General features: G+C 43.2%; 1 pseudogene; it reads left to right on the top strand.

The window, feature by feature from the left end:
* Positions 1–18,951: 18,951 nt before the first annotated feature.
* LOC132321542 (ATPase family AAA domain-containing protein 2-like) lies at positions 18,952–49,366 on the top strand (annotated as a pseudogene).
* Positions 49,367–72,089: the final 22,723 nt, after the last annotated feature.

The raw sequence follows: 72,089 nt of genomic DNA, 5'->3' as shown, positions 1-72,089 counted from the left end.
GACAACGAATATAGATCTGGATGCTCTGGGTTGTGGCCACTCAGGTCTTGAAGGCTGATTTGCAGGCTCAGGGATCCAACCTCGTCTCTGGGCAACCCACTCCAGTGCTTCATGATCCTCACAGGGATTTTGGTTTTGATCCCTTACCTCCAGCCTGAACCTCTCTTGTTTCAGGAGGTGCCGCTGTCTCTCACCCTCCCACCAGGCAGTGCTGGGAAAAGCCTGTCCCCATCCCCTTGATACCTTCCCCATAGGCACCGGGGTGTGCTGTGAGGTGCCCCGATGCCACCTCTGCTCCATGCTGAACCAGCCCCAGCCCCACAGACCCTCCTTGCCTCCCCTGAGCCCCTCTGCTCTGTCAACGTGTCTCTGGGACCCCACGTGGGATGTAGTGCCCGCATGAGGCCTGGTGGGTGCTGAGCAAAGGGGATCACCCTTGTGCCCTCCAGCTAGGGCAGAAAGAGAGCAGAAAACCCTGATGTCACCGAGTCCCCGAGCGATGGGTTCTGTTGTCAGCGACGGATGGGCTGTGTCACCTAGCGATGGTGACCAGGCGACCCTCGCTGCTCCTATGCGGGCACTGAGTCCCACTGAGCTGGCTCATGCCCACACTCCAGCTGAGCAGCTTGTGAGGCTGGAGTGCTGAGCGAGGCCTTGGAGCTGGTGTCCTGACTGGGGAGCTGTTGCTCGCAGCTCTCTGTGCCTGACCCCAGAGCCGTCAGCAGATTATCCCCGGCCCTGCCAGCTTTAGGCAGCCGGGGCACCCAGGAGACGCGCTCGAAGCAGCAGCGGTGAGCTGGGTGGGGAAACCTCACCCTGGGGAGCTGGGAGGGTTTCCTTCTTGAGGGACCTGGGCATTTCTTCCACCCCTCGCCGGGCCACCGAATGACCGTGGCCTCTCTTCCTTTTCCAGCACAACACCCGCTGCTGCAGCGCCAAAGGGAGGGAGCAGTTCATCACCCCCGGCTCCCCCCGCCCACCGCAGTGAGTAGAGAGCATGGCCATGGAGGTAGGCGACCGCTGTCCAGTATGCCTGGACAGCTGGGATGATGCTGCCTACGTGATGCCGTGCCTCCACCAATTCTATTACGGGTGCATCCTGCGGTGGGCTCAGAGCAAGCCCGAGTGCCCCCTCTGCAAGAGGAGAGTGCAGTCCATCGTGCACTCGGTGCGGGCAGATGATGACTTCAAAGAGGTCATCATCACACCATCTGGGTCGGCATCACCATCACTTAGCACCCGCCAGGCAGGAGGAGCGCCCAGGCAGCCAGCCACCCAGAGCCCCCCGCGCCCTGTCACACCCCAGCCGCGGGCGGTGGAGTCGGGGCCCAGGCCTCCAGTGGGCGGCCTCCAGCCCGACACCTGGGCCTCCCTCTTCGACGAGCACCCAGCTCTCCTCCAGCGCTTTCTGCCCTGGCTGCAACAGCAGCTGGGGCTGATCTTTGCGGAGGAGCCCTCAACGGCAGCTGTGCTGGAGGACCTCACCCTCTCCGCCGTGGGCTTCTTTGGGCTGGACGAAGGGGTCCTGGTCCGGCTGCTGCAGGCCAGCCTCCAGGATCGCGCGGCGACGTTCGTACACCAGCTGATCAACGTCGCCGTGCAGCGCTGCAGCAGGGAGGCCCACCGCCTGCTGGGCCTCGAGGACGGCCATGCCGTCGAGGAGCGGGAGGGCAGCCCTGCGGCTGCCCCTCGGCCTGCTGCCTCCCGAAGGGGGTCTCCTGCCCCTGGCCCAGGCCCCTCCGGCAGCCCTGCGGGAGCCGGCGAAGAGGAGCGCCCCGGCACCTCAAGCGCTGCTCTTCGTGGGGGTCCCAGCAGCCCCCCCGACGCCCCCGTTCCCACCCACGGGGAGCAGGAAGAGCCGCAGGAGGATGCGGGGGAGGCTGGGGCAGGTCCCTCCACTCCCAGCCGGGGCAGGGACCGCTCCCCTGGAGGGCCTCGGCGAGCCCCGAAGAGGAGGGCCGGCAGCTCCCCGGACTCTTGCCAGCCACCCAAGAGGCCACCCCACCGGCCCAACTAGGACCAGGCCCCAGGAGCTGCCGAAACCAGGGCCGGGCCAGCAGCTGGGGCGCGAGCCGGCCTGCAAGTCCATCAGAAGGCCCCAGATCTATCAATCCAAATAAACTGCCCGCAGGCAAGTGCGGCCCAGCTCCAGGCCTGCATCTCTGCAGCTGGTCCCCGGACAGATGTTTCCAGCCGGGGGGTCTCCAGGGCCAGCCCGTGCCCCATCGCTCATCACCCCAGGCCCGTCCTCCTCCTCACCGCACCCTCTGCCCCACGTCGCGGGGCTCCGCTCTCCTACCAGCCTGCGCTGCCCGGTGCAGCCTCCCTACGGCGGCACCCAAATCCTCCTCCTGCGCCGAGTCACCAATGGTGCTGCTCTCTGCATCAACCTGGGGTCGTACCCAGCCAAGGCATCAGCCCCAAGAACTGCAGCACGGGGAAGCGCAAAGCCCTGCACCTGGGGAGGGACAACCCCCGGCACCAGCACTGCGGCAGGCTGCCTGGCTGGAAAGCAGAAACAGCCCTGGAGGTCCTGGGGGGCACCTACTTTTTTGGAAGTAAAAAGATTTACTTCAAGCTCAAGCTCTGAACACTCAGAGATGCTTAAGAATCTCAGTTTTCATTACGAGGAAATGTTTTTGATCCTTGTGACTGCAGAGGAAAAGCTGAAAAGAAACAAAGAGGAGCAAAGCAGAGAGAGTAAGTAAACAAAACTCCGGGTTTCCCCACTTTCTGACTCTGTAGCACCAAAAAACCCCAACAAACCAAAGCCAGGGAGTTTGGTGACCAATTTTCTTGAATTCAATTGCAATTTTGCAAATTTTGCAACTTGCAATTTGCAAATTTTCCAAATTTCAGAGCAGAGGTTATGTAGCACCTGTTCAAAACACGAAGGCTATTAAAAGGCTATTAAAAGGCTAGCTCTATCCTGAAAATTTTTTTTTCCCACAGTGGACATTTGGGCAGCCTGATGGATCACTATTCAAAGTCTGCATGAGAGATCCTTGGTCTTGTACGCACTTCTAGGCTCGTTGTAATACTAACTACATGGGCAATTACCTAAAGGCTATGTACCTCAGGTATCTCAGGGACATCTCAGGTACCTCAGAGAAGTAGGACATGAACTTGACGTCGGGGCCAACACACACAGGGCTGTTTACATTTCCCTGGGACTGCAGAACATTTCTGGAGAGTCTTACCTGCTCTTTTACCCACACAACTTTACCTATGCTTTATGGTACATACAAGACCCTGCCTGCGGCAAAAAAGTCCACAAGTTAGTATAGTCACGGAATGTTGTTAAAAATGTAAGCAATCTTGATGAACATACCAAAAGTCCAGCTTGTCAGTAAAATATTTCTAAACTGCAGAGTGGAGGCCACATCATTTAGAAAAGGCTCCCAGACTGCTCAAGTGTTCCTGAATCCTAGATTGTCACACAAGGTGTTTCAAGTATTTGTAGTAATCATGGCTGAAACTTCAAAAAGGAGACCGGTCGATGTTACGCACATCAGATTGTAGGGATCTTGTGTGATCTTCATAAGTCCTCCTCGATGACCGTTTCAAGAGATGGCAATTACTGGTTGCCTGAAATACGCTAACAAAGTTAATAACACTGACGCTAGAAAGGTTTTTTTCCAAATCTTAGTACGTGCTTGTGCATGATGTTGTTTGAGACTTCAGGGTGCTGTTCTAAATACTGAAAAAATGATAAATAATGCAAAGTTATGAATCACCATGTATTGCAAATGCCAGAAAATCCTGAGGTGAAACCTGGCTACCTGAGAAGGTACACAGTGTATTGCCTGAAACGTGTGCATGTTCATCAGACTGCTCAAACCTGTGGAGGATTAGATGATGGTCTCAAATTCCATGGGACCACAAAAACAACGCAGGCAGCGAAGAAGAGCATGTTGGGCGCATCTTACAGATGCACAATACTTAGCATACATCCATAATACACATACGATACCATACGAATTAACTGTTTGTTTCCAACTTTTTGGGGATTTGCCAGGGTACAAAAACAATCTAGACAAAATTATGACTCCAAGTTTAAAAAAAAAAAAAATGTGTCAAATTGCTTCCTGAATTCGTTTTCTTTCATTTGGTTTTTGGATCCTTTTTACATTTCTAAACTTCCAACTTGTTTTTAATTGCCAGTGTCTTTTTCATTCTACTGTCACCCTGGCCACATTCTTTACTCTGGATGAACTCCTCTGCCCTGACAAACTGCACAATCTTTTTCACTCTTTACTCCCTTTTTCTTTTTTATATTGTTCTGGGCCTTTGTATTCTGGTGAACTCCAATATGGTATTTTTAAAAGTTCTCAAATTAAATGGTGGAATTGTAATTAGCTTATTAACTCCCAGTCTCTGTCTTAAAACTCATTATTAATTATAGTAATGTCTTTTATACCTCTGAAATAGCTAATCTATTATTCCCCCCCCCCTCCCAGGAAATAATATGGGCTTGCACGGGGCTGTCACTTTGCACGTGGCTATGCACGTGGCTTTTGACAGTTGCTGGAGGACTAGTGTTGCTGCTTGTGTCTCTGAAGACCTTTTTCCCATCTTTCTGGGAAGATCTGATCTACTTCTTGAGGCGCAAGAGCTTAAAAGCAAGAGCAAAGAAGTGGGCAAGCAGTGGAATTCTCTCCATAATTGACCTGTTCATGCAGAGAGTGGGAAAGATTCCCCACAAGCTGTTCCTCATCTCCGAAGGGAAGGTGAACACCTACCAGGATGCGGACAGGAGGATCAGCAGGGTAGCGCAGGTCTTCCTACACTCTGGGAATCTGAAAAAAGGCGACACAGTGGCCCTGCTGATGGGTAATGGACCTGACCTCATCTACGTCTGCTTCGGGCTGGCCAAGCTGGGCTGTGTGGTGGCTTTTCTCAGCTTCAGCATCCACCCTAGATCTCTCCTGCACTGCGTTAATACACGTGCAGCAAAAGCAGCGGTGATAGGAGAAGGTAAGTTCTGTACTGTGTTTGACTTACTACTGACTTTCTACTGCTTCATGCTTTTGCTCAAAAACAGGAAATCAGAGCCATGCCAAGCTGCAAGCACTTCCTAGAGACATACACATATGCTGGATAAAAAAGAGGGGAAAGCGATAGTCTTGTTTAAATATCAAATGCATAAGCACCAAAAATATGTGGAATTAATTAGTGTAATAAAGGACTCAGATCTGAAACTCTCCAATGTACCAGCAGAAACAATCATCCATCAGCAAGAGAACAGCCTGGGCAGATGCTTTAGCATCATCTCCTTGCCGTTTCTATTTATTGGCTTAGGTAGCTACAACTCCACTGACTACAGGGAGACTCAGATTCCCTTTGTTAGTGGTGATTTCCTTCAGCTCAATATTTTCACATACAAATTTATGGTTACTTCAGAACTCTTTTAAAGTGGTGGTCCCAAGGTAGCGCTGCTTGGAGCAAAGAGTACAGCATGTTGAGCTGTAATTTTGGCCCTCTTACTGGCGTATTAGGTAATACTGGGCAATTTATTCAACCTTTCTACTCCTCTTTTCCCATCTTTCATACAGGTTGGCAATACTTCCATAACTCCATATGAACCCATGAGGGCTCATTAGTTGGTATGCGTACCAAGATTTAAAACAAGTGTTCTAACATACCGACTAAATGAAATCCTGTATATTAGCATCACCAAGTAGGAACAGGGAGTTCCTCAGGACACATACCAGGATGTATGACACAGGTGCAGTTTCTGCTACTAAGGAAATGGACTGAAATCTAGGACTGCTAGGAAAGACCCGTAACCATATTACGCTCTAGGATAAATGTTTTCTCTCTCTTCTGCTGATCCTGTCGTTTTTATTTCAGCTGAGACTGTTCAGTCTTCTTGACCTCACTTTGTGCGTACTTCCCAGTGTTGTCCTTGCCTTCAAGGACAGAAAAACCCACCTTTAAAATACATTCTTCACAAGGGAACAGCAACAGCAAAATCACACATCTCTACTTCCATTATTAGAAATAAACCAAACCGTTCCTCTGCCTGACCCTCCCTCCTAGCCATTAGCTTCCTGTTTTTCTTGCTCTCTGACAGGCCATTCATGGTTTCAGACAACCTACTCCATAGTCATGTGGTCTCCTTTACAGCTTCTTTAATCTTTTCCTCCAGTCAGGGTGAGAGTCCAATCCTTCCATAATGTGCCAATGTACCATACGACCGGCCCAGAATTATGTCCTCCAAACACAGCAAATGAAATGAAATATTTAGTATGTGAACGGAACAAAGTCTCTAAGCTTAATTAATATATTCTAATCAGGTGACATAATGTAATCTGTTAATTATTCAGTAAAATGAATTGTAGGGAAAAAAGTAATGGCCTACAGCTTTTCTAAAATCCAAACACCATCATTATGCCTCAGAGAACATTCATACAGTGATAGAAGATCCTTCTTATGAAAAATTAAATAGTACACAAACAGGAATGCAGCACACCCATGTGTATTTAGCAACCTTTTTCAAAAGCTGTTCAGCTTGTGATTTTGACTTTTAGAAATGAAAGGCTTAGTCTGTGTGATTTAAATTGTTAGCCAACAGTGTATATGCCTTCCTGTATTCATGTAGTATTGCCTACTTCTTCAACCCATTAGGCAGCCAGAGGCATATAGTATAGTGTCCTTTTTCAGCATTTACAGTCTGTAACAAGACTGTCCTCCGAGGTTTGTATGACTAAGCTTAAAAAATGTGTTTGTCAGAAAATACTCTTCAACCTAATGAGGCCTTTGTACCTACTGCAGAGAACATACGACAATGTGAGAGAAATGCTGTGGAAACATTTGCTGTCTACTGAATGTATTGGAGTTAGGAGTACACAGCAACATCACTACACTTCTTCCATTACACTGAAACAGTCGTTTCAACAGAGTAGTCCTTTCCTTTGGTACAACGCTCTGCCTTGCTGCTTATGGTCCTCTTAAGCATATAAACTAACAGAGCATAATTGACTGCTTTCGCTTTTAACAATTCACTCTCCATACAGCCAGCAAACACACTGCGTTCTAAGGTGCAACGTCCGATTCCCTTTCAGTCAGATGCTTGAAGACAGCTGCAAAGCTGAGGAACTACAGAACAGGAGACCTGGGACATCCAGGAGACAGAAAGGAGGCTTCAGCTGTATGTGTGGGCATGCAGTCACCAGTGAAACACTACGGGTGTGGAGCTTCAGGAGAGCATCTGCTTGGATAAAATGAGTATGTTCAGAGTACCCACGCAACCTTCCTATGAGTGATGCACAGGGGCAGAAAGGATCTAACCGAATACAGGACACTAATCAAAATACAAAATCAAAAAGTTGGTAAGAAAATATGTGTTTACTTATCATTCAGATGCTGGAAAAAGCACTGGTTATACACTTAGCTAAATTATAATGTTCTCATGTCTTTTATAGGTAATTTCTCAGTACTTACACAGAACAACGTCCACTGTATGTAGCTGAAGTCAGATTAGATTCATTCCTTTCTTTGCTTGCCTTACACTTCTCTGAAGCTGTCTTCTGTGCCTCTCTGCCTTAATCAGATAAACTTCTTAACCTATTCCTATTAACGAGACAGTAGGGTGAGCTTCAAAACGGAACTTTTGCTGCCTGCTGATTAGATTGCTTTTAGCAAGGGTAGCATGTTGTGTAACTGAAAAAGCTGGCAGATGACTTGGAAAACAGAATCTTCACTTGAATTCTTAGTGAATGTTTGGGCTCACTGTGTTTGGAAAGCCTTCCTGTTTGTCATTAGTCCTGTGGTTGCCTAAATACTGGAAGATAGTTAATTGTGCATTTCGATGCCGTTGACTACTGTCTTAGCCTTTTGTGTTTTACTTCAAGCTCAGGCTCTGAACACCCAGAGATGCTTAAGAATCTCAGTTTTCATTACGAGGAAATGTTTTTGATCCTTGTGACTGCCGAGGAAAAGCTGAAAAGAAACAAAGAGGAGCAAAACAGAGAGAGTAAGTAAACAAAACTCCGGGTTTCCCCACTTTCTGACTGTATAGCACCAAAAAACCCCGACAAACCAAAGCCAGGGAGTTTGGTGACCAATTTTCTTGAATTCAATTGCAATTTTGCAAATTTTGCAACTTGCAGTTTGCAAATTTTCCAAATTTCAGATCAGAGGTTATGTAGCACCTGTTCAAAACACTAAGGCTATTAAAAGGCTATTAAAAGGCTAGCTCTACCCTGAAAATTTTTTTTTCCCCACAGTGGACATTTGGGCAGCCTGATGGATCACTATTCAAAGTCTGCATGAGAGAACCTTGGTCTTGTACGCACTTCTAGGCTCGTTGTAATACTAACTACATGGGCAATTACCTAAAGGCTATGTACCTCAGGTATCTCAGGGACATCTCAGGTACCTCAGAGAAGTAGGACATGAACTTGACGTCGGGGCCAACACACACAGGGCTGTTTACATTTCCCTGGGACTGCAGAACATTTCTGGAGAGTCTTACCTGCTCTTTAACTGACTGAATGCTTCTTGTGTTCTTTCTCTCTCCAGGACTTCCCCTGCCTCCCTGCCTTCAGGGAAAGTACACCAGAGTCTACCGACTCATTGGAACAAGTAAGTTTATTTCTGACCACACAGAGATACAAATCTGGATACACGTGCAGCAAAATGCCCCTTTGTGAAACCTGGTGAAAAGAACGCAAAGGAGAAGTAACACAGTCACATTGCAAGCAGTTACCTCTTACTTTGACAGAGGGCCTTGGCAAAAAAAAACCCCAAACCAAACCATGCCAAAACTTGACCGTTAGTCGATACTGTAAGAAGAATACAAAGGCTTTGCTGAGACTGCCAATTAAGCATGCACTGGGTAAGATGGGGAACAACTGAGTTGTATGCATTTACAGCTAAATCCCAAGTTATTCATCAGTATATGAATAATTATTTTCTCCAGCGTGCCTTGAGTTTGTCTAGATTTAAGAAAATGCTTCACTGTCCTGAACAGCTCCTTCTTATGGAGTGTGTTATAAATTCCTGGGCACGTAGCCTTTGTGAATGTTTTGGAGAATCCTGAAGTCCAGTAATCAGAAGCAAGCGAGGTGGTACCGCCAGGATACTGCAGCCAAAAGCAGGTATCAAGCTTGTCATTCCAGGCATAGGGGAGGTCATGGCAGTATGGCTTCTGGAACTGCAGCTGACTGTATGCCTGTAGTCTCACTCAGAGAGACGCATACTCTTTCTTAGGAGTCACTCTTTCCTAATATTCCCTCCTTTTCTTCTCCATCTATATATTCTACGTTTTTCCTTTCATCTCCTCTGTTTAGCTTGTATTTAATGTTTCTGCCCCATAGACAGTACCTCGCTCAAACAATTCTGAAACAAGGAATTGGTGGGCCTTCCTGTGCACATTCAAGTGTGAGAAGGGTGAACCTAAATTAATCCTGAAACAATTCTGAAGACCAAAACTCTTTCATGTAGCCTGCTTTAGTCTTTTGTCTGTTTTAGAACAGGGAGTTTTACTGACTACAATTAAATCCACAAGATAAATAGAGGGAGATTAAACCATGATTTTTTTTTTCCACTGTCGAATAGATGGGTTAGTTCTGCTGTACGCAGGTTCACTGTACGCAGCAGTAGTGTCTATCATTCCAATGCAGCTTATCGGGTCTGTAGTTGTTCTTATTTTAATAATAAGCATATAAATTCTTTAACTTGGCAGATTGTTTGGGATCAACAGAGAAAGACTTTCTTTTTCATCTCTTGGAAAATAATGTTGCTGTCTGGCTGATGAGCACTAGCTCTCCTTTCCAGCATCTTCACACTATGCCAGACAAATTAGACAAGGTGCCAGATCACCCCGTTCCATCTCACCGTAAAGTTTTCAGTAACACAAGAAACACTGCTTCGTGTATCTTCACATCGGGAAGTACAGGTGAGGATGTGTACTAACAAAGTACAACTGCAGCTCTCTGAAAATTTAGCTGGTATAAATTTAGCAACAAAACAGGCGCACAAAAAGACAGAACTTGAATTTTTAAGCCAAGATAGGGAGAAATTCATTTAGTTAAAAGCATAGTACACTTTAAACCATTTTTGTCTTGGCATAACAAGGGCGTAATTCCAGTTAGTGACCTTTCACATAGCTTTTCCATGGCTGAACTTTATTTCTTAAACATAAGGCCAATAAAGTCAGTCTCTAACAGCTGCTCAGATTCCATAGTGACAGAATTTCACAGGTCTATACTAAAAAGAAATATGGCCAGTACAAGTGCTTGGGCCTTGGGAGAAAAGTGTTCCTCTGAGACTGACCTGAATAATGAAGCTTCACCTTACTTCCCTGGGAAGCAAAGGGGAATCCTTCCTCTTGTCAAGCCAAACAACTTTGTAAAAGTTTTTCCTATTGCAAATAGCAGCCGAGCAGCACAGTGGCTCTTCAGAAGCTTTCCCATTCTCGCTTTGTGGCGAGGGAACACTGTGTGCGCGGTCGGTCTGCACTCGCCTGTGAAGGGTATGGACTTTCTCCCACAGACACAGCTTTCCTCACATAGTAGAAGTGATAGTACTCATCCTCCTTGCAGAAATACTAATGTGAACAAGATCAACAGTAATAAAAGAAGTGTATCTTGAGTTCCCTTTGGCTTCCTGTGGATAAATGCCATCCTCCTGAAGGAAATCTTTTAATATCCCTTCACATGCAGTCACAAATGGAACGGAGAGAGGAGAAAAACTCTCCTAACTAGATTTTAATCCCAGGACATGCAAGGTCAAGCTTGGCTGCTTCTCTGAACCAATGTTGAAATAAAAGGTGGGGTTTTTTTCATGAAACACTAAGTTTATCTGAAAGGTTTTGCCGCAATAATTTTTTCAAAGGCTATTAAGCTCAAGTTGTCCACAAGAAAAGTGTGGCGGAGAGGAGCTTTAGCTTTGAAAGCTGGTTGGTTGGGTTTTTTTTCTGAGGGCTACTTCTTGGTGCCGAAGTGGCACCAAGCACACACAGGGCTGTTTACATTTCCCTGGGACTGCAGAACATTTCTGGAGAGTCTTACCTGCTCTTTTACCCACACAACTTTACCTATGCTTTATGGTACATACAAGACCCTGCCTGCGGCAAAAAAATCCACAAGTTAGTATAGTCACGGAATGTTGTTAAAAATGTAAGCAAGCTTGATGAACATACCAAAAGTCCAGCTTGTCAGTAAAATATTTCTAAACTGCAGAGTGGAGGCCACATCATTTAGAAAAGGCTCCCAGACTGCTCAAGTGTTCCTGAATCCTAGATTGTCACACAAGGTGTTTCAAGCATTTGTAGTAATCATGGCTGAAACTTCAAAAAGGAGACCGGTCGATGTTACGCACATCAGATTGTACGCAGATCAGATTGTGTGATCTTCACAAGTCCTCCTTGATGACCGTTTCAAAAGGTGGCAATTACTGGTTGCCTGAAATACGCTAACAAAGTTAATAACACTGACGCTAGAAAGGTTTTTTTCCAAATCATGCTTGTGCATGATGTTGTTTGAGACTTCAGGGTGCTGTTCTAAATACTGAAAAGATGATAAATAATGCAAAGTTATGAATCACCATGTATTGCAAATGCCAGAAAATCCTGAGGTGAAACCTGGCTATCTGAGAAGGTACACAGTGTATTATTGCCTGAAATGTGTGCATGTTCATCAGACTGCTCAAACCTGTGGAGGATTAGATGATGGTCTCAAATTCCATGGGACCACAAAAACAATGCAGGCAGCGAAGAAGAGCATGTTGGGCGCATCTTACAGATGCACAATACTTAGCATACATCCATAATACACATACGATACCATACGAATTAACTGTTTGTTTCCAACTTTTTGGGGATTTGCCAGGGTACAAAAAACAATCTAGACAAAATTATGACTCCAAGTTTAAAAAAAAAAAAAGTGTCAAATTGCTTCCTGAATTCGTTTTGTTTCATTTGGGTTTTGGATCCTTTTTACATTTCTAAACTTCCAACTTGTTTTTAATTGCCAGTGTCTTTTTCATTCTACTGTCACCCTGGCCACATTCTTTACTCTGGATGAACTCCTCTGTCCTGAGAAACTGCACAATCTTTTTCACTCTTTACTGCCTTTTTCTTTTTTATATTGTTCTGGGCCTTTGTATTCTGGTGAACTCCAATATGGTATTTTTAAAAGTTCTCAAATTAAATGGTGGAATTGTAATTAGCTTATTAACTCCCAGTCTCTGTCTTAAAACTCATTATTAATTATAGTAATGTCTTTTATACCTCTGAAATAGCTAATCTATTATTTCCCCCCACCCCCCCCCCCCACCCCCCCCAAGGAAGTAATATGGGCTATGCACGTGGCTTTTGACAGTTGCTGGAGGACTGGTGTTGCTGCTTGTGTCTCTGAAGACCTTTTTCCCATCTTTCTGGGAAGATCTGATCTACTTCTTGAGGCGCAAGAGCTTAAAAGCAAGAGCAAAGAAGTGGGCAAGCAGTGGAATTCTCTCCATAATTGACCTGTTCATGCAGAGAGTGGGAAAGATTCCCCATAAGCTGTTCCTCATCTCCGAAGGGAAGGTGAACACCTACCAGGATGCAGACAGGAGGATCAGCAGGGTAGCGCAGGTCTTCCTACACTCTGGGAATCTGAAAAAAGGCGACACAGTGGCCCTGCTGATGGGTAATGGACCTGACTTCATCTACGTCTGCTTCGGGCTGGCCAAGCTGGGCTGTGTGGTGGCTTTTCTCAGCTTCAGCATTCACCCTAGATCTCTCCTGCACTGCGTTAATACACGTGCAGCAAAAGCAGCGGTGATAGGAGAAGGTAAGTTCTGTACTGTGTTTGACTTACTACTGACTTTCTACTGCTTCATGCTTTTGCTCAAAAACAGGAAATCAGAGCCATGCCAAGCTGCAAGCACTTCCTAGAGACATACACATATGCCGGATAAAAAAGATGGAAAGCGATAGTCTTGTTTAAATTTCAAATGCATAAGCACCAAAAATATGTGGAATTAATTAGTGTAATAAAGGACTCAGATCCGAAACTCTCCAATGTACCAGCAGAAACAATCATGCATCAGCAAGAGAACAGCCTGGGCAGATGCTTCAGCATCATCTCATTGCTGTTTCTATTTATTGGCTTAGGTAGCTACAACTCCACTGACTACAGGGAGACTCAGATTCCCTTTGTTAGTGGTGATTTCCTTCAGCTCAATATTTTCACATACAAATTTATGGTTACTTCAGAACTCTTTTAAAGTGGTGGTCCCAAGGTAGCGCTGCTTGGAGCAAAGAGTACAGCATGTTGAGCTGTAATTTTGGCCCTCTTACTGGCGTATTAGGTAATACTGGGCAATTTATTCAACCTTTCTACTCCTCTTTTCCCATCTTTCATACAGGTTGGCAATACTTCCATAACTCCATATGAACCCATGAGGGCTCATTAGTTGGTATGCGTACCAAGATTTAAAACAAGTGTTCTAACATACCGACTAAATGAAATCCTGTATATTAGCATCACCAAGTAGGAACAGGGAGTTCCTCAGGACACATACCAGGATGTATGACACAGGTGCAGTTTCTGCTACTAAGGAAATGGACTGAAATCTAGGACTGCTAGGAAAGACCCGTAACCATATTACGCTCTAGGATAAATGTTTTCTCTCTCTTCTGCTGATCCTGTCGTTTTTATTTCAGCTGAGACTGTTCAGTCTTCTTGACCTCACTTTGTGCGTACTTCCCAGTGTTGTCCTTGCCTTCAAGGACAGAAAAACCCACCTTTAAAATACATTCTTCACAAGGGAACAGCAACAGCAAAATCACACATCTCTACTTCCATTATTAGAAATAAACCAAACCGTTCCTCTGCCTGACCCTCCCTCCTAGCCATTAGCTTCCTGTTTTTCTTGCTCTCTGACAGGCCATTCATGGTTTCAGACAACCTACTCCATAGTCATGTGGTCTCCTTTACAGCTTCTTTAATCTTTTCCTCCAGTCAGGGTGAGAGTCCAATCCTTCCATAATGTGCCAATGTACCATACGACCGGCCCAGAATTATGTCCTCCAAACACAGCAAATGAAATGAAATATTTAGTATGTGAACGGAACAAAGTCTCTAAGCTTAATTAATATATTCTAATCAGGTGACATAATGTAATCTGTTAATTATTCAGTAAAATGAATTGTAGGGAAAAAAGTAATGGCCTACAGCTTTTCTAAAATCCGAACACCATCATTATGCCTCAGAGAACATTCATACAGTGATAGAAGATCCTTCTTATGAAAAATTAAATAGTACACAAACAGGAATGCAGCACACCCATGTGTATTTAGCAACCTTTTTCAAAAGCTGTTCAGCTTGTGATTTTGACTTTTAGAAATGAAAGGCTTAGTCCGTGTGATTTAAGTTGTTAGCCAACAGTGTATATGCCTTCCTGTATTCATGTAGTATTGCCTACTTCTTCAACCCATTAGGCAGCCAGAGGCATATAGTATAGTGTCCTTTTTCAGCATTTACAGTCTGTAACAAGACTGTCCTCCGAGGTTTGTATGACTAAGCTTAAAAAATGTGTTTGTCAGAAAATACTCTTCAACCTAATGAGGCCTTTGTACCTACTGCAGAGAACATACGACAATGTGAGAGAAATGCTGTGGAAACATTTGCTGTATACTGAATGTATTGGAGTTAGGAGTACACAGCAACATCACTACACTTCTTCCATTACACTGAAACAGTCGTTTCAACAGAGTAGTCCTTTCCTTTGGTACAACGCCCTGCCTTGCTGCTTATGGTCCTCTTAAGCATATAAACTAACAGAGCATAATTGACTGCTTTCGCTTTTAACAATTCACTCTCCATACAGCCAGCAAACACACTGCGTTCTAAGGTGCAACGTCCGATTCCCTTTCAGTCAGATGCTTGAAGATAGCTGCAAAGCTGAGGAACTACAGAACAGGAGACCTGGGACATCCAGGAGACAGAAAGGAGGCTTCAGCTGTATGTGTGGGCATGCAGTCACCAGTGAAACACTACGGGTGTGGAGCTTCAGGAGAGCATCTGCTTGGATAAAATGAGTATGTTCAGATTACCCACGCAACCTTCCTATGAGTGATGCACAGGGGCAGAAAGGATCTAACCGAATACAGGACACTAATCAAAATACAAAATCAAAAAGTTGGTAAGAAAATATGTGTTTACTTATCATTCAGATGCTGGAAAAAGCACTGGTTATACACTTAGCTAAATTATAATGTTCTCATGTCTTTTATAGGTAATTTCTCAGTACTTACACAGAACAACGTCCACTGTATGTAGCTGAAGTCAGATTAGATTCATTCCTTTCTTTGCTTGCCTTACACTTCTCTGAAGCTGTCTTCTGTGCCTCTCTGCCTTAATCAGATAAACTTCTTAACCTATTCCTATTAACGAGACAGTAGGGTGAGCTTCAAAACGGAACTTTTGCTGCCTGCTGATTAGATTGCTTTTAGCAAGGGTAGCATGTTGTGTAACTGAAAAAGCTGGCAGATGACTTGGAAAACAGAATCTTCACTTGAATTCTTAGTGAATGTTTGGGCTCACTGTGTTTGGAAAGCCTTCCTGTTTGTCATTAGTCCTGTGGTTGCCTAAATACTGGAAGATAGTTAATTGTGCATTTCGATGCCGTTGACTACTGTCTTAGCCTTTTGTGTTTTACTTCAAGCTCAGGCTCTGAACACCCAGAGATGCTTAAGAATCTCAGTTTTCATTACGAGGAAATGTTTTTGATCCTTGTGACTGCAGAGGAAAAGCTGAAAAGAAACAAAGAGGAGCAAAACAGAGAGAGTAAGTAAACAAAACTCCGGGTTTCCCCACTTTCTGACTGTATAGCACCAAAAAACCCCGACAAACCAAAGCCAGGGAGTTTGGTGACCAATTTTCTTGAATTCAATTGCAATTTTGCAAATTTTGCAACTTGCAGTTTGCAAATTTTCCAAATTTCAGATCAGAGGTTATGTAGCACCTGTTCAAAACACTAAGGCTATTAAAAGGCTATTAAAAGGCTAGCTCTACCCTGAAAATTTTTTTTTCCCCACAGTGGACATTTGGGCAGCCTGATGGATCACTATTCAAAGTCTGCATGAGAGAACCTTGGTCTTGTACGCACTTCTAGGCTCGTTGTAATACTAACTACATGGGCAATTACCTAAAGGCTATGTACCTCAGGTATCTCAGGGACATCTCAGGTACCTCAGAGAAGTAGGACATGAACTTGACGTCGGGGCCAACACACACAGGGCTGTTTACATTTCCCTGGGGCTGCAGAACATTTCTGGAGAGTCTTACCTGCTCTTTAACTGACTGAATGCTTCTTGTGTTCTTTCTCTCTCCAGGACTTCCCCTGCCTCCCTGCCTTCAGGGAAAGTACACCAGAGTCTACCGACTCATTGGAACAAGTAAGTTTATTTCTGACCACACAGAGATACAAATCTGGATACACGTGCAGCAAAATGCCCCTTTGTGAAACCTGGTGAAAAGAACGCAAAGGAGAAGTAACACAGTCACATTGCAAGCAGTTACCTCTTACTTTGACAGAGGGCCTTGGCAAAAAAAAACCCCAAACCAAACCATGCCAAAACTTGACCGTTAGTCGATACTGTAAGAATACAAAGGCTTTGCTGAGACTGCCAATTAAGCATGCACTGGGTAAGATGGGGAACAACTGAGTTGTATGCATTTACAGCTAAATCCCAAGTTATTCATCAGTATATGAATAATTATTTTCTCCAGCGTGCCTTGAGTTTGTCTAGATTTAAGAAAATGCTTCACTGTCCTGAACAGCTCCTTCTTATGGAGTGTGTTATAAATTCCTGGGCACGTAGCCTTTGTGAATGTTTTGGAGAATCCTGAAGTCCAGTAATCAGAAGCAAGCGAGGTGGTACCGCCAGGATACTGCAGCCAAAAGCAGGTATCAAGCTTGTCATTCCAGGCATAGGGGAGGTCATGGCAGTATGGCTTCTGGAACTGCAGCTGACTGTATGCCTGTAGTCTCACTCAGAGAGACGCATACTCTTTCTTAGGAGTCACTCTTTCCTAATATTCCCTCCTTTTCTTCTCCATCTATATATTCTACGTTTTTCCTTTCATCTCCTCTGTTTAGCTTGTATTTAATGTTTCTGCCCCATAGACAGTACCTCGCTCAAACAATTCTGAAACAAGGAATTGGTGGGCCTTCCTGTGCACATTCAAGTGTGAGAAGGGTGAACCTAAATTAATCCTGAAACAATTCTGAAGACCAAAACTCTTTCATGTAGCCTGCTTTAGTCTTTTGTCTGTTTTAGAACAGGGAGTTTTACTGACTACAATTAAATCCACAAGATAAATAGAGGGAGATTAAACCATGATTTTTTTTTTCCACTGTCGAATAGATGGGTTAGTTCTGCTGTACGCAGGTTCACTGTACGCAGCAGTAGTGTCTATCATTCCAATGCAGCTTATCGGGTCTGTAGTTGTTCTTATTTTAATAATAAGCATATAAATTCTTTAACTTGGCAGATTGTTTGGGATCAACAGAGAAAGACTTTCTTTTTCATCTCTTGGAAAATAATGTTGCTGTCTGGCTGATGAGCACTAGCTCTCCTTTCCAGCATCTTCACACTATGCCAGACAAATTAGACAAGGTGCCAGATCACCCCGTTCCATCTCACCGTAAAGTTTTCAGTAACACAAGAAACACTGCTTCGTGTATCTTCACATCGGGAAGTACAGGTGAGGATGTGTACTAACAAAGTACAACTGCAGCTCTCTGAAAATTTAGCTGGTATAAATTTAGCAACAAAACAGGCGCACAAAAAGACAGAACTTGAATTTTTAAGCCAAGATAGGGAGAAATTCATTTAGTTAAAAGCATAGTACACTTTAAACCATTTTTGTCTTGGCATAACAAGGGCGTAATTCCAGTTAGTGACCTTTCACATAGCTATTCCATGGCTGAACTTTATTTCTTAAACATAAGGCCAATAAAGTCAGTCTCTAACAGCTGCTCAGATTCCATAGTGACAGAATTTCACAGGTCTATACTAAAAAGAAATATGGCCAGTACAAGTGCTTGGGCCTTGGGAGAAAAGTGTTCCTCTGAGACTGACCTGAATAATGAAGCTTCACCTTACTTCCCTGGGAAGCAAAGGGGAATCCTTCCTCTTGTCAAGCCAAACAACTTTGTAAAAGTTTTTCCTATTGCAAATAGCAGCCGAGCAGCACAGTGGCTCTTCAGAAGCTTTCCCATTCTCGCTTTGTGGCGAGGGAACACTGTGTGCGCGGTCGGTCTGCACTCGCCTGTGAAGGGTATGGACTTTCTCCCACAGACACAGCTTTCCTCACATAGTAGAAGTGATAGTACTCATCCTCCTTGCAGAAATACTAATGTGAACAAGATCAACAGTAATAAAAGAAGTGTATCTTGAGTTCCCTTTGGCTTCCTGTGGATAAATGCCATCCTCCTGAAGGAAATCTTTTAATATCCCTTCACATGCAGTCACAAATGGAACGGAGAGAGGAGAAAAACTCTCCTAACTAGATTTTAATCCCAGGACATGCAAGGTCAAGCTTGGCTGCTTCTCTGAACCAATGTTGAAATAAAAGGTGGGGGTTTTTTCATGAAACACTAAGTTTATCTGAAAGGTTTTGCCGCAATAATTTTTTCAAAGGCTATTAAGCTCAAGTTGTCCACAAGAAAAGTGTGGCGGAGAGGAGCTTTAGCTTTGAAAGCTGGTTGGTTGGGTTTTTTTTCTGAGGGCTACTTCTTGGTGCCGAAGTGGTTCAAGGCTTACCTGCCATGAGTTGCACCACTATCAAGTCATGAGACTTACAGAATAAACTTGCCTAAAGGAGGGAGAATTCCCTTCTTAGCTCAACATACATGGTTCAGATTAATATGTTCTTATTTCCTTCTTTCTTCCCCTAGGAATTTTCCTCTGGCAAAATTGAATGCTTCAGTGGACACTGTTTGAAATCAATGAGAAAAAACATGCCGCCCTGTTCAGACTCTAGCTTTGACAAAAGCATGGAAATACTAAGTGAAAATGTCAATGGAAGACACTTTACGAGGTATTGTATTTCTAGATGTCCAATCCCTGTTCAATTCATAGAATTAAAAGGAAAAGTGAAAGCATGCACAATGAGTCATGTCATGATAAATCTACAGCTAAAAATCTGCGGGGGAGTATGATTATGTTAATGTCAGTGTCAGTGTCTTAGAACCAGAATCACTCTTCTTAGTCAAAGTCTTCTGCTTGTATAAAAAACGTGCATCTTTTCCCAACTCCTTTGAGATCTCTCCTCCGCTTTGGTTACTGAGATGTTATTTGCACTATTGAGACTTCAAGATTAGCCGGTTAGGAAAGTTGCGTCCTTACCGAACTGTCTGCATATGGTACGCAGCAGACTTGGGACCTGAATCCTCAGTGTGGTCCACAGGCTTTTCTTTGCATGATGTGGAGCACTGGATTATAAATGTGGTCAGGTTCCCTAGTCTTGATGGGGAACAGTACAATACAAGACTTCTATACAATATTCTAATACAATAATTCTTTTCTTCTTTCTCTCCTCTGTTCTCTTTCTTAATGTAGGCGGTTGGCAAAGCCAAAGTCAGACCAAAAAAAAGGAAGAATATAAAGAAGGTAAGTAGTGGTAACTCCCTAGGATTCCTTTTTAGTCTGGTTTCTGAGAAGGATTGCGTTTGGTCACTCCATCTATTTAACTTGGCCACAAAAACTGCTGAACTCATCAACCCAAAGCAGCTGAAGTTGTGAAAATAGATAGTGAAAAGATAGTGAATTTCCTATGAGTTTTACGAAAAGAGGTAGGTGAGAATAGGAGGATATGCTATTAATTCCTGTCAGGCTTGGGGAGAACACAGCGTGAATTCCAGCCTGCTCTTAGGCACTAGTGCCTGAGAATCTGTTCCTTAGCTCAGGTTTCTTCGTGACACGGATTTTCTGGAGTCTGCAGGACACAAATTAATTGAAAATCGTTCTTGCAAATAGGAGGTAATATTTGAGTTAAAAGGTAATTCAGTCATGAGGCGCACAAACCCGCTGATGTGGGGAAGGTGTCACTGAAGTTCAGTGATTCACCTTGGAACTGAATCACTGTGCTGAGTACACAAGCAGGCTTGGTGCTGTGAGGCTGCTTGCTGGCAGCCGGGAAAATGCGTTATTTCCAGGCAGCGTCCTGCCAGCCATGGATGGGCTGAACGCAGGAAGGGGCCTGAAATGCGCTTTGTGTGTAGTAATTCAAGTTCTAATTGTGCACTACTTCCTCACTGACCTCTCTTAACTGTTTTAATGATAGTGCAAGTAACAGACCCGTGGCAAAGGATGCTGTGTGGTAAATACTGGGCAGATCGTTTTTAAAGCAGGCAAGCGTTTGAGTTCTTTGCTATTTGGGAGTTTATCTTGAGACGTTTCTTATCTTCTAGAGCTTTTGTGTCAGGATGCAGAAAATGAGTGATGCATGCTTAAACAATGGACTAAAACCACGCATCTTAAGAAGAGACTTCCCACATAAATAATTTTTTAAAAAAACTATTCGATACAATTTGACATGGATGGAGTAAAAACACCTTAGAGAGAGGTATTTGTTGTTTTCACTTTTCCAGAAAGAAGTAACTGGAATGAACTTGCTTCCTGCATGGAACAAAAGTTGCTTGTTTGTTTTCATCAGATTGGCTTCCCAGTCTATTAAAAAGTTGCTATACAAGTCATGCTTTTAGGTAGGTAGTTTAAACATAATTAATTTAAGTTGAATGCTGTGGTGATGACAATAACTTCCAATTCAGTATTTAAAGAAAAAATCAAGCCACTGCAGATTTTTTTTTCATTTTACTAGAGCAACGGTGAAATAAAGGGAATAATGTATTTTCTGTCTCAAAATATTTTATACATTAACGCATTGTAGTCACCAGAATACTGAAGACCGGAGCTGATGCAAAAGCTGCACAACAAGTCCATGAAGAAAACGGGGATTTGGAGGTCCGCTGAAGCTGCAGACTTCAACAAAGTCGTTACACCATTACAAATCAATCTGTTTTGTTCGACAAACTTATAACAAAGTAAGTGGGTTTTTTTCATGATCTTACAAAGCTACTAAAATGAGCCTTACTAGCAAGCCTTTCTGCTATGGCATCATATTGGCTAGGGACTTTCTCCTTCTTTTGACAACAGAAAAAGGTATTGTTATTGCTGGCAGCAAAAGCTAAATGTATTCAGTGGTCAGGCTGAGACTTCCCTACGTGCCCTTACGTATACGGTACATCCGTGTGACAACTGCTGGGCTGCAGGTGCCTTCCATAGTAGAGTTCCAACAGGGTGGTGCAGCTTGGAACTTCTGGGTTGTTACTGGCAACCTCCGCTAACATTCCGTGGTCGTTGATCAGGTAGGGTCTCCTCCTCTTCCTCTGCCTGCACTGGTATGTCCTGTAATTATAGTTAATACATTGATTTGTGTAAGGTGTGGGCCTTTGTACTTGGCAGCAAAACTGTTTAACCTGTTTTTTGGAAGTAGGTGCTTGTGGCTGCTTAAGACTTCCAGGTCTGAGAGCATGTGCGGGAGGATGTATTTGGAAGGTGTTTCATGTGTAAAGAATTTGGGCACAGCCAATGTTGAAATTTGCCACTGGTGTCTCTGTTTTGGGATTGCCAGTTGCAGAGAGGTCTTCATACGAGAGCATCTTTTATGTATGGGCTCGGTGGGTTTATGTGTTGTCTTGTGAACCAAGAAGATCACTTTACGTTGTGACTTTCGGTAGATTTAACTTGCCCTCTAAATGAATTTTCTTAGCATGAGAACTGCCTTCATTTTTAATTAACTTTTCTTCCATGCTTATGAATGTTTTTATAATGCTTGGTTGAGTTAAGATACTGAGGAAAGTTGGATAAAGCCAAAGTGAAGTAGTCCCAGTGTTTCTGCCTGTCTGTCCATGGCTTAATTCTCTTTGTGAAGCCCAAATGGACATTGTTTTCGGAAAGGTTTGCACAGTGTAACAGCAGTGGGATGTTTTTTCCAGCATGTATAGTCATGGAAAACCAGCACAAAACTTAGATTACAGTTAAGAGAAGAACAAGCAGCCTGTTGTCTGAGGAAGGCTGTGAACTGAAAATTACTTAATGCTATCATGCAGAACAACTTAAGTGCTATTATAAACTGCCATAATTTCTTTCTGTTGTCTTACTATGATCTTTAGAATTCTTATTTTTCTCTTGCTTAAATGGATTTTTTTTACTGTGCTCACCGAGAGGGAAAACAAACCTGAAAACAGTGTATTTTTGCAAATCTCAAACGCTTGTTCTTAAATCTATAAAAACCCTGAACATTTGATCTAATTTTTAAGTAGTGTTTAAAAACTTGTCTGTCAATGATTCTTGCTTTATGAATACTGTATTAAAATATCATATTGATTATGTGTACTGTTTTAAATGGGTGGTTTTGTTCTTGCCTGTATTTGCTCTTACATGTTAACTTTTTATCTTAGTACTGCAGAAGCAGTCTTGCAAAAAATGGATGACATGGAGAAAATGCGTAGGCGGAGAATGATGGAAGACCTTGGGGTGTTCCACGATGCTGAAGAAGTAGATACTAATTTATTTTACTATTTTTGTATGAGTAGTGTATTTCACGTAGGGGAATTACGTAGTTGTAATTTTAATTGAGCTGAAATAAGTTCTTCCAAAGAATAGCGTAGTCTAAAATAACATTTGTTTTTGCTCTCTAATTATAATTTAACATCTTACTGGTATGATCATGCTACAGATACGCTCTAAGGGTGAAGGAAATACCTTCTTCAGAAGACATGAAAGAGCAGTGATATGCTGAAATACATGTCTTATACTATGCTTTCTGAATTGCCGTATGATTTTTGAATGGACACTGTTTACAAACAGCTGTTTCAGGGCTTGGGTTTTCACTTCAGATCTTACTGAAAGCTGAATTCATTGATGCCTGCTTTATCTATGTGTGTTCTTGTGCCAGCCTTGCCTGTGAGCTTAAATAGTCCTCTGTCCTTAGAGGAACTTACATTAAAATTATATACCGCAATCATATTTCCTCTGTCTTAGTTTTGCTCTATTAAATTAAGTTCTTCTCCTGTCTTGTTGAATGACAAGCACTTCATTTTTTAAACATCTTCATAGCCTGCTTTCAGAGGTTTTTTTGTCTAGATCTGAAATCCTTTTTTTTAATGAAATTGGAATTGTCCATAGTACTTTGTCTATCATCTCTCAAATGCCCGCACAAATTTTATTTTGTCTGCTAGGGATTGCTTTTTCCTGGGCTCTGCCACACTCTTGGATTATTAACCTGTAATTAACTGATACCCTCAGTTTGGTATCTGGATAAGTATTTAACTATCACATGTACTAAACTCTATTTTAGAGCAGAAATTCTTGTTACTAATTCTGGATGCCAGAATGATGTTCCAGTTCTCTCTTCCAGTACCTTGATTTAATCTTTTCTGTCTATGGGGTGCCTTGATAATATTACTCTGTAGGCAGGCAATATGCCTATGTCGGGTTTTCTGCATATTTGTCACTGATCTTTCTCGTTTCTTTTAATTAGGAAAACCTCGATATGTACTCCCAAGGAGAGAAAGAAATCCAAAGAGCTGCTGAAGAAATAGCTGATAATCAAGGTGGCACTGTAGATTAGTTCTGTTTTAAATTTTCTTTACTACGCTGTAGCCAAAAGCCTTGTCTTAAACAACTGAGATGAGCTGAACTACTCGGTATTTTTCATCTATTAAAAAATCTATATTGCTGTTGACACTACAAGTCACGGACTTCAGGGCAGTACTGCAGTGAGCTCAGAACAGATATTCAGAGAAAAAAACAGGTGGGAATACAAGAAATGGACATTATTACTCAGAATGAGAAAGAGTGATCATGCTACAGCAGCAGCATGACAGTTTTCACGGTTTTGAGCAGCACGGCAAGAGTTTTCAGGAAGTAAGGGACGCTGCCCGGTGTGTATGGAAAGCTCCTCCGGAGGATGAAGATCAGCAGGGGAGAAGACAGTGTTGTTCATTTTTGTGTTCAGCAGGTAGTCAGTGAAAGCTGCTGTCTGGTCTTGTAATTAGGAGCTGTCATCCCAGTACTCAGCGGGAAATAACACGAGGAATCAGGTTAAATGGTAAAAGGCCATATTAACTTTATGTTTGAAGTGAGGGGGAAAAACTTTAAGGTTTTAAGGAGAATGATAGTTGTGATTAAGGCAGTCAGTCCAACGATCCTTGTAGGAGCTTTCTGGATGGAACAGAATGGGTTGAGACTGTACTCAAGGACAGAAAAGGATGTGGCGGTAGTTGAGCCGATGGGTGTTAGGTTTTGTGGGGAAAATCATGCCAGGAAGGAGTGGGGAAAGGAAAGCGTGTCAGTGTTGGTGTAAAGAAGATGAGTGGAGCAAGGGGAAGGACTAGAGGAGCAGAAAAGCAGAGAAATTCATGCCTTTGTGACAGGAGCGTTGGAGTACCAAGGACTTGGGATGGTAGTGGTGCCAAAATAATTTTTCAGTTTTCCATGTGCTGTCTATATATCTTGTGTAATTTATCTTGCATTCAGAAAGCAGTGAGACCTTTTGGGGGGAAGAAAAAAACGGGCAGTGCTTTCCAAGGAATAAAATTTTACTTAATTTTAGTGAGCAGGTAGGTGAACAGAGCATGTACATTCCTCACCTGGTGTCCAGCTATTAATGTGAGAGGGTATTATTAAGAATCTGCTAGACAATTATACGCTGTCTTTTGCATTCATATTGTCTTTCATGAAGAAACTTCAAGTTGCTTTACAGAAGCTAGTGGCATAAACTGTATGCATTTGACATTGTTTTCTGATTGGGGAGGTTCACACCTGTGGCTTGCCCATTATTGCTCATGTCATCTGTGGCTGAGCTAGGGTTTGGGAGCTAGATTACCATGCTTAGTCTTAGCACTGTAGAGTATTAAAAACATTTCTGTGAAACACTTTCTCAAAATAACAAGGAATTACTTTCTGAAATAGTGGTTTTCACAGGAGCTGCATCTTAGCTAAGCAAGATGACAGTATTGTTGTTACTAAGACTGATGAGACGTCACCCAGCAGTTTCAGTGAGGACAGAACAATAGCTATATGTATGTTCCTCTGTGTATTGTAATTTCTGGAATGTGTCTTGCATAAATTGGTCTTAAGGTTTTGCAGGTTTTCAGATCTATTGTGTCATTAACATGAAGGTAATAGTAAAACCTATAGGCATCTGTGCAGTGCATTTTGAATTTAGTATCATTTACAACAGTACTTAAACAGTTTAACGTTATGTCGATTTACAGTAGTTTCATCAGAAGAAAGTGAAGACACTCGAAAGCGTTATGACTTTCGACAGAGGAAAACTGTTGAGTGCTATCAAGCTCCACTGGAAAGTAGGTTATATGCACAGTTTCTCTTAAGAGCTAATTTCTTGCATATAAGTGGCTACTCTTTTAATGAAAATGTATACACACACTCAACTCCTATTTAAATTTATTACCTTCATTCTGCAGTTAAATTTTATTAAATGTATGTATCCTGTGCACATTGTATTTCCTTGCCATTTGGCATGCTTCCTGTTGTTTTTCAGTAAAAAATGACCTATGTATCCTTGAAAGAATGGTAATTAAACAGAATTGATAACCTTACTCTTGTGGTTTTCAGTTCTCCTTAAAAAGTAGGTGTGTGTTTTTTCACTTCTACTGTGCGCTGATTTAAAAAAAATAAATACACCCCCCCCCGCCCCCAAATCACTTGAAACTTCCCCTGAAATGAGAGATCGGTGAAACACATCACATTTTCTGCCTCTTTCACTATCCTGCTTTCTCTTAAACTTGTTTGTAACATTATTCTAAATTCTTTGCTTTCAACAGAACCAAGGCAACGTAAGAACTATCTTTCGGGCCGGTCTTCACCTGTCAGACAGAGATACTCATTTAGAAGTGCTCAGTCACAAGGCTCTTGCTGCAAAAGAACTAACAGGTTGGTGTATGGTTAGTGATAGTTCTTATTTATCAAGAATGCTGTCAGGCCCCTTACTGAATAATGCTTTCAAGGGGCAAGGGTTTTGAATTGGTGGTAGTTACAGATTAGTAGTATGATTATTGCTGTGGTAGTCTGAGGGTATAAAGAAAACAAATCTTGGGGGGGAGACTATACGTTTTATTAGCCGTTAGATTTTTTTTTTAAATGCAGTATTTGTGGTCACTGATGAGGTGATTATGGAGGTTGTGGCTGAGATTGTATAACTGAAATTCTTTTGTTCTGGAATTGAAGCCAGAATCTCACTCTGAAAATTTTAGACTCTTTAGTCTTGAAGGAGACCAATTATTTTCTTAAAACTGAAGATAATTTAGTTAGAGGGAGAGCCTGTATGGAAGTTTTAGTGGAATTTTTTTTAATCACTCAAATACTGATTCTGGTTTCTCTTTGCAATCAGTTAATGTTTCTGCATGAAACTATCATTAAACAAGAAAAATACTAAATGAAATTATAGATGATAAATGGCAAGAGTAATGACAAAGGGGTTTTGGGTCCGGTAAGCAGCTGAAGCATGGAGAACGCTGTCTCTTGCTAGATATGAGAACTTTGTTTAGCATCCCTGAAAGCAGACAGTTATGGAAGGAAGGGTTTCTGAAGCCAGATTTTTAAATCAGTTAAAAAGGTTTATGTTTCACAGAGTGGGTACATAATGCTAAGTGAAAATCTATTTGTGTGTGAGAGAGAGAGATTGGACAAAATGCGTCATTTGTTCATGAAATTTATTTGCAAAATAGTTAAACATTTTCCCTTCCTAAAAAAAAATTGAATTTTGCTGTCACAAGGAAAATCATGTAATGTTCTTTGAAATCAGATTCATAAGGAGTACACTGATCTGGAAACTTAATAGATCTCAAAGTAAATTCTGAGATACAATTCATTTAAATTTTGATATCACTTAGTCTGTACTTCAATTTTTTTCACTTGTTTGTTTAAATGTTTGCAGATGGAGACACACAGTCCACAACAGGGATTCCACATCCTCTTCCTCATCTGATGACGAAGAGCATTTGGAGAGGCATAGGAAGTGCAGCCGTAACAGAGATTCAAAAAGGTTAATGAAATTGGAGCGAAGGGGAGGGAGAAATCTACTTGGGAGGAGTTTGCACCTGTCTAACCGTGAACTGTTATCCTCTTCATCTTGTACAGTTTCTAAATTGTGGCAATATTTAATCGTATCTCTTGGTACTGACGACTGTAACTGGACTCTCTAAAATTGGATTTTTAGAATTGATTTTTAATAAGCAATTTGATTTCTAGGTGGGAATGGGGGGAGGAACACTTTTATGTAATTTTTAAATGTAAAACTCTACTGCTCCTGTGCTTTACAGTAGTTTATTCAGAAAGAAAACCATCGTAACAGAAAATGTTATAAATAGAGGAAATGACGGTGCTCTTATTACTTAACAATTGGTCTAGAAAAACTATTTTGATAACAATCTAAGAAACAGGTTTTCAGCCCAGTGTCTTTCAGACATGTGTGTCTTCTGGCACACGCATCCCAAAGTCCTTGGGAAGGACCAGCAGTGGTGGGCAGCCTTTATAATGTTAATCCGCACTGAAATAAGTATCCCCTTGGGCTGTAACTTTTTGAATGTAGAAGCAAAAAATCTTTGAAAGATGTCACTGTGTTTTGGGGGTTCTTTCATCACACAAAGCGAGGTCAGTTCACAGTCTCCACATAGGGAATAACTTGTTCGAAGCTTGCATTCATGTATGTGCTGTGTTGACTGGTGTGGCTATTCGTAAGTGCTAAGAGTTGTTAAAGTAAACCCAGTTTAATGCCTGCAGTGACCTTTTTCCTTTATTTACTCACAGACATTAAATAGAAAACAATTTGAACACGTATTTAACTATTTAGGAAGTTTAAGCTCATTTGTAAGGTTTTCTGCATTCACTTGCCATTGTTATAAAAGCAAAAACCTTCTAGCTGCATCCTAAGTTAGAAAGCGCTTTTCTCTTTCTCCTTAATTCAAATCAGGTGTCTTCCACTAAACTTTCGGAAAGACGATTTGAAGGGAATTCACAAGAATCGAATGAAAATTGGAGCAAGTCTGGCTGACGTTGATCCAATGCAAACAGATTGTTCAGTAAGTATTTTTAGTTCATTGTGTCAGTGAGATGTTTCCAGTGTTTATGAAAGCTTTCAATAACGTGCTGTCTACAGCTACCTTGGTTTACAGTTTTCTCTCAAGCAGTTTGAAAATTGCCCAGAGCATTTCCTTTGTGCTGACATACAATTTCTGATGGAACCTTATCAAGGTTGCAGCTTTCTTTAACATACAAAATGTGTTCTTTTGAATTTATCTTTAGGTACGGTTTGATGGTGTGGGTGGTCTTTCTGACCACATTTCAGCTTTAAAAGAGATGGTCGTTTTTCCTTTGCTTTACCCAGAAGTCTTTGAGCGATTCAAAATTCAACCTCCAAGGTAACAGACATTGTTTCATAGAATCATAGAATGGTTTGGGTTGGAAGGGACCTTAAAGATCATCCAGTTCCAACCCTCTTCCATGGGCAGGGACACCTTCCACTAGAGCAGGTTGCTCAAAGCCCCATACAACCTGGCCTTGAACACTTCCAGGGTTGGGGCGTCCACAGCTTCTCTGGGCAACCTGTTCCAGTGCCTCACCACCCACATGGTGAAGAATTTCTTCCTTATAGCTGATCTCAATCCACCCTCTTTCAGTTTTAAAGCCATTACCCCTTGTCCTGTCACTACATGCCCTTGCAAAAAGTTCCTCTCCAGCTTTCCTGTAGGCCCCTTTCGGGTACTGGAAGGCTGCTCTAAGGTCTCCCCGGAGCCTTCACTTCTCCAGGCTGAACAATGCCAACTCTCTCAGCCTGTCTTCATGGGAGAGGTGCTCCAGCCCTCTGATCATCTTTGTGGCCCTCCTCTGGACTTGCGCCAACAGGTCCCTGTCCTTACGTGGGGGGCCCCAGAGCTGAACGCAGTACTCCAGGTGGGGTCGCATGAGAGTGAAGTAGAGGGGAAGAATCACCTCCCTCGACCTGCTGGTCCCCCATTTTCATGAGAATATTCAACTGAGGTATCAATATGTTTCCATGCTTCAAAATTTTCAGGAGTGTTGATGGGGTTTTTTAGCAGTAGTCAAAAGTAATTTCTTAAAACTGGATAGAATCCAGAATATATGTAGGTTCAAAGATGTACTGTGTGGGGAGAATATACTTTGAAAGTGTCTTGCCTTTAAAAGGCAGGGTTGGAGTGTTTTTGTTTTGAGTTCTACGTACAAGTCAACTTCATTAGTTTATAAGCAGGAAGAAGGAATTACCTACTGGTAGTCAACTGTAATTTGTTTCTTGGAAGTCCAGTTGTCTCTCCCACCGACTCTCTTTTTTTTCAAGTGCTCAAGTATCAAGTTTACAATTGATAGGACTTGCAACTAGAACCTTGCACCGTTTGTTGCACTCAGTTATGAAATGAAATTATTAGAGATTTAATTGTTAGCTTTACATATTCTTGGTCAGCAAAACTCAATCATGGTATATTGAAATACGACTTTTAATCCTTTGCTTTCAGTAACTTTAAAAGTATTACAAAGAATGACAACAAAATCTGTGTTTTGCTTCTTTATTCATTTAAATTCTTTTTGAAACAGCAGTGTATTGGCTTTTCTAGCTGATGGCTATATTTATCTGGAAATGCAGAATACCATCCCAGCTTTAGACTTCCTCCTCGTTTATCATCAGCAATGGGAGACCAAGTCCACTAACTTAAAGCTTTTTACGGGAGAATTAAATGCTTTACTATCAAATCTTGCCTTTTGTGAAAACAAGAATGCATGTGCCGTGTATCATTGAAGAATGAACTGGTGATTCATAAGTTAGCCCAGTCTTAGATTCTGTGCTGAAGTTTGTTCTTGTTTGGCTCCACTGTGCTGTAACCACCCCTGTTAGTTTGTCAGCAGTTTTGGAAGTGTTGTTCTGGGACACTACGATCATTTCTCAAGGTTCTGTACATCTGCATGATCCTCTTTATTCATGTTGTTTACTGCCTTGTTGAGTTGTGTAGGAACACAAAACTCCCATCTGGTTTGACTTTTCTCACGCTTCAGCTGTTACCGCTCTCTTACACGTGAAGTGTAAGCTAGAGAGAAGAGTTGTGTGTTGTAGGGATGAGGGTTGTAATAGGTACTTTGCCATGATGTTTTTTTCTTATGTGAATCTTTGGTATTTTTAATTGCAGAGGCTGTCTCTTCTATGGCCCTCCAGGGACTGGGAAGACACTGGTTGCTCGTGCACTTGCTAATGAATGTAGCCAAGGTGACAGGAGAATAGCCTTTTTTATGAGAAAAGGTGCTGACTGCCTGAGTAAATGGGCGGGGGAATCTGAACGACAGCTTCGTTTATTGTTTGATCAGGTAAAGTGGAAATGTGCCACGTGCTCTGTCCGAGTTGTAACTGTAGTTTTCTGTGGTCAATATTTTTAAGAACTCACTCTTTTTTGGGTTTTGTCAGTTCCTTCCACTGAAACGGGATTGTCAGTGTTTCTTTTTTCAGTGGGTTTTTTAGGGGCTTGAAATCTTGAGATGTATTGGGAAAGATTAATAAAACAAATGAGAGAACCTCGCAAAGCAACACACCCCCCCTCAAAAAAACATCAAACAGCCACAAAAAAGGTTTCAAGAGGCAAGAGACGGTGGCTTTAGATCAGAGGGAAACAGATACAGGCTGCAAGCATGGTCATTTAAATTCATAACAGAAGCTTGCTTCCAGAACCTCTAATTGAATTAAGTCCTGGCTCTGTTCTCGGTGGTTGCCAAATAGCTGTAAAAACTACTGGTATGATTTGTTTCCTGTCACCCAGTCTCAGTGGGTTGACATAGCTGCTGTCTTCTGTTACTCGTGCCACTTACTCCGTTAGCTCAATTAGTAGAGATCCCTGATGCTAGTTGGAAAAATCTAGCTCCAGTGACTTTCCAACCATGACGTTTTTCACGCATTTTCTCTTTAAAATTGTGCTGGTTTACTTATGTCAGTATTGCTGTGTTTTCGTTCTAGGCCTACCAGATGCGACCTTCAATTATTTTCTTTGATGAGATAGATGGTCTTGCTCCTGTGCGGTCCTGTGAACAAGACGAAATCCATAGGTAGTACATTTTTGTACCTACATAGAAGCTGCTTGATCTTTGTGAAAAGAAGACCACAACCTATTTAACTTCATGTGACACATTCATTTGTCCTGAAAACTAGTAATTCAATGCTACTAAACTTCAGATGGTTTTTAAACAATAATTGAAAACAATTCACTAAGCTTGATAGCAGCACAAGACCTGTGTTACCTTGTCTGTTTTTTTATGTCTTAAAACGAGTCTTTCAGTAAGGAGCATCTCATCAATAAAAGCTTGTCCTTTTTGAGTGGTCATTGGAGAAGGTCATGTAAAACGTAACAAAATTTACTAAACCAGTGAATGAAAATTACATTTTTCTGTTAGCTCTATTGTATCAACACTTCTGGCACTTATGGATGGGTTAGACAGCAGAGGAGAGATTGTGGTAATTGGAGCCACCAACAGGCTGGATTCTATAGATCCTGCTTTACGAAGACCCGGACGGTTTGATCGAGAGTTCCTCTTCAGCCTGCCAAATAAAGAGGTCAGAACTTAAACTCAACCCTAATGCTAATGTGGCAAAGTCCCTCTTTGTAACAAAACCACATAACAGTGCAGTATCCCGGAGCAGTTAAAGTCGAAATCAGTGTTGTACAGCTTGGACAAAAGAGGGATGTCTGGAGAGAGCTGCGTTGTGCTGTGGAGGGCAGACCTGGTACTGAATATATATGACTAAGATGATTTCAACAAGTAGGTAGTTCTAGAATTAATTTTGGTTTCACTGTGACCAGCCAAGAAAAGGGGATGCTGCTAGTCACTGAAATGTTTAAGTAAGGATCAATGTCTGAATTAGCTATAAATTACTGCTATCTCACCTGGAAAATGAAAGAAATGGTGTGCATGCAAGAATTCCTTTTTGCTAACAACAACTTTTACCAAGGCTGGTGCTGGAGCAACTTAAGATTTTTCATTCCCAAAGTGGTTCATGTTTGCTTACTTATTTAATCCAATTAGGCACTTTCACCCTGAAGCACTCTTGCTCTCAGTTCTTGGTTTATGAATGGATAGTGGACGTACCTGTGTTGGACTGTTCCCAGGCTGGGTATCCTGGGCGTTACCTATAAGTATTTGGGGATCTGACATTCTTACTGGTACTCGTTAACAGCGACTTGGACAAAGATGTGAAGTACACTGCACAGGTGCAGGGCTTGGGAAGCTTCTAGTTCAATGGCAATAGCTAAGCAATGAAAAAATAGGTATATAGCAACAAAAACATATTGGGGGGACGATAGTGTGCAAAACTGGAACACTGTTTTTGTGGTTTTTCTCTGGCTACCGCTGATATTGCTTTTTCTTTTAGTAGCACTTTTTGGAAAAAGGATAAAATGCTTGTTGGAGTGAAGGCTAATAAAAGTGCACTGAGCAGTGTAGTTAACACACACATTTGCCTCCAGTTTCTATCTGCTTTCAGGAACAGGAGAGGAGGTGCCATGAAATGGATATAATACACGGTTCCCTACTGTGGAAGAATTCTAGAAATCTGCCATAATTAATCTGTGTACCAGGAAATACTTAAATGAAAGTCTTGCTAAGATCAGACACGAAGACAGGCAACATTTGACATTTTCTGGATCAATGACAGGAGTTTGAGTCATAATTATTGTTCTTTGTAGTAACTGTAGCAATTTGAAAGGTAGTGCTAGGACTGTCTTCCTTGAATGAACTGGCAGAAGACCAAATTTGATGAACTAATGAGCCTGTCAGCATGAGATTTTGCTGAATTGGAGAGAAAAAGTATTTTTATTAATGTGAGGTGGTTTTGTGTTTTGTTTTTTATTTTTAAGAGAAAACTTAGGACAAACCAAAATGCAACCATTTTGTTTCCAGGCTAGAAAAGATATTTTCAAGATTCACACACGAGACTGGACCCCTAAGCCACTGGACATGTTTCTTGAAGAGCTAGCTGAAAAATGTGTTGGTAAGTTTGAAAACAAAGTCAGTCCCTGCATGTGACTGAGTCCTAAGGAATCTGAGCTTGTACCAGGCAGCACCCGAGCTCTTGTGCCTTGCTGCAGAGTGAGGCAGCTGACACGCCTTGGGAGCAAACAAAGTTAGATGCTTCTTTCTTTTAATTTTCTTCTTGTCTCTCAGAACATTAAAGAGCTTTGGGGCCTCTTCCTCAGGACTAAAGTTCTGATTAGGAGGCCGCTTCATAAGCGCAGGGTATCAGGCTGTGAGCCACATAACAAAACTTCTCTGCAGTTCGGTAACGCTTTGGATTATCTCTTAGCCTGTTAATTTTTAGCTGCATACAAAGTCTTTCAGTGTTGCACTTTGGAAACCTTGGCCTTGACTTCTGTGTTGCCTGAGACTGACATAACATTTGATTCTTGTTTTGTTTATTAGGATACTGTGGTGCTGATATTAAATGCTTATGTGCTGAAGCTGCCCTCTGTGCTCTGCGCCGCCGCTATCCTCAAATATACAAAAGCAGTGAGAAACTGCAGTTAGATATTGCTTCTATTAAAATAACAGCGAAGGATTTTGTCATGGCTATGCAGAAGACTGTTCCAGCTTCACGGAGGGCTGTGGCTTCACCTGGGCGAGCACTATCACCTATTTCAAAACCACTGCTTGAAAACACACTAGCAAGAATTTTACAAGCCTTGCAGAGAGTATTTCCCCACGCAGAGCTTGCTCTAAAGAAGGACCAACAGCAAGGTATAACAACAGTAGCCGCTTCTTTAAACTTCTGCCAAAGCAAAAACTTCCGATTTGTGCAATCAACATACAGAAACCTCTCAGCCATAATGACAGTAGGATTTTATAATACGCACATGCACGCCTTTATTTCAGGAATATCGTGCATAGTTTTTATTCTGGATTCTAAACTGAAGTGCTGGATGGGAGCTGTGAATGACTCGCAATACCTAGGAGAGAACTATGCATTCTCTCCTAGAGCACCCTGTTTCTGACAGTAGCTAATATCGTGTTTATCATTCATAGAGATGGATTTAAGGTTTAATGTGTGAGGCATCTCTTTCAAAATAAATGTTTAAATGGGGGGAGAGGGCATTTTTACATGAATGCTTCTAAATCCTGTGAAGAATGTCAGAACCACAATACAAGTATAAGTGGTTTAAGCTAAATAGTGTTACAGCTATCGTGATTTTTAACCATAGTCTCTTAATTTGAATGTTTGTGGATCACACAGTATGCCTGCACATGAGATCAGAATGTTTCAGTAACGTATACTCTGGGGCTTGGCTTGCATAGCATATGTGAGCTCACACTCCTGACTGCATCAACCCTGACCAAGTTGTCTGTCGGTTGGTGACAGCAAATAAATTGATAAACTCGCTGCACTCCTGATTAACGGAGATCCATGAATAGTTAGTTATTATCCTAATCCCTGGAGAATATCCTACCAGTATTACTCCCAGTAGAGCTGGTAGATTGTTGCATTGGTGAAAGAGGCAGAAACCCACCAACAATATAAAAGCAGAGAGGCTAAGGGATTGGTAATTGCATCCCGTCTCCGTTGTCGGCCTTTCATGATCTCTTCCTTCGGGGATCTTTGAGGAGCCTTATTTAGAAGATGTGTTGGTCTGTATATTCTGACTCACTAGTCCTAGACAAAGGGAAGGCTGTGGCCACCACGTTCACTTAATTTCCCCACATCCAGTGGGGGAACCTGCTCCAGAAGGAAGTGGCCTTGTTGGGTTCTTCAGGTGCCTAGGAACTACAAAAGTTCCTAATCATCTTTATTCTAAGGAAGAAACCTCCTGTTGTTTTCACCAACAGAGAGAGAATACCTTATGCAAATCATGCGATGTAGGACAGCTTTGTAGAGACTTGTGCAATCTCCTTAGATCTGTGGTAGGATAAACTCTTCAGAAAATAACATTCTGCATGTGCCCTCAAATGAAGAAATACAATATAAGGGGTCTCCAGCACTGATTTAGAAGCTGTATTAATGTGAGAGCAAGATATGGACTATTCAGGAAAGTTAACAAACCTCTCTTGTCTTTCAGACAGTTTAAATCATATTTTAAGAAATTATGCGATTGACAGTGATGAGGAATCACCATCAATCTTTGAAGATAAGCCAACTCCTAAAATGCCTGGTAGACAAAAGGAAAAATTCCTCAATTTTAGCAGGTACATATTTGTCCCTTTATGTTTGCATTATTAAGATGGCCGTGTCTGTAAACAGTTTTGGTGTGAGGGGTGGTAGATGAAGAAGTAGAGGGGAGGGGTGTGGGGGGGTGATCAATATTTGCAAGAAATAAGCGTGAAGATCCAGCTGGGTACTGAGGTTCTAATGGAGTACACTGCCATAACCCATCAAACTGAATGGCCCAGCCCTCTTTTCCTAAGTCAAAGTGGTCCACAGACTATTAGAATGTGTTGATTTAATCCATGGCATTCCTTGAAAGACTCAAGACCAAAGAAACGTGCTGCCTGTCCTTTTAGCTAAAAGAACCCTACAGATCCGTGTAGACATCTTTTGCCCTTCTAATTTCCAAGATTGTTAAACCAGCAGCGAATTATGTAGCAGAAACAGAACTGAGAAACGGTTTGTTAGAACACAATGTCTGCATTTTGTACCTTTAACCGACTAAGTTTATGTTAACTTTTTAACATTTTAATGTGGAAGTCATATAAGCTGACAGTTGAAAAAACAGATTATTGTCGTCACTGGTGGGTCAGTTATTTTTCTCACTTTCTATTGCTGCGCTGTCCAGAAAATCTTCTGACCTGCTGAGCTTGGTTAGGTCTCTAGATCTTTGACTTCAGCCAGCAAAGGTACAATAGTATTGTGGTGGAAAAAAACAAATGCTCTTCACAAATGTGTTTCATGCTAGTAAAGCAGGATTACTAGGAAATTAATAGACAATTCAAAGATGAAACATTAGAATGACTGAATAAAATAAATATACATCTTAATACATATTGAGTGTACTGCTGTAATTTAACCAGTCCATTTGTGTACTTCTTCAGATACAGCTAATGTGTTTCAGTGCCCACGTTAATTTTTTTCTAGAAATGTTGTTCTACTCCTTCCTTCCCACTATCTCCAGTAACTATGGCCAAATTTCAGCTAAACTAGACAGATGTAGAGATCTCACAGCTACTTAAACTCAAGACCTACTGAAAATCAGTGTCTACGGGCAGTGAGGAGATCCAGATTGGCATGTGCTGAGAGATAGAGTTGTTATTCTCCCCCATATTGGGTTACTGATGAGTTGTCACATGTGTATTTGGCTGGACAGTCCCCCTGTATGATTTAAGAGCTGTTACTTAACCCAGCCAAGGAACAGCAGACATGCTGGGGATTGGCAGGATTTCTTAAGGGAGGTATGGTACAAGTTTTTTAAAAAGAAAATGGGCTTTGACAGTGCTCCTGATCACAGACCAGCTTATTATTTGCTGGAACATGGAGAGTATTTACCGAAAGGGAAAAAAAAAAAGAAAGAAAGGTGTATAGGAAAAAACCTTATCATCTGTGTGCCTATTCATCACCTCATTTTTAAACTTGTTTTCTTCTTCCTGTTCTAGAAATGCTTATTACCAGCCAACATCTTGCAGGCCACGGTTCTTACTAGTTGGAGAGCCAGGATACGGGCAAGCTACTCATTTGGCACCTGCAGTACTACATGCCCTAGAAAAGTTTCCAGTCTATACACTAGACCTATCTGTTTTGTTTGTTAGCATCACATCATCGGAAGAAACATGTGCACAGGTACCTTTTTTTCTCTTTAATCTCATAGGATTCATGAACTGTATATAAACTACTAAAGTAAGCAAAATTCATTGTTAATGGAGGTGGCCTGGTTTGAATGTGCTGTTAGGTTTACTTCTGTCTGAAAAGCCACTTTTCTGCTAGATCAAATGATACCAAATGAGGATGTTACATGTGGCCCTATCTTTCATTCCAAAGGAATGGAAAGTGAGGATGTTGCTAGCAGCTCGGGAAGCTGGGAGGTGCTGCTAATAAACCCCTCTTTATAGCAAGAAGTCCTCCCCATCTCGGTGGGATCCAGAAAGTTGTTTTCATTGCTGCTTAAGAATCTGTGCTCCCAGTAGATGGCTCTGCAGCAGCCTGACTGCCTGTCATGCACTTTTTGTAACCTTCATTTTCATTATATTTGTAAGGCAATCAAGCTTTTGGGGAAAAGAAGTGTTTCTTTTTTTATATATACCTATACAGCTTGTACTGCTGCAGTATATGCAGTAAAAGCGTTAAAATTCATGGAACGCTTACGTTTGTTTTTCTTATACTATAAATTAAATATAAGCAGATTTAGTGCTGTTTTCCTTTTTACTTTTAGGCAGGAAATCCGTTTCGTTGTTTGACATCACTGTATTAAAATATTTTCACCTTTAGTAGCAGCATTTGAGAGCTCTACAAGTAAGGATGGACATGTTACATGACTGGAGACTCATTTGTCACATAAGAGGAACAATTCCTTTTGTGTTATGTGATGGTTGCACCTGCGGTCATATAACTAGCATGTGTAGTCACTGCCCGGATATACCACGTGCACTTCCCGTCTTGTGACAGGAACTCCCTGAATATTGATAATCTGAAAGAGTGCACGGAGAAATTTGTCATGTGAAAGGACTGTTGCCGCTTCCCTCATGTAGTAGATGCATGTCCTCTTCTGTGATCGAGGTACCATCTGTAGGCAATGGCTTGTGGTCTTCCAAAGCACGTAATCTGGTCTGATTGATAATGAGAGGCTGTGAGTGATTTAGCTATTCAGGCAGCTATTCAGACTGGTCACCTCTTATAAAATGTACGTGAAGTTATGAATTGTAACCAGGCTTCTTTCACAGTGTCAGCCCTCATCTTTTCACATAGGTCTTTGCTTGTTCAAACTGTGCTTCAGAGTGACTTGGATATGTGCTCACTCTGAATTGAAAATGGTGCAGTCAGAGTCGTGTAGTGATTTACCCAGGCTAATACATCTTGCTCAAGGGTTAGTCTTGTTTTTTCAGGCACACCACCACAGCAGCTGAGTTGTAAGGCTCTTTAGGCATTACCTTACACCTAAGTAGTTTTGAAATCAGGCAGAGATTCAGGTCAGTTTCTGTCTGTGTAGCAATGTCCATATTTGAGTAAAGTGAAAATTTTACCTTATTGTTAAGGAGTTGTTCTTTTGTTGGATTGTTTTGATGTTTTGGCTGCATGTGCTCCTATTTCATAAGATAGTTTGACTGACACGTAGTTATTTATTAGCCTGTTCTACATGGTTTAGTTTTCTTATCCAAGCTTTCATTTTACCAGTTGATGCGAGAAGCACAAAGAACAGCACCAAGTATCATTTATATTCCACATACCCATTTGTGGTGGGAGGCTGCTGGAGCTACATTGAGAGCTACTTTTACAACACTACTGCAGAACATTCCAGCATTTGCTCCAGTTTTGCTGCTTGCAACATCTGATGTGTGTCATGCAGATCTCCCAGAAGAGGTACTTGTGTTGATACTTTTCTTACTTTTTTTAGTCAGTGTTTTGTTAATTTATAAATCCTTTAAACGTTGGAGTACTGTGCACTCTTAAGCAAATTCATACTGTTATTACTCAGGCACCCTAACCAGGTCTCTTAAAATTTGCTTAGACAAAACAATGCTTGAAAGCATTTGCCTAAAGTGTTTTCTGAGTAAAGAGCTTGACTTTGACCCAACTTTTTCCCCCTTCTCACACACTCATGCTTATTAGACAGACATAAACATTTACTTCAGACAATAATTCCAGTGACTTCAAGATTGTTAGGTATGTACTTAGTCAAGAATATACGGTGCTTGAAATGTACATGGGAAAAAGATACTTTTACTGAAAAGTGAAAGATATTCTTACAGAGAAAGTACGATGGTCACACTCTTAATGATGGAATGTAATTTCAAATTTAAATTCTTTATTAAAAATTTCAATTTCTTTCTTCATATCGGTGAAAGCTTTACAAATCAGAAAGCTAAGTTCCAACCTCTGTTTAAGTAACTTGGAAATCTATTTTTAGTTGTATTTCTTAACAAAATTCAGTAAGAGTATGTGCTTAGCTTTCTCGGTATCTGAGAGTGTGCATTAAAGGAAGGTGTTCAAAATGTGAATATGCTGCTCTGGTTATTTTGTCTCATTTACTGGGGGGGAGAGAGGGGGTTGCCTAGATGTGTTTATCATCAAACGCTTTGAAAGGGCTCAACTTTCTACAGAAATTCTTCTACGGTTAATAAATTCTTTCTAAAATAAGTATTGAAATTCCTTCCATACTTTCTGGTAGTAGAGATTGAAAAATGGAGTAAAACTTGGAAGTGTGCAGCTTTAGACACCTCATTTAAATTAATTTAAAAAAAACCCACAGCACCTTACCAAAAAAGCCCACACTTGTCTCCTGAATCCTGCCTGTTCCTTCTATAGCTGCCATAAAGATTCAAACTAAAGGACAGCAAGGCAGGTAAATACAAAATAAGCAGTCTAGGAGGTGCTGAATGTCAGCACTTTATCAGTGTATCATAGGGTCCCTTCATTGAGCTTTAACTCTAGAGGTGTTCCTTACAGAAGATACTTTAATTTGCCATGCTAACCTATGAAAATCCAGCCTTTTAAGGCCAAGAAGATACCTTTTCACAGTTTGTCTTATCAAGGTGATTATTCGGTTTAATTTGGAAAGGCACTCATCTTTTTGGAACAGAACATGAATTTGTGTGACCTTACATCTGAAATATCTTTTCTCCTCATGCTTTAGATAAAAGAATTGTTTATTAATGATGATGAAGTGTTCAAAATCCAGTTGCCTAATGAGGAAGAAAGAAGAACATTTTTTGAGGACTTAATTGTAAATCAAACTGCTAAACCTCCTGCATCAAAAACTAAGACAGGTGAGGATATTCTACATAGAAAACTTTGCTAACTGTAAGTTAACAGCTCTACAGCATTTGCTTTGGTGGTAATTTTCTATCAATAATTTTTCATAGGCTTGTATTTGAGTACCGTAAATTGACTAAAAGTTTCTGATTCTTTTAAGCTTGGCAGTACTTGGAAGTACTGCCTGTAGCACCACCGCCTAAGCCTCCACAGCTGACAGAGGAAGAAATAAGACAGCTGGAGGAGCAGGAGGAGGATATATTGCGTGAACTTAGGATTTTCTTAAGGGATGTGACTCGGAGACTTGCCGGTGACAGACGTTTCAGAGCATTTACAAAGCCTGTCGACCCAGAGGAGGTAAATTAGTGTTGATCTGTAATACCATTTTATCTGGGTGTATTCGTAATTTCTGCGTGTTTATATTTCTCAGAGTTTGTGTGCTCTTTATAGGAAGGTTTGTCTTTGTTTTTAGGACCGTACTATTCTGATTTTTCAAGAAGCAGGAAGTTTGCTTTTACTTTTGCTGACTCCTTGAGGCCCTCAAATGTCTGTTATTTGAGTTTCACTGAAAGCCCCGGGTTCCTTCTGCAATGCCTTCAGAACTTTAGAATATTTCAGTTGGAAGGGACCTATAACGACCATCTAGACCGACTGCCAGTTAGACCAACTGCCAGTTAGACCAACTGCCAACACAGTTCACTCATGAAAAGGCTTTGACATGTAGGCATGTTACAGCACTGAAAAGCAGAGAGATCTCTTTCTTTATAATTATAAACAGTATCTACAGGACTGTTTTAATAAAGCCTAAAGCTCTTTAATTGACTCGCAGTAGTTTCTGTGAGAACAGGAGTAAGAACAGCAGTTTTTAAAATAAATTCCAAGATTCTATTATCTGTTTCGTCTGGGGCTCCTCCGTATAAGATCAACCATAAGGGCTGTGTGGTTTCTTCTTCCTCCCATACGCTTTCTTTTTTTTTTCTCATGTAATGTGTTGAATAAGTCTAAGCCAGGGGCATATACTTCGAAGTCAGCTGTCGTTTTAATAGAGCTTTGCATTTCAGCAAAGTCCTGTTCCCCTAAACATCCACTGACTTGTCTTTCCCTTTACTTCTAGTTTCTGAGATGTAAAGAACCTAAACAAACCTAGATGTCCTCATCTATACCAGTCATTAGGCTCCTTTTATGGTCTGAGTAAAGAAATCGGCACCTCTCGGTCCAGTTATCTCATGCAAAAGTAGATGCCTAGGACAGATACTTCAAAGGTGCATTCCTGCACCTTTTTCTTCCCGCCAACAACAAAGAGAATCTCGGGTGACTCTACTGAGAAAGCTTTCTTTGCTGTGATTTTCTGAAGCAAAGTGAAATGAATCCCACTCTGGGTGTCTGCTCCCTTCTCTGCCCCACACGTGCTTCTGACCTCCCTGCTTCTTGTTTTTCCCTCTTCTGGTCTGTCTCTTCAAAGCCAGTTGAAATAGCCCTTCTATTTTCAAGCAACTAACTGGTTAATTTCCATATCTTTGGATGTGTCATAAATATTTGGGGTTTTGAAGAAGTCCTTTATTTTACGTTATTAAAATAATTAATGTTGGTAGATACTCTGTTAAATCTCTGAACACGCATATTTCATTTGTAGGTACCTGATTATGACGCAGTCATTAAACAGCCCATGGACCTTTCGGCAGTTCTCTCGAAGATTGACTTGCACCAGTACCTAACTGCAGGAGATTTTCTAAAAGACATCGATCTAATCTGCAGCAATGCTTTACAGTACAACCCAGATAAAGACCCTGGAGGTAAGAATGTGTTTTGATCCCTAATTTGGAAAAATTAAAAATGTGTAAATTGATAAACGTCATCTGTGGACAGTAGACTTGGGATTAGATCATTTTAAACATCCACAGAGAGCATTTCTTGCCAGGTTGTAAATGTTGGAGCATTAAACTACTTGGACAAGAAATTGTGATAGAAATGTTGATCAGTAACTAGTGCTTTTGCTTTAATGATTAACTTTTATGTTGTTATGCTGAAAATATTCACTGAGATAACCCTTCAGAACCTATCTATGAAAAGAGCAAAATCTTTCGATAAGTAATCAAAATAAAGGATTTCATCAGCTGGTAGAAAAGACTCAGTTCTGACTGTAAAATTTCAGATCGTCTCATTAGGCACAGAGCTTGTGCTTTGAGAGATACTGCATATGCCATCGTGAGAGAGGAAATGGATGAAGATTTTGAACAGCGCTGTGAAGAAATTCAAGAATCTCGCAAGAAAAGAGGTATGGTTTTTGACGCTAATGATTTTAAGACTTGTCTCGGTATTTGTAACCAACAATGCAAGACACAATTCTTTGCTATCTGTTCTTTATTGCAAGGTTGTAGCTCTTCGAAGTATGCTCCGCCTTACTACCGTGTAATGCCAAAGCAGAACTATGTTCCTGGCTGTGAGAAAACAGACCCAAAGTGTAACGAAAAGATGAAGATGCCAGCAGCGCCTGTAGATTCCAGTACACCGTGCTCTGAAGGCAAGTTGCATTTTATTCAGACTTTCCTGAAGAAGGTGCTAAAGTCACTGATACCTTCTCTGGTTTTGTGACATAACAGGTTTCTGTGATGCCTGGTTCTTCGTGCCAGAGGTGTTCAGTGTTTTTAATTTGCTTCAAAACGTGAGATAAATCCAGAGGTCATTCATTCGATAGAGTTATGAAGTTCAAGTACAGTGGATGGTTTACATTGTAAGACACTGGACTTGATGACCCAACTGACATTTAACGGCTCCTAAATTGCTCTCTCTTGAAGTCAAAAATGTTGTACATGGCAGTTTCTGAATACTCAACTATCTTTTAGTTACGAGAAACAGTATTTTTCCCTTCCCTGCCCTCAAATGCTAAAATCTATGCCACCTCTTAGTGTGATTTCCAGCTGAAGGGGGAAAGGGCAAAAAAATAGGGGAGCCATAATAATAGATATGTAAAGACAATTATTTCCTCACTTTTCCTGTGAAAAGGACATGAAAGAACAAAGGGACTTGGGTCTCTTTCGGCTAAAACGCATGACATGGTGTGAACTTTCCTGGTCTCCATAACAGGACTAGGAATTTTGCCATTGACTTCACCCATACACTTTGTGCAGTACTCCGTCGATACAAAGAACGGTGGGTTTTTCTGGAAGGCAAAAATGCTAAGTTTGTTTTAAACAAGGTTAACAGAAAGCGTGTGAGGTTTAAGTCTTCACAGGCAAATTTTTCTCCAGCAAATATTCCCTTAAAATTGTCTCTTTAACTCTGCCCAACATGTGTTTAGCTTCTGAAGTTTACAGCTTTATAACCGATTTGAAGAAGGGCTCGTCTCCAAATGCTTTTCTGTTCATCTGTATTAGTTCACGTAGTAAGACAGTAAGCAACTTCACCTAATAACTTTGCTTTCTGGTAATACTTCCTATCTAAAGTAAGAATTTTCTGCTCATAAAATCTTGAAGCTGATGGTTTTGTGAGTGAAATTCTGTAGCTGGCTTTTTAAACTCTAATAGCAAATTGACCTCATTAACTTGCAACTCTTTCTCTAGACATATGTAGGGAGACAGACGATGTTACCTGAGCTCCTTTGATAATTTTCCTTGTAAGTCAAGTAAGATGAGGATGCTGGATTTTGAAGGAAGAACTGTTTTGGTAATGTTTTGGCTTACTTTTTCTGATATCTCTTTGTAGAGATGTCAAAAAGGAAACGCAGAAAGAACAAAGCATCTTCAAGTATCGCAGCAAAGAGGAGGAAATTTTAGTTCCATAAAGAGAATAAAGTTCCAGAAGACCAAAATGAAGTAGAGAGTGCGGAAGAGTCTCCAGAAGAACATGTTTCTAACATGGATTGCACGGAAGTTGAGTCCACACAGGATTCTTCTATGGAAGAAAATGGAAGCGTACGTCAACAACGACAGAAAAATGGGCATGAAAATAAATCTGGGTCAGAAAACGAAAGAGAGAGGGTTCTTCTTGTGGCTAAATCTGCTTCTGAAAAGAAGAGTGTCATGCTTTCTGAACATTCAGACCTAAGAGAGGACAGTGAAATGCCAGATTGCCAAATAGCAGAAAGTTCTGAAGATGGAGATTCAAATGGTAAGTGAAAGGTCAAACAGGTCCTTTAGCTCCTTTTTCTTCCTGAGGAGGATTACACTATTTATTAGGAGGGGGGAGGGAGGGGAGGGGGGGGCGGGGAGAAGGGGAGGGGAGGGGAGAGGAAATATTTCCAGTCGGAAGGGACCTACAATGATCATCTAGTCCAACTGCCCAACCAGTCGAGGGCTGACCCAAAGTTAAAGCATGTGGAGGGCACTGTCCAAATGCCTTTTTTTTGGGCACTGACAGGCAGGGGGCATCGACTACTGCTCTAAGAAGGACTGTTCCAGTGTTTGACCACCCAGGAAATGGTGGGCATAGCCCCAGGAAAAGGGGGAGAAAGCAGCCCGGGTGGGGATAGCAACGCCACCTGCACTGTGAGAAACACCAAGACTTTTTTGGCAATTTTCAAGCCTTTATTTTCTTTTACTGCCTGATAATTAGACTTAGAGGGCTGGCAGCCCTTGAGGGCCGGCACATGCCCCAGCTGCTGGCCCACCCCGGTTTCGGCAGTGCCTGGGGCATTCTTCTAGTGCTGCCGGCGGGGTGGCCTCTTCCTGGCTGGAGAGGAAGCCTCGGGGCTGCCGGCCCTCCTCTTCGGGGGTCGCCGTGGCCCCCCAGGGGAGTGGTCCCTGCCCCGGCTGGGAGTAGATGGATGTGCCATGGCCTCCTCGGGATCCTCCGGGGGCTCTTCTTGCTCCCCAGGAATAGGAACGGGGGCAGAGGGAGGGCTGCCAGGACCCCCACGAAGGGCAGCTGCTGAGGTGCTGGGGAGGTCGTCCACGTTGGTTCCCTCGGAGCTGCTGGAGGGGGCCGGGACAGGTGTGGGAGACCCTCCTCGGGAGGCAGCGGGGCTGGGGGCAGCCACGGGGCTGCCCTCCCGCTCCCCGGCAGCATGGCCATCCTCCAGACCCAGCAGACGGTGGGCTTCCCCACTGCACCATCGCACAGCAACATTAATAAGTTGGTGCACAAATGTTGCCGCACGGCTTTGGAGGGAGGCCCCCAGCAGCTGGACCAGTAGGTCTTCATGTAGCCCAAAGAGGACCAGGAGGGGCATGACGAGGTCCTCCACGATGGCCGCCAGCGAACGCCGGTTCCCAAAGATCCGTCCCAGCTCCTGACGCACCCAGGTCAGAAGGGGCTGGAGGAGAGCTGGGTGGACCCGGAAAAGGGATGCCCAGGTGTTGGGCTGGAGGCCACCCAGAGAAGCCCTGGACACCATCCCCACAGGCTGTGGTTGTGTCGCTGCAGGGCTGTGGGCAGCTGGATGGCCAGGAACTCCTCCTGCCTGGTGGCTGACGATGGATGAAGCCACAGGTGGGACAACATGCTCCTCAAAGTTGTCATCTGCCCGCACCGAGTGCACGATGGAGAGGATCCTCCTCTTGCAGAGGGGGCACTCGGGCTTGCTCTGAGCCCACCGCAGGATGCACCCGTAACAGAATTGGTGGAGGCATGGCATCACGTAAGCGGCATTGTCCCAGCTGTCCAGGCATATTGGACAGCAGTTCTCCAGCTCCGTGGCCATGCTCTCCACGTGCTGCGGTGGGCTGGGGGGAGCTGGCGATGTCAAGAGGCTCCCTCGCACCGGTGCTGCAGCAGCGGGTGTCACACTAGAAAAGGAAGAGAGGCCACGGTCATTGGGTGGCCTGGCGAGGGGTGGAAGAAATGCCCAGGTCCCTCAAGAAGGAAACCCTCCCAGCTCCCCAGGGTGAGGTGTCCCCGCACAGCTCACCTCTGCTGCTGTGAGGGTGCCTCCTGGGTGCCCCGGCTGCCTGAAGCTGGCAGGGCCGGGAAAATCCTTTGATGACTCTGGGGTTGGACACGGAGAGCTGCAACAAACAACTCCCTGAGCACGACACCAGCACCAAAGGTCTCGCTTAACACTCCAAACCTCGCGAACTCGCTCAGCTGGAGTGCTGGCACGAGCTGGCTGGGTGCGACTCGGCGCCCAGATATAAGCAGTGGGGGACGCCTGGTCACAATCCATCGCTTGGGAATATCACAGTCCGTCACTAGGTGACATCACAGTCTGTCTCTCGGGGACGTCTCAGTCCATCCCTTGGTGACAACAGAACCCATCGGTTGAATCGGGGATTCAGTGACATCAGAACCCATATCTTGTTGATGACACTGTCCCAACGGGCCATCCTCGCCCAAGGCGCTCACCCTGGCAGCGCTGCAGCCCCAGTACGCACATCTGGGGTTACCGCAACACCAGTGCCCACTCCGTCCCCCCACCTCTTGTCTTGTGCTCGGCATCGGTGTTTCACGCCAGTTACCAAGGTCTCAGCCATGTCTTCCCAGAGCCCTGTCAGGTCGCTCTGGCCATGGCAGATGTCTCCAGGCACATACGACAAGAGGGTTCATTGGGTAACACCCAGTGCCTCCCTGGGAGGCTGCGGGACAAAGTCCCACAGGCTCTTCCCACACCCCAGCATGCTGGCCAGCCCTCGGGGCTCCCCTGCTTCCTCCCACAGGGATCAAGGGCAGCACTTGGCTCGCTCTCACAGTTTTTCTCCTGTCTTTCTCCCCTAGCCAGAAGGCACAAGGGTGATGCCCTCTGCTCAGCACCCATCAGGCCTCATGCCGGTGCTATGTCCCATGTGGGATCCTGGACAGGAGGGAGGCCGACATAGCAGAGGGGCTCAGGGGAGGCAAGGAGGGTCTGTGGGGCTGCGGCTGGTTCAGCATGGACCAGAGAAGGTGTTGGGGCACCTCACAGCACACGCTGGTGCCTATGGGGAAGGTATCAAGGGGATGGGGACAGGCTCTTCCCAGCACTGCCTGCTGGGAGGGTGAGGGACGGTGGCATTGCCTGAAACTAGAGAGGTTCAGGCTGGAGGTAAGGGATCAACACCAAAATCCCTGTGAGGATCATGAAGCACTGGAGTGGGATGCCCAGAGATGAGGTAGGATCCCTGAGCCTGGAGGTCTTCAAGACCTGAGTGGCCACAACCCAGAGCACGGCGGTCACAAGCCCGTGAAAGGGGACTCGCCAAAGTCCCAGAAGAGAAAGCACTGCCTGTAGGAAATACAGCAAAGGTTTCCAAAGGTGCAACAGCTTCCAGAAGCTGCAGTGTCAGAAGCCACTTTCTGGTTTCCTTCGATTCAGCAGCTTTCACAAACATTGATTTAAAATGGAATAGAATAGAACAGAACAGAACAGAACAGAATAGTTCCAGCTGGAAGGGACCTGCAACTATCACCTAGTCAGACTGCCTGACCACGCCAGGGCTGACCAGAAGTTAAAGCATTAAGGGCATTGTCCAAATGCCTCTGAAACAGTGACAGGCATGGGGCATCGACCACCTCCCTAGAAAGCCTGTTCCATTGTTTGACCACCCTCTTGGTAAAGGAATGCTTCCTAACATCAAGTCTGAACCTCCCCTGATGCAGCTTTGAACCCTCCCCACGCATCCTGTCGCTCCCTCTCCACTTCCCCTCCTCAGGAAGCTGTAGAGAGCAATGAGGTCGCCCCTCAGCCTCCTTTTCTCCAAACTAGACAAACCCAGAGTCCTCAGCCGCTCCTCATAGCACATGCTTTCCAGCCCTTCCACCAGCTTTCTTGCCCTCCTCTGGATGCATTCAGGGACCTTAACATCCTTTTTCAACTGTGGGGCCCAGAACTGCACACAGTACTCAAAGTGAGGCCGCACCAACGCTAAATACAGCAGGATAAACCCCTCTTTTGACCGGCTGGTTATGCTGTGTTTAACGCACCCCAAGATGCGGTTTGCCCTCTTGGCGGCCAGGGCACACTGCTGACTCATACTGAGCTTCGTGTCAACCAGCACCCCCAGATCCCTTTCTGCAGGGCTGCTCTCCAGACACTCTGCTCCCCATCTATACTTGTGCCCGGCGTTCCTCCATACAAGGTGCAGATTGCCCAACGCTCCAATCTATCCAGGTCCCTCTGCAAGGCCTCTTGTCGCTCGAGAGAGTCAACAGCACCTCCCAGTTTGGTATCATCAGCAAACTTGCTAATGGTGCGTTCAACTCCTGCCTCCAGACCATTGGTAAGAATATGGAACAGAACTGGCTCTAGGACTGAGCCCTGAGGAACACCACTGGTGACTGGCCACCAGCCAGATGTAGCCCCATTCCCTACAACCCCTTGAACCCTGCCGTTCAGGGCCATTATTTGAACTTAGTATTTTAACAAGACCACAAAAGTTATCTGTCTCTCCCATCTTCTCCCATGTCCAGTTAAACAAGTGTCCTCTAACTCTCAAAGAAAGGACATAGAAGTAGCAAACTTCCAATAAAGGAAAGAACATATAACTAACATAAAATAAACAAGGAGTGGAGAAATATGACAGGGAATTAAGTAATACATCACAAATACAAATAAGCTTAAAAATGTTGACATAAAAAATGTTCTTTTTTCAATAGCTATTGCTTGAGCAAGGCACTCGAAATTTCTTGCCAATTATGTTTTATTCCTCTGTCTTAAATATACATGTATAGTTCTAACTTTTCACTGACTGTTTTTGAATGTTTTACTTTTTTATATTATCTCTTTCATATTTTTCCCCTCCGTTACTCTGCTTCCTCAATAATTTATTTAATTGATTCTTTTCGTTCAGTTTTCCTTCCTTCATTTCTTTTCATTCTCCTTCCTCTGGGTTCTGGATAATCTACATCATCTGTGTTTCTAGTCTTTCTTTTTTTCCTCTGCATCCATTTGGTGATGAGTCAATGCCCTAGCTGGAGCAAAAGGAAATAGGCTATCCCAGGCATATTCTTACGGAAGTTGTCTAAGAGAAAGCATAGTTAACTACAGTTCTACATTTTTAAGCCTGTGCTTTGTAAGTGTCAAACTTACGTATATTTAATTTAATGTTACAAGTAACCTATTGCTACTAGAAAGTAGTGCTCAGAAACAATTTAAAGTCCGTTTATGGAAAAGCTTTACAAGGCAGCAGCTATTCAACAGAGTCATCGAATCTATCAGATATATTTAAGTAATACTTTCCTGTCACATTCTGATTATCTATTCTCAGGCATGCAACTTTTTGCATCTTAATCCCGTAAGATTAAGGTGGGCAATCTTATTTGCTTACCTTACTATAATCATCTACTTATAAAAATGCACTTATCATTGGACCCTTTAAAAGGCAGGATTTCACTATTTTGACACTCACCTGCACCCTCACACACCCGCCTCCCCTCCATTTTCAGCCAAGATCATCAACCACTGCTTCAAGAGTACTCAGTTAAACCCTGCCACTGAGGCTGAAAGCAAGCTGCCTAGGACCTTCCAGGAGATCTCCAAGAAAATGCGTTAATAAAAAGAAAGAGGAGGACCTTTGCACTGCTGTTTTGAGTTTCTCCCTCAAATGACACTGGGCTTCCCGGAAAGAACATGTTAACAGTTTTAGGAGATTGTATGTCTTCTCTGTGTCAAACGCATGGGAAAACCATAGGCAAAGCCATGTGCTTTTTTAGTGTCACCTACCATAGTTTCTTCTGTAGGTTTTATTAGATCCAACAGCAGTAAGATTCAGATTTTTTGGAATGATTCTGATAGCCTTTGATAATTATTTTCTCTAATTGTAGATAGTAAGAAAGAACCTAGCAAATTACAGAATGATTCCCTGATTGTTCGCCCACCTGTGGTAAGGAATGGCAAGCCCTGAAATCACATGAACAAAGCTAACGAGAAACCTTTAAGGACATGGGAGGCATGAAGTAGATCCTGGAAATCTTGGCAATCTGCTGTCTGTGGGCTGAGCGGTGCTGAGGATTCTCAGGGCTCAATGAGGAGAGTGGCAAGCTAGTAGAAACAAATGTGAGGGGTTGCTTTTTTGGGGTGTTGGTGGTTTGGTTTGGTTGGTTTTTGCCTTGCTTTTGCTGCTCTCTACGTTTTAGTCTAGGTTTATGTAAAATTCTGTTGCTAAGCCAGGATAAGTCTCCTGGGTCCAGGACCCTTCAAAACACCTGTCTTGCCCCGCAATGTGTTGCTTTCAGCATCTAGCTGTTGTTTTAGTCTGTTAATATGATAAGACACAGATGAGATTGATAGAAATACAGAGGAAATGGGCAGTACGGAATATGAATTGGATGTTTAAGAGGAAATACTTATGGCAAAAGCTACAGATAACAGGGGGAAAATTACATGTCATCAGTAATTAGAAAAATCCTGGCAATATTATAGACATGACTGTCCTTTAGGGGGAGAAAAAGTAGAGATGATATGCAGTGACAGGGTATTGTTCACTCAAACAAAACCTAAAGAGATAGATATTAAATATCATTTGCTAAAGTAGTTTTTCAAATCAGACGTTTCAGACAAGATGTACCTTAAAGTTTCAAGGTGGTTAGCCCTGGTAATTTCTGCTACACTGAAAGAGTGGGGAAAGCCCAGGTATGTGGGAAAAAAATGAAGTCAATACTGCTAAAAGCTCATCAGAGCACACAATCCAGTGGATTACAGGTTTAACCTGAGAGTTAACTGAAAGTAAGCAATGTAAGAGATGATACAGGTTTCAAATAATGACGACTTTCTCAGTGACATGGTTAATAGTTAATATATATTACATATACTCTACGTAATTAATTCTAATTGAAGTATTTATGTGGAAAAGTTACTTTGTCGAGCCCCGTATCTTGCAGAACTGATGGATAAAAGTAACTGCATGTGTCATATTTCAGCACCTATAAGGCATCTAATGTCACACTGTGTAATCAAAAAGATCAAAAGATTTAACAAAATGTAGTATCCATGAAGCATAGTACATGGATTAAAGCTGGCCAACTGAAGGATCTCAAATTCCGTGTTAATGGGACTTTTTTACTGAATGTTACGCTGAAGTTTATTTTTCCTAATGAAGCCCTGCAAAGACCGGTACCTCCTAAGGACTGGTACTGATACTGTCACAGCTCATCAGGTAACAGCCTGGATTTCACGTGATCAGACGCTGCGTAACATCTAGATACAAAGCATCTATGCCATACAGCAGGATGAGAATTGTACTTGGGAGAGCACAAATCAAAAAGACGGCGGGAGGTAATCATATCAATATACAATTTCTGTGTGAGCCTGCACACAAAATTGTTGTGAGAACAGGGAGATTCTAGCACTGTTCAAGTGGCCCAGCTGAGGTGCCTGAAGACATAGCTTACAATTTAAGCAGCCTAGCAAATGGAAAGCTGGGAGAGAGAGGAGTCCTGTCAGTATAGTACTGACTAATTTCATTTTAAAAAGGGCATAGGGTCTTGAATGAGACTAAAAGTTTGATGATACCTGTAATAAACTCAAAGAATGTTACAAATGTGGGGTAGAAATTTCCAGGATACAGACTACAAGTTCCCTTTTTTGAGGTGACAATGCAAGTTATAATGTACTTATTTAAACTGTCCATGAGCTGATGTTTGTGTCCTTTGGACTATTTACTTTATTCTCTGGACACTTTTTTTTGTTAATGTCTTTACTTTGCCTTAGTCATTCTAATCTGGTATAGCTGCAGTTTTTTGATGGGCTTAATTAGGAGAAAAGAAGATTTCTTTTTCTTTAAAAAGAGATAGTATTGTAAAGTGACCAAAAAAAAAAAAGAGTAGAGATTCAGGAATAGTTCTAATGTCTGAAATTAAATACATTTTTGGAAAGTGTATTAGATCTCAATGTGATAAAAGAATACAACCACCAAAATAGTTTAGTATAGACAAAGTGCAAGGAGAACAGGTAGAGAGTGAAAGATGCATCACATAAAAAGCCAGGGTCTGAACACGAATAGATTTGTATTTCCTCAGAAGACGTTATTTCTTTGTCACACTTGGAATATGGCTCTGGATTCATCTAGCAGCTGACCAGCAGCATCCCTGTAGTCCTTAAGAAAGTCTTGCCGACCTAAAGGGACCTTGCCTTCCCCAGTAAATGAAGTTTCCTTCCTCTAAAATATTGCAGGTCGTTGTTAGGTGAGTGATAGGTAAATAAAAAAAGTGATTGCCCTGTCTTACTACCAAAAAACGTTTCTCCTCCACTGCAGGAGGTAAAGCAAAGGTAAAAATCGCCAAATTAACTTTACATTTGTGTATAACAAACTCAGAGCTATGTTAGCTCTATGAACTTCGACTAAAAGGATGAAAAGATTGCTCTGAATACACCCAAATAGGGATGAAGTCTGTCCTCCCTGGACTGTATAAAAGAGAGACCATTGGGTATAAGGATATGCTATCCAAAAAGCGCTATTAAAATCATTAACTTGAAGACACAGAAAAACACCCCCAAAACCTAGCATTTAAGTTATTTACTAAAGCAACAACAATAACGCTTTAATACAAACTAGCTATCATTTCTTTATGTACTGCCTGTAGAATCATAGAATGGCTCAGCTTGGGCAGGAGCTCAGGAGGTCTCCAGCCCAACGTGCTACTCACAGCACAGTCAGCTCTGAGGTCAGACCTGCTTGCTCAAGGCATCCCCCATCCAGGCCTGAAGCCTCAAAGGATGGAGCCTGCACAACCTCGCTGGACAACGTGCTCCACTGCTCGGCTGTTCTTACGGGAAAAATGTTGTCCTCATATCCGTATCAGGGATCAAAGCAACATTATGCTAATAATCTGCATGCAAATAATCTCTGATCTGGAAAGCGCTTACAGCCCGCTACTGTAATTCTCACAGCGAGTGTAGTACACATTGTCTCTGAACGCAGAGGACCAAAGCTGCTTATGCTGGTTTGGACAGAAAAGGATCATGGCAGCAGACTCCGTGAGTCTGAAGCTACAGTTCGCAGGTGCAACGGCAGCACAATCCTTCCGGTAAGAGCTGAAGTCCACGTCCGGGATCGAAGCACCGGTGTACAAATCAACTGAAGAAAGACAGTCTCTGGTCTGGAGAGTTCCTGGGGGCTGTTACTACAAATGAGAAGAGGGAAGGATGCTTAAACTGAATGTGGGCCCTCACGGGAAGGCAACAGTAGTAGGGAACCGTACCTTTTAAAAGGATATGGTGTGACTGGAGAGTCGGTTCCTCCCTTTCCTTTTGTGGAGAAACCCAGTCTTGCAGGAAGCAGGTAGCTATGGGCATCCTTACTTCTGAGGGACTTCTGAAGAGCACGATTTATCAGAAGTAGCCCCTGCCCACCTCTTTTGTTAATGCCTGTTGTGTCTTGTTCCGCTACTGCACAGGCCTCTTTCTTCAAGAGGTCAATACGGACTCTTGTCTTTCCCTTTACAGTCAATATTTTCAGTGCTGCTCTCTCGATTAATGCAAAGACATTTTCTACCCAGATATTACTATTTGTTACTCATAAACCGAGAAGACTGTGATTTGATTTGTCCTGACCCACCTAAAAGATACTTAGGTTTATGTAATGATCATTTATTGAGAACTTTAACCAAATTTCCTCTTCAGTTTTATTTTGATTAGTGTAATAAAGATGACCAAAAGAGCTGGCCAGACTTTTTCAAATACTGAATTGGGAGTCCATTAGGGCATCTCTTACTGCCCTATTTTTTTACTTCTTTCTGTGCATGATGAACAGCCTCCTCGCCATGACTGTGTTTTTAGGTGCCAGAGTTTCCTTACAAGTAAATTTAGTAGACTGACTTCAAACTCTCTACAAAGGAGGAAACTACGAATTCAAAATATTAAATGTATAATTCCAATTAGAAATAGTGATTCCACATTGTCAGAAAAAAGATGGTATTACCCAAGGGAAAAGATTGGACACATGGCTGTTCTTACATTGTTAGAAAAGCAAGATTGAACTAGTTTGTAATAGCTGCTAATTAAATTTGTAGTGCTTAGAAAAACATTTTAATTTGCTTGTTGAAGCATAGCCATCACAGCCGAGATCCAGTACACAGCACGGAAGGATGAATGTTTTGAACAAAGAAACGATGTTGAAATCTGCCTCCTTTCAGAATTGGACTGTGATACGCAGAGGTGACTTTTCAGTTTGAAAAGTTTATAACAGGTTCACACAAACAAGCACATTCTGCCCTTCCTCTATTATTCTAGTCATTCCCATCTCTGGCTGCGTCTATGAATTTTCTCAGCCTGCAAAGATGGATATTGGATGTTTTCTACTGTCACATTCACATATATCTGCCACTACCGAAAGTCTCTTTGAGGCCTGTGCCAACGGAAATCAGTGGAGAACGTGGCTTAGTTTTAGCTGCTGGTCAGACAAGCTCTGTCACGGTAGTCTTACAAGTCTTTGCTCTTATTGTGTGCAAAGTACTTTCTAGGCTAAGGTAAATATCGTCACATTTTCTTTGTTTTGTTTTCTTTGCTCTAGCTGGGAAGTTGATACCAAGTCCTTCTAAAAAATATTTACATTTTACATATATAAAACCATACTTGCACATTTGCACATAGCTAAGAATATAAATATACTTTCTTCCTTAGCAAAGGAGAACATCTAAGAGAATAAAGCTGTTCACATTTTCACGTGTGCATGTTGAAAAAAAATCTGAGACCCAAAGGCTAGGCTTCCTATATTGTTAAAAAATATATAGCTCATAGATATGATGCTTGAATTAGCAAACACAGGGTTTTGATTTTAAAACGTCAATGACAAGTTAAAAACAGAGTCTCTGGTCAAAGAGATCTAGGACTAGTTTTCTCTGAATGCAAAACACATAAGCAATCTGTGAAATGTTCTACTGTAGGCTGAAGGGGAAAGGGGTGTAACTAGCATTTCCTTTTCAGCCTGAAAATTTACAGGAATGCAACAGCACATCTGTACGGAATTAGCATGGCTTCTCTCCCTAATACGTTGAGATTCATGTGACTGCAACCCTAGAGTCTACGATCTTGAGTCCAGATTTGTTTTACCTAATAAAAACAGCAGAGCTGATTGTACCTTAGGGTCTAATATTTAAAAAGACTAAAATTATATTTTTAAGAAAACAAAAATAAAAGCAGGCCGTTTCATAGGATTTTTAAGCCCTTACATCTTTAGATACCTGTTTAAGAGTCTGGGTGTAGCAGGCTATATACCAAACCATGTACCTAGAGTTGCCGACACTACAGGTGGATTGGAGACCATCAGTACACTCAGAGAAATCCTCCTTTTTGGAAAGCCACATTACAAACATCTCTGCTGACTGCCAGTTTTCTTATGGAATTTGCATCGGTACATGACCCATTCTTTTTCCTTCCATTAGTCTATGTGAAGGGCATGCTGTATATAACATGCCATAATTACAATATGCTGGCATCGTGCTGCTGAAATAAGTCAATGCAAAGTTTTGAATTGTTCTTAGTATATGTAGTGCCATCACAGATTTTTCACAGAATCCCAAAGGTTGGAAAAGACCTATAAGATCATCACGTCCAACCATTAACCTGACACCACCGTGCCACAATGATAATATATATTGTAGATATAATATTCTATATAATACTATATATTTGACTTCTATCATAGAATATATAATTGATATTTATTTCTCTATGTGTTTTGAGCATGGACCTTTTTGAAATCTCCTGCGTAATGATCAGAGTCTTATATATCAAGATTCTGCTGACTGGAACCTTACATAGATTTGGCACCCATCTGTTTCAATTTGCAGTCGAGTGAAAATTACCAGCTTTGCATTTCATAGGTGTGTGCCTATATAAAGGAACGGCCATGACAGCAGTTTAGCAACTTCACATTTGCACGTGTCTTACAGCATGCAACGAATCAAAGTCCACCTCTATTTACATTCCAAAACCCTATTTTAATTTGGTAAAAATGAAGTTTGGGTCTAGTATGCAAAACCAATGATGTCATGTCCATCAGAGAGGAAGAACACAAAAAAATGCAGCAGAAAATTGTTGTTAATTTCTCGTTAAGAATTCTTTTTGATTCGATAACGCCACTGCTTAGTTCGGGGCTTATCAGAGGTTCTTGGGACTGCAGTCAAGGTCGCTTTACTTCGGTGATTCCACAGGTGAAGTAATATTTCCTATGAAGAGAGAACAAAGGCTTTAAGCAGTGACACAGCCAGAGTATCACCCGGTACAAAACTGCACCATTGACGAGAATGGGGGAATGCAGGTGAAACTTGGCTGCAACTCTTAAACACCCTCCCAGCTCACCCTTTTAGTCTGTAGTTGACACTTTCTCTCCATGTGGGCATGCAGAAGCTTTGACATGTAGAACAGACCGTGTTAAACTTGACCCCCAGTTTTCAGATTCCTCATTTCCCGACTCCCGCCGGGCCCGACGCAGGCGGCAGCGGGGGCTGGCGCCGGGACAGCGGGAGAGCCGCCCCCGAGGAGGGGCCCCGCCGCGGAGCGCCGGTCCCGCCGCAGCCCCCCGGAGCCCCCCGGAGCCCCCCGGCCCGCGCTGAGGGCGGCGGGGCGGAGCGGAATGGCGGCGGGAGGCGGGCGGTGCGTCTGCGCGGCGGGCGCGGGCGGGAGCCCTTCTTCGCGCGGGAGGGGCGGGCGCGGCTCAGCGCCGGTGCCGGCGCTCACCCGGGGCGGGCCGGGCCGGGCCGGAGCGGCGGGGAAGGCGGCCTCGTCCGCTTCGCGCCCCGGAGCCGGAGGGAACCTCTAAACCCCCTGGTCCAGCCGCTGCCGCGGGCAGGGACATGAGCCGCTCGGGCGGGCCGCGTCCCCTCGCCCCCCGCGGGGAGCTGAGCTCCGCGCTGCCCTCCGCCCTGCCCGGGGCGAGCGGGCCTGAGGGGCTGCGGGGCTGCGGGCAGCGCTGGCCCGGAACGCCTTCCCGCGGGGGTTCGGCTCCGCTTCTTCCCCGGGTGGACGGCGTCGGGGAAAGGTCTTCTCCGCACGGAGCGGGGCGGGCGGGCGGGCGGAGCAGACGCGGGCCCGGGGAGCGGCTGTTTCTGCTGCGGAAGAACCCCCCCTCCCCGGCAGTGCCTCGGCCCAGGTACGGCCCTGCGCCTCCCTCGGGTCACCCGCCGGTTCGCTCGGGGGGGTGTGCGCAGGAGCGGGAAGCCCCAGTTCGAGTCCTGTTCATACAGTCACCGTTGGATTATTTTATTTAGTTTCTGACGGCTGTGGTTCTCATTGGCAGTCATAGATTCTGAAGTATCCTTTACCCAGATACGTTTTCAATGCTTTTTTTTGTGCTGAAAATGGCTTTAAAATTGTTTTAAATAGGTGTTCTGCTGGCACTGTGCATAGATGTGTGTGTGCACCACCACCCGCCCCAAAAAAACCCCACCCCACAGGAACTTCTGTGTTCCAGACCGTCGGTATCACAGCCTCATCCACTTCTTGTGGTATCTGTCCCCTGCGCCTGCACTTTCTCTTGTGTCATTAATACTTCTGCTGTCTTTGATTCAGGTATTTTCAAAACAATATCCCCTTCCTCGAAAACTATTTGTGCACTCGGTTTGGATAACAAATCCCATCCCAACAAGGGTATTGGACATTCTGGCATATACAAAAATTCATGTGTAATAATTTTGTTTCCAAATTCCAGATCTAGGGGTTGAAGGAAAGTCCTGTTTTCCTGCTTCCCAGTTGCTCCAATTATATTAGCAGTTTTATTTCCCAATCTTCCCTTACAGGTATTTAATACTGAATACGTTGCCCCGGTATCTACCAAAACCTCAACTTTAGAATCTCCCAGCCTGATTGTAACCAGAGGCTCAGCTGGGTTCCCCTCCAGTTCCCTTCATTCATCCAAAATCATCATTCTCGCAGCTTCCTGCTGCTTTGCCTTTAGTTTAGGGCAATTCTTCTTCCAATGCCCCTCTTCCCTGCAGTACGCACGCTGATTTATCCCTAGTGGCGTGTTGAATTCTCTTCCTCCAAAATTCTTAAAAGCTCCTCTTCCCCTTGCTTGTCCTCTCCCTATTCCCCTTCCAGAATTTCCCATTAAACCAGCTATCAGGCGATTCTCCCTAACTTTTTCCTTCTTCTCCTTCTTCTGTTCTTCTTCTCTTTCCCGATTATTGTAAACTTTCTGTGCTACTTGAAGCATCTTACTTAGGTTCCTTGAATCCTCTCCTTCTAATTTTTGAAGTTTCCTCCTGATATGTGGTGCTGCTTGTCCCATAAAAATCGAAGCTGACTGTTGCTGCTCTGCTTGTGTTTCCGATTTCCTATCAGTATATTTTCTAGCCATCTCTTTTAATCTTTCTAGAAATACCGAGGGGGATTCATTTTTATCCTGTCTCACCTCATATAACTTCGACCAATTGATAGCTTTTGGCGTTGCACGTCTAACTCCATACCATACCCATCTTTGGTAATGAGTCAGCTTCTGCCTGTGGTCCACAACATTTGGATCCCACTGGGGGTCCCCCGAAGGGAAGTTCTTTTCTATAGTTCCTGTAAGTATACCATTTGCACCTGCTGCCTCTGCCTGTGTTTTCGCCACTTTTAACACCATCTTTTTTTCCGTGCAATCTAAGAAATTGTCTAATACCACTTGCAAATCATTCCAGGCAGGGTCCTGAGTCCTAATAATCGTTTCCACAACTCTAGCTACTCTTGTTACCAAAAATCGTAAGGAAGAAAACTCTCCAAACCAAATGATAGTTTAGAAAGCCGACGTTGGTTTATTGCAGCTGGGGGCATGGGGGATTTCTCCTAACATGCACAGCCAGTTAAGATCATGACAGGTATTTAAAACAGTTAACAAAGTTAGTTATGCCTACTGGTGCTACCCCTTAATTAACTCTTGGTTAATACTTTTCTTACTTCATCTTAAAGGTACAGTTCTCTTTGAATTCACTACGCATGCTCAGAGAGTAGGGGGCTTAGTTGGGTTGGGGGCTTTTCTAGCTAGGAGGTGTGTTCTTTAACATTATAATGAGATTATAATGAGACAGGTTAACTCTAGCGCACTATTTTGGCATTCCATTGTATTTTTCTACGATTCGTCCTTGTGTTAATCATTATTGCTAGTTAGTAGAGAGTTAGTGGAGACAGTTTTTATCTTTAATATGTCTAAGTGCCAGGTGCGTTTGTTATGAAGTATCTTCTTTACATTCTTCTCATTCTTCTCACTTGTTTTTGACCTTGTTTTTCAAGATGTTCTGTAACACTCTCCGGATCTTCTCTATACGTTCCTGCGGCCTGTTTCCACACCATTAAGTCAGTAACAGAAAACGGAACTTTCACATATAGCGGTCCGTACTGACCAACCCCTTGTCGCAAAGGAGCTAACAATTGTGTCTGGTGTCTGATTCTCCGCGATACCGGTGTATGAACCGCTATTTCAGGTGGTCCCGCCACATCCTCTTCCATTCCACTACTACTATCTGGTTCCACCCTTTCTCCTGGTCTAATACCTCCCTCTTGCACCTGATACAGGGAAGAATTTCACTCATGTGACAGTGGGGCTATATTTAATTCTAGCTCCATTTCATCCTCTCTTGAGTTGTGCATTTTCTGCATCTCTTTCCAATAACACAAGCTGAGCAACAACTTTCAGATTTCCTGTTTTCAGAGGTTAAAGCCATCACTAAATGACCTCGACTTATCAATTTACACTCCTCCTGCCAGTCAGTTCGCTGTCTCAAGTAAAAGAACAAATCCACGTAAGGTACCTCATTCCATTTGCCATCCCTCCTACAGGACAACATCAATTGCAAAATAGTATTATAATTTAAAGTCCCATTAGTTGGCCATTTCTCTTGATCATCTAAAACATATAAAGGCCACCAATTATTACAATACTCAATCATTTGACTTTTATGCAAATCATCATGCAACTCATTCCAGTGTGTCAATAAACGTCCCAAGGGTGACGTCTTTGGTATCTTCTCGTCAATGGCTAAATTCCCCGCGCTCTTACTCTTAAACAATTTTGTTAACGCCATTATGTTTATTATTCTTATATAATTATATTATCAAATATCAAATTACCAAATGACAACTGTCTCAAATACACAAATGTCCAACCCAGCAATAGCTTTCGCTTATGACTTAGGGGCAGATACCTAGGCTTCCAATGCAAACAAAGCCCCAACCCTGCGAAGCTTTCACTGCACCTTACGGGCAGGCTATCCAAACAAATTCCCAAGAAGTGCCTTACCCTTTTCCAGGGAACGTTACAAGGAGCTTGTATGGGTCGAGGGCGATGGTCCTCGCCGAGAATCCCTCGGTGCCGGCTGGAGTCTGATCAGCACTCGATCCCTTCCAGTCTCACTCGCAAGGTCCCATCTGGGTTGCCAAAACTGTTACCGTAAGTCAGCAAAACCAAGAACTTTCTAAGACTTAATTTGAAGTTTAGAAAGCAGGCACTTCTTTATTGCAGCACTGGACGCACAGGGGATCACTCCGCCTAGTGTTGTGCCGAGTTACTCTGCTACAAAAGTTATATACAATCAAAGTATATATATTCATCATATTTCCAGGAAACAATTAACATATCCATACAACTTCTGAGACCTCATTAATATATGTAAATGTTCATAATGCATGCGCCTTCAGGTACACTGGTGGTTGTCCAAAGTCTTCTGGTGGTCATCCATAGTCTCCCTCATTGTGTCCGCTAGTTGAACCCAATCTTTGCGCATGCTCAGCTTAGTTGCAAAATTCCGTTCCCCTTTAATCTTGGAACCTCCAGAAGATTTTCTCGGTTTACTAACCAGGCCTACAACTTACCATTCTCTTGACAGGAATATCCTCCTTATCGACAAAGCTACATTGTTTAACAATTAGTTCATAATCAAATCATAGATAAATCATTCCTAGTTGCCATTACACAAATTATTTAGCACAAAATATATCATGGTTTTTAATTTTCGTTGATTAGTCTCTTGATTATACAATTCGATCAATATCCATACCCCAAATAATCAATGGTTATTTCTCTTAATGTCTATTGATTGGCGTTCTTGATATTCAAATCCAGATGGGAAGGGTAAGGGGATTTCCAAGCAGCATCACTGGTGCATACCAGGTCCCCATAGTTACGGGACTCAAATGAAACTTCTCTATTCGATTCTTCATTGTTCCATCTCGTTGCGATTAGTTTCTTAATACAAAACAGTGACGCCCTGGTGAGGTTCCTATGGTTACGAGTCTCAAAACACACCAATATTCTAACATTCTATTTCTGCTTACAACTAAATTCAGTGATTTTACAACAGCCCCACCTGAAACTGAAGTCCAGTTCTGGACCCGTTGTGTGCATTTGAAGGATGAGTCATTTTCTTGTAGGTGAAGTGGATCCAGGCGTGTATCTTGTGTCACTTAAGTGTTCAGTGCACAGATTTCTTGTGAATCTCAGCTACTCAGGTCACGTTCTCTGTCAGTGCTGGAATAAGAATTTTCACAGAATCACAGAATCACAGAATCAGTACGGTTGGAAAAGACCTGTAAGATCATCGAGTCCAACCTGGGGGAAAAAAAAAAAAAAAAAAACAAAAAAAAAAAAAACACACACAAAACCCACGCCACACAACAACAATAACAAGCCACAACCCACCCAACACCACACAGCACCATGTCCATCAAGCTACATCCCACAATGCCACATCCACACGCTCCTTGAATACCTCCAGGGAGGGTGACTCTACCACCTCCCTGGGCAGTCTATTCCAATGTTTCACTACTCTCTCGGTAAAGAACTTTTTCCTAATATCCAGCCTGAACCTCCCCTGGCGCAACTTGAGGCCATTTCCTCTAGTCCTGTCACTAGTCACTTGGGAGAAGAGACCAACACCCACCTCTCTGCAACCCCCTTTCAGGTAGTTGTAGAGAGCGATAAGGTCTCCCCTCAGCCTCCTCTTCTCCAGGCTAAACAACCCCAGTTCCCTCAGCCGCTCCTCATAAGACTTGTGTTCCAGACCCCTCACCAGCTTCGTCGCCCTTCTCTGGACACGCTCCAGCACCTCAATGTCCTTCTTGTAGTGAGGGGCCCAAAACTGAACACAGTATTCGAGGTGCGGCCTCACCAGAGCCGAGTACAGAGGCACGATCACCTCCCTGCTCCTGCTGGCCACACCATTTCTGATACAAGCCAGGATGCCGTTGGCCTTCTTGGCCACCTGGGCACACTGCTGGCTCATATTCAGCCGGCTGTCGATCAACACCCCCAGGTCCTTTTCTGCGGGGGAACTTTCCAGCCACTCATTTTAAGTAAGACGGACCGATATCTGCATGCTGGTGGATTCTTATTTGGGAGATCGCAAATGGCCTTCAGCTTTAGGGTCCAATTTAACCATGATTCTAAATGAGAAATAGAAATACCTTTTTTATTTTCCTCCCCTTGACCGGCTGCAAGGTTTTTAAGTGAATTGGCCTCTCTATTCCTCGTAATCAGAGTAATGCCTCGGTCTCTGCTGGTGGGGTATGTGGGTGTTGAGAGCTCAGCTGTGCCTGTGATTGCTGCTGCTGCTGTGGTTCCTGGATTCACACGTGGATGAAATCTGAACACAGTCTCTGTTAACAGCTGTTCTCAGTCGGCAGGAAAATTAAATGCTGAGACTGAACTACTTAACCTGAACCCACTTTTTCTTCCAGGGAAAATGCTGCATGAGATGAAAAGCCTTGTCCTCGAGGAGCCAAAGTGTTGGCTGGATGTTATTTCTATTTGGAGAAAGCTTCATGGGCATGAGGGGAAAAAAGACAATGTCTCTCAAGAAAACCCATCGCTTCTCAAGAGCAAATCAGAAGAAGAGACAAATACTGCAACCGACAGGCAGAAACCAGAACCAGTGAGAGAGACCGTGTCCGAGCAATGTCAGGCTGGAGAGAGGTGTGTGGTACTAGAGAGGCAGAGATCCTGTTCCTGCCACCCTCTTCCTCGCGTGCAGACTCTGACCGGACTTTCCCTTTATTTTCTTCAGACTAAGCAGCCCCCAGCGCTTCAGGCCCGAGGGTGGCTGTGGGGCCACCAGCCCTGCAGCAGAGATGCTCGCCTGTGGGGGGAAGCTGCTGGCTCCCAGTGTTGTCCCAGAAGTTGGGTTCTTTACCCACTGTGCAAGAGGCTGATACACACGCAGAGTCGAGATCCTTGTTTATTTCATGTCTGCGCAGAGGTGGGTGCTAGGTGGTAACTCCACAAAGCTAGCACCCCTCGGTAAACACACGGTTAAGCATTTCTACGTTCCGAGCAACAGTTACAAGTACTTTTTACAGTTGAGCTTAGTTGCCCTCGTTCCCATTGCCTCTTAGGTGCCTCATCTTCACTTGAAGTCACAGGATCCTCTCTTTTTACTGCGCATATCCTGTGAGGAAGGGGCTTTTTTCTTTCCTGAGTTGTGGTTATCATTAGGGGTGAGGATCGTGACATTACAGCCCGAACAATTATACTCTCGATACATCCAAAAACGATACAAACTACTACAATCAGTATTATAAACATAATCAGAGTTTGAAGTAAGCTCTGTGACCAACCTGTTAAGGAGAATCCCATCCCGTGAAGTATTTTATTTAACCATCCACTTTTCACACTGTTCCTCATTAAAGCAATTGGTAAAACATCCACCCACGAAAGTCAAGTTTCTCGGCATAATTTTGAGATGTGCCTCTTAAGAGTCTGGTTCATTTTTTTGTTTTTTACTTTCCCACTCAGCTGTGGCCTCCATGCGGTATGTAAATCCCATTTAAATTGGAGAAATTTTGGCACTCCCTGGACCACCTCTGAAACGAAATGAGGCCCATTGTCAGAAGATAGCCCTTCAGGAATCCCAAATCTAGGGATTATTTCCTTTAATATAATGCTTTAACAACCTCTCTAGCCCGACTGGTGTGGCAAGGGAAAGCTGCTGGCGATCCTGGAAGCGTATCTACTAACACTAGTAGATACTGTCTACATTTTGGTAACTCAGAGTAATCTATTTGCCAGCGTTCCCCGGGGGTTATTCCTCTTTTCACATCACGCGCAGGAGGTTTTCTTTGTATTTTGGGATTGTTTACACAAAAAGTTCAGTATCTTCTTACTATTGCATCTGCATTTGTTTGCATCTTTGGTCCTAGAGCGTATCTTTTCACGATGCTTATCGTAGTGTCTACTCCCATTTGCATTTCCCCATGGAAGTTTTTGAGGAGGGCTTCCATCCTTTTGGCTGTGGTGAGAAAGTGTTGACTTGGTATTACCTGCCATCCTTCTGAATTTTTCGAACACTAACGTCTCTGCTGATTGGTCTTCTTTTTCAGAATATTGAGGAGGTTTCCTATCAATTTCTGGGTATCAAGGCTCCACTTACACATGCACATAAGGCAGCTTTCTTTGCTGTTAAAGCAGCTTTTCTGTTTCCTTCAATTATTTCTCCTTGTCCTCTATTATGACTACTTCTTGTGGTTAATTTCCTGTAAACTTGTTCAACGGTGGCTGTGCAGTCATGCTGTAAATGTTTTTGTTCCGCAGTGGGCGGCTGTCCCAGGGTCAGTTTTCGAGCTCCCTGGATCAAGAAGGCGGTTGCAGCTACAGCTCGTAAGCATGCTGGCCACCCTTTGCTTACTTCATCCAGTTGCTTTGAGAAGTCAGCAACGGGTCTTTCCCAGCTTCCAAGAACTTGGGTCATCACTGCCAGGGCCATGTGCTGCCTTTCACGCACATACAAGCGAAAAGGTTTTGTCCTATCTGGCAATCCCAATACTGGGGCATCCATCAGACTTTTCTTTATCATTTCAAAACTTTTCCGACATCCAGAAGTCCATTCTAGCAATTCTCCTCGTCCTTTCACCGCCTCATATAACGGTTTGGCCATCGATCCAAAGTTAGGAATCCATGCTCGACAGAATCCAGCCATCCCCAGAAACCCTCTCAATTGTTTTCTTTTTGATTTTGGTTCTGCAGTTTTACAGCTTGCTTCTTTTCTCTCTATTCCCAAGTCTCTTGATATTTCGAAGCGCGGGTATCGAACCTTTTCCTTTGCAACTTGAGCCTTTTTCTGGGAAACTCTGTATCCTGCTAATCCCAAATAATTCAGCAAACTAACCGTGGCTTCCAAGCAGCTTTCTTTAGTGTCAGCTCCTGTTAGTATGTCATCAACATAGTGTAACAGGGTTATTTACGTTGTCATATTTACCTTGCCACTGTTCCAATTCCTTTGCCAGTACGTTACCGAACAGAGTAGGGCTGTTGTTAAATCCATGAGGGAGCAGAGTCCAGCACAGCTGCGCCTTGCTTCCTGTTGTGGGATTTTCCCATTCGAAAGCGAAGATTGTCTGCCTTTGTTAGTCCACTGGGATACAAAAAAAGGCATGTTGGCTACGGCCCGTGCAAAAATCCTTGTCACAACCTGAAGCACGCCACAGATGTGACATGGACGGTCCCTTAGCTCCTTTTCAAGACAGGCATGGCGGTAAGTGCAGGAGACAGCTGACGCCAGAAAACACTGACAGGAATGGCATGAAGGTTTAAAGAAAAAGAAATACTGGGCACTGTTGCGAATGAGTGGTTTAGGCTGCTTAAAGAATCGCCGTTCAAGGTATTGGCAAAAGTGATTTTAATAGAAGTTTATAAATATGCGACTTAATAGAATGAGTGGGATGCCCGTGGAGCCGTGCTAGCCACCGTTGTTGACTTGCATCAATGATTTTAGTGTTCATTTCATCTTGACTGAATTTTTAAATAATTGCCTCATTTTCCCCCTATGCTTTTCTTTTCTTACTTTTATTTGAAGTGAAACCGCTAGAGAAAGTCATAAAAGGCTAAGAAGAAAAGAAACACATAATTCTGGTTAGCACTTTTTTGTGTGATCACAGTGAACCCAATTGCAGAGTTTCCTTCAGGCAAGCAAAACTCTCCTCTGTAGGGCTGTTGAGAAAATTGGCAAGTGGCCCATGCCAACCGAGGAGCGATGCTGGGACACAAAGTATAGAAATACAAAGGTAACTATTTATTCCTGTGCATGAGGTGTCCCAGCCAAATGGGGGCACCCCAAATGGGGTTGGACGCAGGGTTCTTCTCATCTTGGAGCGTTCATGTACAACACGATTTGAGTAATCACCAGCACCCAGATGATGCTGGGAGAGTTTCAGAGATGTGCTAGAGGGGCTGGGATGCTGGCGTTATTTTGGTTGCCCAGGGGTGTCTTTTATCCTGCTTAGTTTGATGGTGTTGATTAATTCCTTTTCAAATTCTCCAGAGCCTTGCATACTACTGATGTCAAACCCGTTAGGCTATAGCTGCGCAGCTGCCTGACTCCAGTTCTTTGGGGAAATGTTTTCTGTAGCTCGGTAACAAACCTGCTAAGTCAGAGGTAGATGATGTCAGAAGTTCTTGCTCTGAGAGAGGGCTTCAGTTTCATGGGTGAGTTCTTTCTGAATTCTGAAAGAAGTTCCCTGACTGCTTTGATCCAGCCTGCTGAACTCAGTCCTTGCTTCCTCGCCCCACCTGCTCGAGATCATAATTTTTGTGAAAACGGAGACAAAGGATTTGTTTGAAGATCCTCTACGTACAACTCAAAATGGGAAATCTCCCTGCCTGCCTCCTGACTTGCCTTCTCCTCTCCATTCTTTTTGTCTTTCTGAGGCTGAAGACTGCTCTAGTTCGATTTCCCTGGCTGTTTGTGGTTCTAACGCTTGTCATTCTATTCCTGCAGTTCTTCTCCCTGTGACACAGCGACCTCGTCCCCATTCCCGACTGCCTTCCTCTCCACCCGCTGGAGTTGCTTAAAGAAGACTTTGGTTCGGAGATCTTCGCCCCCAAAACCTGAACCAGGTGAGGGTAAAAATGCGTCTGCCAGACGGCCAGTTGCTGCTTCCAGAATTGCCCCCGGTATCTTTTGTTTTGTTCTCTGCTCCCTTTGCACGTGGGACTGTGGCCTCTCCCGTGTTGGTCTTTCTGCCGCTGAATTTAACTAGAAATCATCTGGTAGCACTGAGCAGAGCTTTTCAGTGGCCAGTGTGTGCAGACCTTCCAGAGCACTTCAGCTCCAGTCATAAATACCAGACTGGCCAGCATGGGCCTGTATGTCAGGGGAGGGATCCATACAGGAGATGTCTCTGGATCTGGCAGCCTTACATACTGCTGGACTCTGCCTCTCTTGAAAATGGCGATTGCCTGAGCCGTTGGGCAGCTCCTTCAGGCTCTGTAGGGGAAGAGAGCGAGCAGCAAGGTCGTGTTCTCGAGGATCTCGGCTTGAGAATGCCGTTTATGGAAGAGCCTCCTCCTAGACCTTGTCTCTTACAAACGGCTTGCTTAAGCAACCCTCTATGGTGCAGGCTGCCTGGAGACCTTGGGAAGGACCCATTGCTCGTGACCAGCTGTTTCTCCATCCCTGTGCTTGGCGTGTGGAAGCTGCTCTCAGCGCTGATGCTGGGAGGTCTGAGGCCTTCTGTAAAAGCTCTCAGTTCATCTGTTGGCTCTGGTTTTCCCAGACTGTGCATCAAATACAGCTTTGTTGAGCCTCAGGTGGGGCTCTTGTTCTTGTCCAGACTTTTGCTCTGACACCATCAAGTGCGGAGGACTGGGATTTTTCAAAAGCATCATGTTTCTCTTTGGGCTTCCTGGGGAGGGGTTGCAGTTGTGCAAGGCGTGTTGGGGAGCTCAGTCTTCCTTTGGGATGCTCTCTGTGGGACAGGACAATTGCTTTGAGCTGCCTGTATTTCTGGAAGGCTTACCCACATTTGCCTTCCATCGGAAATACTGCTTAGTGGCACTTGTTTTTAATTAATAAAAAAAAAGGGCGGGGAGGGAGGGGTGTGTGAATAGCAGAGTGCGAGTGTACAGTGGATGATCTTCTCCTGCTTGGAGTAAATGGTTTTATAATGAAAAATATCCCTTCAGTGTTCCAAAAATCAGTTCCCTTAAAGATTGAAGTGCTTGCTGATGGATTCCTGGCTGACAAAATCCCCTCCCAGCTTGCTTCAATAGGAAATCCTCTTTAAAGTGGCATTGAGATTATCTGGTGTGATTTCCTTCAATTAATCATACTTGTCTAATGCCTGTATTTTTGTTCCTAAATACTAGGATCAGAAGTTCATAGAAACATCTTCTGTGTCTGCTTTAAATGAGTTAAAGCTATTGTCGTGTCGGGTTGAGGGTTTCTAAAGTTATTTTTTCCTCTTTCAGAGGGAGATGAACACGCACATCTCGCCCTCCAGGAGCGAGGACGCCGTGTCCGGGTTCAAGCCCGTGCTATCCTCAAAGCTTGCGTCCTGGAGTTGGGCATGGAGGGGCGTCACCCTGGGAAGGTGTGGTGTGCTGTAGCAGTTGGAGCTGTGAGGTCTGGAAGGCACCAGCGCTGTGAAGTCTGGTGGGTGGTGGGGGGGTGGATGCGGCTGTTGGGGGTCCGTCCTTTGCATAGCCCCGCCCTCCCCCGCACGCTTCAGAACGTTTGGGTTCCGGTGGCAGTTTGTGAGTGGTCCCTCCCAGTTGGCTCAACGGACCCGGCACAGCCAGTAGATCCCGCTGGAGCTCCTCTCTCTGGCATGAATCCCTCGGTGTTGGAGATTTAGAAGAGGTGACATTTGAATCTCCAGGTCTCCTTAGATGACCTTCAGGAGCTGTGGGCTGTGGGTGGGGACTGGCTCTCTTTCCACTTCCTAAGTGGAACAGCTTTAAGAGGTGAATCTGCCATTTCCCTTCTTCTGGGGGTTACGGGAGCTGTTTGGGAGGTGAGGGAGATGTACATTCACGGTCTTGAGCCAAATTGGATAGAGCAGAGATGGACTGTCATTTGTCTGACCTCAGTTGTGTATCTGTAATGTAGCTGTAATTGTCTCCGCCTGCAGAAGTGGACTGAGGTCCTATTTTGTTTTAAAGGAGATATAACAAATAAAATCAGTGACTCTAGTGCGCGGTCTTTCTGCCCAAATATGTAAGCATTTACTTTAGGATAAGGTAAGCAGTGCCTTGAACTCACTGGTTCTACTGAGTAACTCTCCGTTGTCTAAAAATGGGACCGATGTTGGCTCAGACGCGGGTGTCTACGTTAGAGACATTCATGTTTAGTCAGATGAATCCCACCCCAGTCTCCTGTGGTCCTCATCAGGTCTCTGACAGCTCTGCTGTTAGCCCTTATGGAAGCCAAGTACAGTCTCTGTCTCTTTTATCTCTCCTTTTTTGTTTGTTTAGGGTTTTGGGGTCTTTTTTGTTTAACAGAAAGGAAAGTCAGTCTTGGACATTCAGCTGCCGAAGAAAGTTGGTGTTTGAAGATCACGCTTGGATCTTTCAAGTAGGTCTAATTAGATGCCTTTTCCTCTTCTGTTCATCCCTGATAAGCTTAGGCACTCTCTGTTTGTCCTGTTTCTGAGGACCGCTGCCCAAGGCGCCTAGCATTGCAGAGGGAAATTTCTGTATCTCATTTCGCACCATGAATTTTGTTAGTCAGCAGGCATGAAGTATTTTTAGAACATAAGCTAACTAAATTGCACTGAAGTGAAAAAGGTGCTCCGTAACATCCGAGAGATAATTCTGGAATGTAATCGAAATATAAATATTTTGAGCAAAAGATGCTTTAAGAGTTAGATAAAAATTATTAGCATAGCGCTATTTTCTTTAGTTTGGATTTTTATAGTTCTTCGATTTAAAGTTTGAATTTAAACAAATCTAGTTGAATTGATGTGGAAAACATGTTCAAATAGCCAAGCATTTCTTTCAAAGGAGAATAAGCTAAGTAGCACTTACAGTTTTGGCTTTGAAGTGTTTTGTATGTTTGAATGCAAATCTACAAGTTTCTGTTGAATTCAAGTGGCCTAGAAAAGTGATCTTTTAATTCTGTGTCGCAAATTTTATGAGCCACCCCCTTCTAAAAAATGATGGTTGCCGTTGCTTAGTGGAGATGTAGACAATTAGTGGTTGGACTGTGGCCTCTCAAGACACGTCTCTCCTTTTGTTCAGAAGACTCTTAGGCTGTAGCAAGCGCCCAGACGTCACAGCGAAAATGGAGGATGCAAAAAAGAAGTCAGCAAGTTACAAAGGAGGAATGGGCAAGTAAAAGGCAAAAGCCTGAGTCCCATCTGTCCTAAATAATGAACTGCTCAGCCCTGGGCTGGTGGCACAGGCCACCTGCAATTCAGGGTGTCGGGCACAAATCTTCTGCAGTTAGGTACTTATCTCCTTCCTCACAGAAGGGGAAAAAAAAAAAAAAAAAAAAAAGGAGATGCCTGTCGCTTAGTTCAGTAAAGGGAAAAGAAATTTCTATTTAGATGTGTGTGCAGGATGGACTTGAGGACAGAGAAGAAGGGCACCCTAACAGCAGTCTGCTGGGTAGACTGAGGTGATGCGGGGAGTCTGCTCCCAGGGAAGCTGTTCCCCTTCGTAGAATTCAGTAACTGTTTTGTTGGGGGTTTGAAGCCGAGTTCCCAGCAGGCACACCATAACTCCTTTCTCTCTCTCTCTCTCTGGCCCGTTAATTGTCTCAATACTGCTCCAGATTTACAGAGAGTGGGATGCCCACCGTTAAAGGGAGGTTCTCGCCTCAGGATGCCTGACACCTCGAGCTTAGCCTTGTGCTTGGTCCCTGAGAAAGCCACGGCTCTGACTGCAAAGCTGAGTGAGTAGGGGATGCAGAGATGGGACTTTTGCAGGGAGCGCCTGAGCCGCCGGGCTGCTGGACAGGGTGAGACCCATGCCAGCCAATTCATCTTTTAGCTCCACATGCCTTTTGGCAGAGATGCAGGTCTCGTGGGGATTGTGGGGACGTGCTCCTGCATCTGGAAAATGGAAAAGATGGCTGAGTTCTGGCGTAAGAAGGGCCCTGGGGTTTCAAGGTCAGAGTTGAGGCAGGTATGGAAGATGGCAATAGCTGTTATCTTTAGTCAAAAAAATTCCTTTTTGTATATTCAAGCAGTCTGGAAGATGAGTCAAAAAAGAGAAGCCGATGCTACACACACTGCACAATCTTAAGTATTTGTTTTAAATAGGCGTGAGGTCAAGCTAGAACATGTTTTGCAATTTGGGTATTTACTGCAGCAAATTTTCTGCTCTTTCTGACTGTTTTCTGTGACTTTTAGCTCGTTTCACCTCCACAGAAAGAAATACTGTGCATATGAAAGAGGCCGTTATGAATCTTCCCTTGGGAGATATTTTTTTTGTGCTCTGCTTTTAAATTACAATCTTTATTATTTATGCCAACGTTTAAAATAGCTTTCTGATTCCCTGGTTAAAGTATTCTGAACCTACTCCAGCTACATTTTACTATGCACAACTCCCACCAACCATCAGATTTTATTTCAAGTCATTTTTCATGAAATAACACGCATTGCAGCCAGAATCCTGTGTTGCTGTTAGTTACCTGGTTTTCTCTACAGTTTCTCTACAGTTTTCCAGCTGTGTTCCTCCTCCCTGTGTTGCCAGTATTTCTTTTTATCTTAGAACACACAAGTTCCCATCATCTCCCTTCCTAAACAGTGCCCTGTAATCGTGTTACCATTTTTGTTGACCTTTTTTGGGATTCCTGCAGGTTATTAACGCCTTTTTAATGAGAATCCTGGGATTGGAACTGTTTTCTGAGCAATGTTTACTCAGGAATTGGTAGATTATTCCCTGTTCTCTTTTCCTTTACATCCCCTATTTCTTTTTTTGTCTGACACCCTGTTATGTTCAAAGTGGAGCTATGGGAATAACTGATTTGGGGCTTTGCTGCCAAATCAATGCATTAAAGAAAACCTGTGTTTCAGACTGAACAGAGATGATACTCAACCTAAAATCTTTAGAATGACTGGGGAGATTTTTTAATGTTTTCACCCCTTTTTAAAAGAAGAAAGAAATTTGACAGTTTTCAAAATGAAAGCATCATTTCAGACAGAAAATAGAAAACTCTGGTTTTCTATTTTTTGGCCATGTTTGCCTTCAAATCATAAACAGCTTCAGTGTTCGCTGAACTTTGTTTTTTGGTGGCCAAATTACTTCCCTAAAAGTATTTGTTTCCCTCAGAGTGATTCCTTTTAACACTTTTTGAGCAGTATTGAGTGCATATGTCTATATGTTCCTTCTGTTTATGTATCTCTATTTATGTGTAGGCATAGAAAGCGAAGCGAATGTCTTTATCTTAGACATGCAAATCTCACTTATTTGATTCCACTGTGGTATAAGAGCATGGGGTAAGCGGTGGTTACTGGGCTCAAAAGTGGAAGCTCAACCATAAAGACCAAAGCAGGTCTTTGCAGAGAGATAGTGGTGGCATTTCGAACATTTGGCCCCTTTAAACACTGGGATTTTACTTGCATTTATGCACCTAGATATCTAAATCCTG

Source organism: Gavia stellata, unplaced genomic scaffold (assembly GCF_030936135.1).
Source record: "Gavia stellata isolate bGavSte3 unplaced genomic scaffold, bGavSte3.hap2 HAP2_SCAFFOLD_51, whole genome shotgun sequence".
In the NCBI taxonomy this organism is placed as follows: Eukaryota; Metazoa; Chordata; class Aves; order Gaviiformes; family Gaviidae; genus Gavia; species Gavia stellata.
The sequence above is the reverse complement of the archived record's forward strand: the minus strand, read 5'-3'. Positions and strand labels throughout refer to the sequence as shown.